Genomic DNA, 72089 nt, shown 5'->3' on the forward strand with positions numbered 1-72089 from the left:
AGAGTGACAGCCAGGGAGCTTCAGGTCACCAGGGTCTGTGCACAGCGACCTGGGAGGTCTGTGCTCCCTCTGTCCTGATGAACGAGGATGGCCGAGTTCCGGGGCACTTATTCCCCTCCCCACATCCCCGTGCCTGTGTGCCTGGGGCACAGAGGGCCTGTGGGGCGGTCAGCGTGGCCCTGGAAGGGATGCCAGGACACCAGGCCCTAGTGTTGTGCCCAAGATTGTAAATCAGGGAAACCACCAAGGAGCCAACACCGATGGAAACTCCCGAGGGTTTCTTTACAAGCTGGAGCTTGGGTGAAATTGCACCCAACACAGCGGAGCAGGGACATGGATCCCGAGACTAAGAGGCATAGCAGCTTTATAGGGGCCAGTGGCACATGGGATTCGCAGAAAGTTGCACGATCATGCCGGTCCACAAGCTGGTGGCTGATTGAATTACACCTTACCCTATAGTATCCAATTGAGCTGGCCTATTACTTTGGTCAGAATCGTCGCACAGTTTTGGGGGACACAAAGCAGGGTTACATTGTTATAAGCCGATTTCCAATTAGGGTGTGCCCAGCGGTCTGACTAGGGTGGGTCAGCACCTTAAGCAATAAGCAGGTCATGTGGGGGTCTTAGGGGAGGTGGCGGGTGTAGCACAAAATGGAATCAGTTCTGCCCTGCTTGTCCAGGAGTAGGGGATTTTTGTTAACTTTCCTGGGTCCCACACTTGCAGCTCATGCACCTCGGCTACCCTGACCAGGTGGACTCAGCCTGCACACCTTGTGGTGCTGGATCTCTCACACCAGCGTGTGGAGGGCACCCTCCTTGCCCTAGTGAGCAGGGGCTGGATGAGCATGGGGCTCGCCACAAGGCCAGGCAGCACAGGGGACCGAAAACCCCAGCCCTCACCCCAACTCGACTCCCACACACAGGCAGCAATAGGGCTCTCCGCCATGGGCAGCTCCTCAGGATCTCCCCCAGGCAGCGCTGAGGTCTGGCTCCCTGATAGAGAGGCATCAGGGAGAAGAGAAGCACCCTGCGCTCAGCGGGACCCCCTGCTGGACATGGGAATGTGGCGGAGTCGGAACTTCAAGCTCAGCTGACCCTCCAGAGGAAAGTCACTGCAGGAGCGAGCCCCGAGTAAGCAAGGAGAACCCAGCTATCTGCCCAGCTACAGCACCAGAAATGATGTTGTGCCAACCATTTCGGCATTTGGGTGACCCAGCCAGAGGATCAGATACCTGCACGTGATATCTGCATGTGATAGACACACAACCCAAAACCAACAAAAGTCGGAATCCCCCAATGTTGTCAAACAGCAGTCAGATGGTTACATACACGACGCTGTGGTCCCCAATAGGATACATGGAAGACGCTATAAACCATGACTGCAGAGGTAGTGGAGGCACGGAGATGTGCCTGCTGGGTTTCAAAAAGGAGCACAGAGAGGTTGGAAGCATCCTACAGATGGGTGCCCCTCCTAGGATAGGACACCAGGTCCCTGTGAAGGCTAGGGATGGTGAAATCTGTCCTCCTCTCTTTCACCTTCTGGTTTTCCTCCTCTTTTGTTCTTCCTAATTCTAGTTTAGCCTCCACCCTGCATCCAAGACAATGACCAAAGAGGCTTCGTTATGACATCACGTCCTAAAGGAGGCCGAGCTCTGGCTACCGGGTTCAGAAATGGTCATTGCCTAGGTGTATGCTGATCCCCCGAAGTCGTGGCTTCACGGCTCTTCTCTCCCTGCAGAACGAGGGGAACCACAGGTCTTACAATGAAAGACGCCCACTTACACTGAGGCAGGACTATCCCTTGTGGAGGACGTCATCTGGGCTAAGTAGGATTAGTGGGGCGATCAAGAATAGTTCGCAGGTGAGACATAAGCAAACACTTACCTTTGAAGTCATGCTTTATTTGTTCATCCATTTATTATTTGTTAATATTTTCATTTCATGTCCTCTCTATACCCAACATGGAGTTCAAACTCACAACCCTGAGATCAAGATCCCCCAACCAGGCCAGCCAGGCACCCCAGTGCCATGTTTCATAACTCTTTGCTTCCTTGCCTATCTCTGCATTGAACTGGAACATTAAGTCCTGGACGGGAAGCTTTAGTTACCTCCGAATCCTAGAATGTTCTCACTGTATCCCAATCCTAGATTGACATTTACCATTGAATAGCACTTTAAATAAATAGTCAGTAAAATAACTACTACAGTAAAGGAAATTATCAACTATTCACGTGTGTGGGCCCTGCTCCCTGGGCTCCCAGGGAAGCTATGGTTTCTTTCACATTGATCAGGTCCAAATGACTCCACCACACCTCAAAGCGTGGGCTCAGTTTCTGCCCTGACACATGCAAGACCCCTGCTTCAATTAACATGTATCAATCAATCAAAGAGAGCCTGACCGGCTCAGTGTGGTTCATAAGAACATGGGACTCTTGTTCTTGGGGTAGCAAGTTCAAGCCCCATGTTGGCTGTAGAGATTACAGAAAAATAAAATCTTAAAAAAATCAATCAGTTGATCTTGGAGAGACAGAGCCCGGATCCCACAAGGGCAGAGAGCCAACCTACGAATCTACTCACAATATTATAAGCAGCAGTGCACAAAAATTGTACTTTCAGAAGTCTCCTAGAGTTGGGGACACACCAGCCTTAAGGTGTTCAAGTGGAGAAGTGGGGGGCAGTCCCTGGAGCGACAGGGTGGGCTCAGGATCCCAGGGGTCCCAAGGACAGTGGTGCCAACTGTTCCCAGGCACAGGAGCAGGAACCCGGCTGAGAGCAGTGGGGCTCGGGCCAGCTGTCTGCCCTGTGTGGCCATAAGCTGCAAACCCCTGTGCAGTTATGGGGCCCAGTTCCTGGGACAGAGCAGCAAAGGCCAGGAGTGCGTGGACACCCTCCCGGGCAGGAAGAGAACAGGTCTCCACAAGGGCAGCCCCTAAAATTTGGAGTTTTAAACTTCAGTCACTTGTCTGTGGGGAGGCTGAGAAAATTGAGGCCGTTCCACTTTAAGTTCACAGTTAGCACAAGTACTGCCATTCCAGGACCCTGTGTATAAGAGCTAAAATTTACAGTACTTCAGTTACAGGAAAAAAAGAAAAAAAACTTACAGCTTAAGGTCCCAGAAAGCCCCATATTAGAATGAGAACAAAGCTCAATGCTCTTGAAGGCCTCATATCAAAATGTAAACAGAACTTGAGGAATTGCTCCAGCCCTTCTGGAGGACCCTGAGACCAGCCCTTAAAACTAAGCTAAAACCCACCTCGGGGTCCAAGTCCCTGCTCTGCTGTGTGGGATATACTTGGACCCAACCTTGAGTTTGTAAATCAACCCTCGTGTGTTTGCATCGGTGTCTGCTTGGACAATCTTGGGCACAACACCCCCAAGTGTTGGGCACTTGCAATCTTGGGCACAACACCCCCAAGTCCCCTCCCCACCTGGGCTGATACCCTGTCCCCTCCCACCCAGGCTGACCCTCAGTCACCTCCCGCCCACAGCGGCTCACCACAGCCCCTCACAGAGGTCCCACAGCCACGGTCGGCACTCTGGCCATCCCCGGCCTCCCAGGAGAAGAAAGGAGATTTCAGCAGGACACACTCCTATGGTGGTCCCAGGGCTCCCTGCCCAGGATGGCAGCTGGTGACTGGCCGGTGTCTGTGTCCCTGACGCCGGCTCCTCCTCCCCGGTTTTCCCGCAGGAAATGAAGGAGGAGGCCTCGACTCCTCCAGGGACATCACACAGATAGACCTGGACATCAACAAGATGTTTAGCAGGCAAATTAAGTTTTGGGACTGCTAGAGGGTGGGGAGAGGCTGTTGAGTCAGGGGGCTTCTAGGCCCCGGGGGAGGCCCAAGGGCTTCTGGGTAGGGAACACGGGGCTTAAGAGGCCGGGGAAGCAACAGCAGCCAGCAACACACCACTGTATGGTTGGGTGCAGGGGATGACACCCATGCCCCAATCCCCGGGGCTTGGGGGTTGAGGGGGTCACTAGGTCGGTGTCTCTAGGGGTTTCCATGGGAGCTGAACCACACAGGGGCGAGGGACGGCCCCTTGAAAAGCAGGGGGCTGCGGTGGGGCCCGTGGAGGGCAGTAACCGGACCTGCGGGCCAGGCGGCATGGCCGTGGCTGGAGCAGGACACACATCGTTCCCATGAGGGTCGGACGGGTCAGGGTGACACCCACACTCGGTGTTTTATATATATCTAAATTCTATGCATTTAATTTGAGACAATTTGCAATTTGTAAGCATACATAGTATGATGACCCCCAGATAATGCCCCCGGTCCAGCCAGTGTCCTGCACTGACCACACGGTGCCCCAGGGGCAGGTGTCACAGCAAACCCCAGACTGGGATCGCCTTTATCTCTAGACGTATCCATGTGCGTCTGAGAGAAAGTGGATGCCCTGTGTCGGCAGGCCCCCCATGTCATCCCCTCTTTCCCCACCCCCACAGCATCCCCCTTCATCATCATCCCCAATGGCATCCCACCTATATCATCCCCCTCACACTGACACAGCCCCACACAATCCCCACCCACACTATTCCCCCCACCATCCCCCCTGCACCATCCCCCACACTCCACCACCATCATGCCCCTGCCCCCACAACATCCACCCCCACAGCATCTGTCCCCAGCAAGGACCCTGGGCAGCTGCCCCCTGTGGGACATACTCAGCCTCACCGGGGTTCTCTGGATACCCTGCTCCCATCAGAAGACCGGGTTTCCCATAGAGTACCCAGGGGTTGCAGGAAGGAGGGAAGGCAGAGAGCCCCAGACAGGGTGGGTGCAGGTGAGTGGTGCAGAGGACCCACTGTGCCCTGCCTCCACCCACTGTCCCTCCTGGAGGGCAGCACACCCTGCATAGGACACGCCCCTAACCCAGAGGGACATGGGCTGGCCTGGCCCCAGGCTCTGTGGGGTTGGGGTGATTTGAGCCCCCCCAGGCCCAACACAAAGACTAATGGGATCCAGCCCCCCATGGCCTTGGCCAGCCCTGGATTCTGGCCCCAGGCTGAGAGAGCCCTCCCACAGCTGGATGTGGCCTCTTGGGCCCTGGGTGTGCCCCACAGATCCAGGTCGCTGACCTAGGGCAGCCCTAGGAATCCCGGGACACCCAATGTTGGGGAGAGAAGGGGTAGGCTGGTGGGCCCCACCCACACCCACACTAGGAGACAGGCTCCACCAGGTTCTGGGGCCCCAGGGCCCCGAGACCGGGGTCCAGCTACACTGCGGGGAACAGTGCAGGAGTCCATGAGCTCAGGTCCAGCTCAGCTCTGTTGCCCTCAGAACCGTCTCTCTTGCTGAAACCTCAAGACATGTCCCCACCCGGAGTCCAAACATGCTCCCAGGTGGGGGACTCCAGCACCCGTCCCCACTCCACATGTGATTCTTGCCCTCCCCTAAAGGACAGAAAGGTCTCCCTCCCCAGGGGAAAGCACGTGCCCTCGGCTCTGAGCCCCATTGCTGTAGATCGTCAATAAAGTGTTGTGGTGCGAAAATGCACAGCCAGCCCATTTATGTGTATCCCAGAACTCTGAGCAGAGGGCGTGGAGAGACCCCGAGAGAGGAGGAGGGGCTACATCCATGCCCCAAACAGCCCCTACAGTGGCGCTGCCAGTCACACCCAGCTGACATCCTCACATGCCTTCCAGGGGCTGCCAGACACCAGGGTCAGGCACCATAGACTTTACTGGGACTCAGCCTGTGCCCAGCAGGCCAGGAGGGGCTGGGACAGAGTGACAGCCAGGGAGCCTCAGGGTACCAGTGTCTGTGGAAGAGACCTGGGTGGTCTGTGCTCTCTCTGTCCAGGGGGCCAGGGCTGGCTGGGTTCCGGGGCACTTCCTCCCCTCCCCGTATCCCCGTGCCTGTGTGCCTGGGGCACAGAGGGCCTGCGGGGCGGTAGCGTGGCCCTGGAAGGGATGTCAGGACAACAGGCCCTTGTGTTGTGCCCAAGATTGCTAATCCGATAAACCACCAAGGAGCCCACACCGATGCAAACTCCCGAGGGTTTCTTTACAAGCTGGAGCTTGGGTCCAAGTGCACCAGACACAGAGGTGTAGGGATTTGGACCCCGAGACTAAGAGATGTAGCAGCTTTATAGGAGCCAGTGGCACATGGGAATGCTGAAAGATGTGTAGTCATGTTTGTCCACACGCAGGTGGCTGGTTGAATTACACTTTACCCTATAGTATCGACTTGAACTGGCCTATTACTTTGGTCAGAATTGGGCGCAGCTTTGTGTGGCACAATGCAGGGTTACAATGTGATGACCCGATTTCAGATTAGGGTGTGCCCAGCGGCTTGAGTCGGGTGGGGCAGCACCTTAAGCCATAAGCAGGTAACGTGGGGTCATAGGGGAGATGGCTGGTGGAGCACAAAATGGAATCAGTCCTGCTCTGCTTGTCCAGGGGTAAGGGATTTTTGTTAAATTTACTGGGTCCCACACTGCAGCTCACGTACGTGGGCCACCCTCACAAGGTGTACTCGGCGTGCACACCTTGTGGTGCTAGATCTCTCACACCAGCATGTGGAGGGCACCCTCCTCGCCTTAGTGAATAGGGGCTGGGTGAGCATGGGGCTCAGCCTGAAGGCCAGGCAGCACAGGGGACCAAAGAACCCCAGTCCCGTCCCCACCCAGACTCCCAAACACAGGCAGTCCCAGGGCTCCCCAGCCATGGGCAGCTGGCTCCTCAGGAGCTCCCACCAGGATGGCCCCGAGGTCTAGCTCCCTGCTGGAGAGGCATCAGGGAGAAGATAAGCAGCCAGCGCATGGCAGGACCCACTTCCGCACATGGGAATATGGCCAAGCCGGACCTTCCAGCTCAGCCTACCCTGCAGCGGAAAATCACTGCACGCGCGAGCTGTTGGTCTGCCATGAGAGCCTAGCTAGCTGCCCAGCGCCAGCACCAGAAATGATGTTGTGCCAACCATTTCGGCATTTGGGTGAGCCAGCCAGAGGATCCAATAGCTGCACGTGATAGCTACATGTGATAGACACACACACACCACAAAACCAACAAAAGTTGGAATCCACCCAATGTTGTCTAACAGCAGCCAGATGGTTACATACACGACTCTGTGGTCCCCAATATGATACATGAAAGACGCAATAAACCATGACTGCAGAGGTGCTAGAGGCACAGAGATGTGCCTGCTGGGTTCCAACAAGGAGCACAGAGGGGCAGGAAGCATCCTACGGAGGGGAGGCCCCTCCTTGGAAAGGACATCATGTCCCTGTGAAGGCTACGGACGGTGAAATCTGTCCTCCGCTCTTTCAGCTTCTGGTTTACCTCCTACATGCCATTTTCCTCAATCATAAGACCAAAAATTTATTTTATGTTTTTAAATTTCTTTTATTGGAGTCCAATTTGTATGAATTCTTGCTTCAGCAAGGGTGCCATTCAGGAGGAGAGGAGAGATAATGATTTTCTCAGACAGGCAAAATATAAAGGAGTTCATGACCATTTAACCAGTCCAGTAAGGAATTTTAAGAGGGACTCTTCTAGTGGGGGAAAAAAAAGAGACCAAAAACAACAACTCTAGAAAGGCCCAGAGTACGTCACCAGAAACACCAACTCTTCCGGTAACACAAAATCACAAAGTTCATATCTTTGAATAATCACTCTGAATGCTGATAGACTAAGTAATCCATTCAAAAGATATAGGGTATCAGAGTGGCTTAAAAAACAGGATCTGGGATGCCTGGGTGGCTCAAGGTGTTGAGCATCTGCCTTTGACTCAGGGTGTGATCCTGGAGTCTGGGATCGAGTCACATATGGGGCTCCTGGTGGGGAGTCTGCTTCTCTTTCTCCCTAATTTTCAGCCTCTCTCTCTCTCTCTCTCATAAATAAAATCGTTATTAAAAAAACAAGATCCATCTGTATGCTGCCTACAAGATGCTCACCTTAGACCTAGACACACCAGCAGATTGATAGTCAGGGGAGGGAAAATCATCTACCACGCTAATGGATATCAAACGAAAGCTGGAGGACCCATACTTATATCAGACAAATGAGATTTGAAACCAAACCCTGGGGGACACCTGGTGGCTCAGTTGTTGAGCATCTGCCTTCGGCTCAGGGTGTGATCCTGGGATCCCAGGATCGAGTCCCACATCGGACTCCCTTAGGGGAGCCTGCCTCTCCCTCTGCCTATGTTTCTGCCTCTGCTTCTCTGTGTATCTCTAATGAAAAAATAAATAAAATATTTAAATCTCAAAAAGGAAGAACAAATACTGTAAGAAGAGATGAAGAAGAACATTATTTCATAATTAAAAAGACACTCTATCAAGATCAAACAACTAAATATTTATGCTGCCAACATGAGAGTACCTAAATATAGAAACCAATTAACAACAAACGTACAGGAAATCACTGGTAATAATACACTGACAGGGGATTTCAACACCCACTTATGGCAATGGACCAATCATCTAGCAGAATCAACAAGTGAACAATAGCCTTGACACACTGGACCACAGGAACTCAACAGATATAGTCAGAATATTCGATCAGAAAGCAGAATACACATTCCTTTCAACTGCACATGGGACATTCTCCAGAACAGATAATATCAAGGCCCACAAAACAGCTCTCAACAGGTACAACAGTAACAAGAAGGTTGATATCACACCCTGTACATTTTTGGACCACAACGCTATGAAACTTGAAGTCGACAGTAAGAAAAAATTTGGACAGACCAAAAATATGTTGAGTTTATGATCATCCTATTAGAGAATGAATGGAGCAACCAGGAAATTAAAGAGGAAATATAAAACAAACGAAAATTAAAACATGTTTCTCCAAACCTCTGGGATGTAGCAAAGGCAGTCCTAAGAGGGAAATACATAGCAATACAGGCCTACCTCAAGAAACAAGAAGTCTCCAATACACATCGTAACCCTACACCTGAAGGAGCTGAAAAAGAAATAGCAAACATAGCCTAAAGCCTACAGAAGAAGGGAAAAAATAAAAAAGAGAGCAGAAATAAACAATATAGGAAAAACAAAACAGTAGAATGGAAAAACAAAACTGAGAGCTGGTTCTTTAAAATAATTAATAAAATGGATCAAGCCCTAGCAAGCCTTATCAACGAGAAAAGAGAAAAGACCTAAATAAATAAAATCACAAATGAGAGAAGAGAGATCACAATCAACACCAGAAAAATAAGACAATTATAAGGGAATACTATGAAAGATTATATGCAAACAAACTGGGAGACCTGGAAGAAATGGACAAATCCCTAGAAATGAGCAAATGAGCAGAACTGAAATAGGAAGAAATAGAAAGTGTGAACAGACCCATAACTAGCAAAGGAATTGAATCAGCAAGGCACCTGGGTGCCTCAGTGGTTGAGCATGTGCTTTGGCTCAGGTCATGATTCCGGGGTCCTGGGGGATCAAGTCCCACATCAGGCTCCCCACATGGAGCCTCATTTTCCTTCTGCCTATAACTCTGCCCCTCTGTGTCTCACATGAATACATAAATAAAATCTTTAAAAAAGACAACAAAGATGTGAAAGGACCTAAATAAAATCACAAATGAGAAAAGAGAAATAACAACCAACACTAGAGAAATACAAACGATTATAAGAGAACATTATGAAAAATTATATGCCAGGAACCTAGAACCTGGAAGAAATAGATCAATTCCTGGAAATATATAACATAGCAAAAATGAAAAAGGAAGAAATAAGAAACTTGAACAGACAGATAACCAGCAAAGAAATTGAATCTGCAATCAAGAATCTCCCAACAGGAGATGCTTAGATCAATAGAACAGAATGGAAAGCCGAAACAAGATACAAACCTGTAACTCTATGATCCATTAATCGACAACAAGGCAGGAAGGAATATCCAATGGCACAAAGACAGTCTCTTCAACAAACCCTAACCCTGACCGCAGGATAAGAACAAATGGTGTTGGGAAAACCAGGCAGCCAAATGCAGAAGAATGAAACTGGACCACTTTCTTACTCCATATATATAAAAAATAAATTCAAAATGGATGAAAGACCTAACTGTGAGATCTGAAACCATACAAAGAAGAAAAGATAGGCAGCAAAGTCTTTGACATTGGCCATTGGATGTTCTTTCTAGATATGCCTCTGAGGTGAGGGAAACAAAAGCAAAAATCCTATTGGGACTTTAAGAAATTCAAAAGCTTCCACAAAGTGAAGGAAACAACCAAAGCTAAAAGGCAACATACAAAATGAAAGGAGATATTGGTAAACAACACATCCACTAAAGAGTTAGTATGCAAAACACATAAAGCAAATATAAATCTCAAGATCCTAAAAACAAATTATGCAACTGGAGATGGGCAGAAAAATGAATGGACTTTCTCTCTGAAAGACTGCCAGATGGCGACCAGACACAAGGAAAGACACTAAGCATCACCCATCATCAAGGAAATGCAAATCAAAACCACAATGATAGTTCACCTGACAGCCGTCATAATGGCTAATATTAACAACACAAGAAAAAACAAGTTTTAGTGAGGCTATGGAGAAGGGGTCGCTCCCTTACACTCCTGGTGGGCATGCGAACAGATGTAGTCACTGTGGAAAACAGTGTGGAGGGTCCTCTAGTAGTTAAAAATAGGTGATCCCTGGGTGGTGCAGTGGTTTGGTGCCTGTCTTTGGCCCAGGGCATGATCCTGGAGACCGGGGATCGAATCCCACATTGGGCTCCCGGTGCATGGAGCCTGCTTCTCCCTCTGCCTGTGTCTCTGCCTCTCTCTCTGTGACTATCATAAAAAAAAATTAAAAAAAAGTTAAAAATAGAGCTAACCTACGATTCCAAATTTGCAGAGCTAGGTATTTACCCTGAGGACACAAAAGTACTTTAGTAGATTCGAGGGGGACACGCAGCCCAGTGTTTCTAGCAGCGTTATCAACAACAGCCAAACTGTGGATACAGCCCTACGTCCATCGGCAGATGAACGGGCAGAGACAGTGTGGTAAATATACACACTGCGACATCACTCGGTCATCAGAAGGGATGAAATGAAGCCATTTACAATGATGTGGAAGGAGTGGAAAGGATTTATGCTAAATGAACTCAGAGAAAGACAGATACCAAATACAATACAATTGCATTCACAGGTGAATTTTAAGAAACCAAACAAACTGGCAAAGGGGCTCAGGGGGGATGAGAGAAGCAAGCCAAGATACCCACTCTTAACCACAGAGAATAAACTAATAAATACCAGAGGAAGGTGAGGGGATTGGGAATCAAGGGATGGGGACAGTGGAGGGCACCTGTGACCAGTACCAGGCGTTGTATCCAAGTGTTGAATCACTAAGTGGTAAACCTGAAACTATATCATACTGTGTTTACAAACAGGAATTCAAGTAAAACTTTAAAATAATAATTGGTAGTATTGATGAAACATGTGCGCACTAGAGAAAAAATCAGAAAGGCAACTAAAAATCCAAATAAAGAGTATTTAGAGCCACAAATCCCCTCCTTAGCTCAGCTTGGAAGAAGTCTGTAATGTCTATTCTGACCCCATCAGAAGCCTGGATTTTGAGTCTCTGGGGAGGCCACTAATTTGGTGGAGTCAGGCTATCTTTGAACCCAAAACCTAAATAGAGTGCATAAAACTCAACGACCCAAGATACTAGGAGTCCCAGTGCAGGCACATGCCAGGACCCAAACTCTAACCATACACAGACATAACCCTAACCCTACACTTAATCCTAATGTTAAACTAACCCTTAAACAAGACCCATCACTAATCGACAACCAAACACAAACCCCAAGACCAAAACACATTCAGTGAACCTTCCTGCCAACCCTCACCCTAACTCCTAAAACTATTCGAAACCCTTATCCCTGACCCCTGTCTTAAATCTAACCCTAACCTCAACTTAATGTACTCAAATCCTATTCCTAACCTTAACCTGTACCCTAACCCTAACCCTCTAATACTAATCCTATCTCATACCCCAAATGGTACTCTAATTTGTACCCTAAAACTAACTCCTAAACCACTCCCTAAACCTATCTCTTACCCTGACCTGACCCTAATCCCTAACTAAACACTAACCCTAACCCTAGCCCTAACCCCTATCCTAAACCTAATCCTCGCCCTAACCCTAAACGTAGCCATAACTTTTACCCTAACCCCTAACACTTACCCCTAACCCTAACTCACACCCTAACCCCTAACCCTAAATGCAAACCTAAGCCCAACCCTAACTGTAACCATAACCCTAACCCCACCTCCAAACCTCCTGTCCTAATCCCTGAAGCCTAAACCCTAAACCTAACTGTAAATCCTGTCACTAACCCTAACCCCTTTCCCTAATCCCTAACCCCCATCTTAACTCCTAACCACTGACTCTTAACCTTATCCCTCACCCTAACCTGTATTCCTGTATACAGCTTAATCACAAACACCTAACATCTAACCTAAGCCTAACCACCAACTGCCTCCCCTCCCGACCCTACCATTCATTCTACCCATTCACTTACCCTGTGGTTCTGAGTAGTCCCTTCTGATGTGGACGTGACCCCCAACAGCGCCTCCAGAGTCCTCCAGGGGGTCCTGAGGAAGCAGGGCTCCTGTGAGTATGGACATGGCCCCAATTGTTCCTGAGTCATAGTCAGAGGGTCCTGAGGATGCTGGGTCTCCTGTCACTGTGGACTATGCCTCACATCGTCTGGAAGCCTCACAGCAGGTCCTCAGGTGGCCCGGGGCTCCTGTCAGCCTGGACATGGCCACACGTCCCCCAGAAAACTCACCACACGTCCTGAGGAGCTGTGGGCTCCTGTTAGCATAGACGCAGCCCCATATTTCCCGAAGCCAAAGTGCATGTCCTGAGGAGGACGGGGGTCCTGTTAGTGTTGAGGTGGCCCAACATTTTCCTCAAGCCTCACCAGAAGACCTGAGGATGCTGGGGGCTCCTGTCAGCATAGATGTGGCCCCAAATCTTCTCAAACCTTCACAGTGGGTCCTGAGGAGGCTGGAGACTCTTGTCAGTGTGGATGCGGCACCCACATTTTTCTTAGGCCTCACCACAGGCCCTGACAAGCCTGGGGTCTTCTGTCCGCATGGATGCATCCCATATTTCCCCAAGTCAACACCAGGGATCCTAAGGATTCAGCATCCTGTTGTGTCGATGTGACACAACGTCCTCCCGAAGCATCACCGAGGGTTCTGAGGAGGCCGGGGCTCCTGCCACCATTAATGCGGCCCGCAGCTTCCAGAAGCCTCAACTTATGTCCTGAGGTAGCCCAGGGGCTCCTGTCAGCGTGGATGCGGGCCCACATCTTCCTGAAGCTGTGGCTCATCAGCGTGGACGTGTCCCCACGTCCTCCTCAGGCCTCCCCAGCACAGGCTGGCTCCTGTTAGTGCAGGCAGAGGAGGCCTACTGCACATTCATGCCCGCTGGGTGGGGCCTGGGCTCGGGCGCCCCCTGCAGGACGCTCAGGCGCTGCAGGAGGCTGTGCAGAAGGAGGCAGGCGCTCCAGGGGCTGCACCGGCCTCCTTCCAGGCTCCTGCTGTGGCCTGTTAGCTTTAGAAACGTCTCACTGAAACGGAGCCCAACACCTGGCTTCCCCAGAAATACTTAAGGACAAGGAATTGGAGCCCACAGGATGCAAAATGAAATGTGGACCAGGGTTTTACCACGTCCCGCAAAACCCACCCAACCCTCTTCCACTGTGGGCGGGATTGCGGGCTGGTGCAGCCACCCTGGAAACAGTGTGGAGGCTCTGCAGGGCGACTCTATTTGTAACATCCTGTGAACAGCAGGTGAACGGCCTGATTTCACTCCGAAGATACAGATGCAGTGAGACTTGGGACACCTGCACCCCAATGTATACAGCAGCCGGGTCCACAGTAGCCACACTGTGGGAGGAGCCTCGGTGACCTGTGGCAGATGATGGATAAAAAGGATGGGAGATAGATGATGGTCATAGAGAGAGGAATGGAACTCAGCTATCAAAGAGAAGGAAATATTGCCATTTGCAATGACGTGGATAGAACTAGAGGGATCATGTTAAATGAAATAAGTCAGTCAGGAAAGAGAATGACCGTGTGGTGTCATTCATAGGTGGAATTAAAAAGCAAAGCATATAACAACTGTGAAGGGAAGGAAAAACAAATAAGATGAAAACAGTTGCAGGAAATACAGACTCTTTTTTTTAATTTTTATTTATTTATGATAGTCACAGAGAGAAAGAGAGAGGCAGAGACATAGGCAGAGGGAGAAGCAGGCTCCATGCACCAGGAGCCCGATGTGGGATTCGATCCCGGGTTTCCAGGATCGCGCCCTGGGCCAAAGGCAGGCGCCAAACCGCAGCGCCACCCAGGGATCCCCGAAATACAGACTCTTAATGATAGGAAACAAAATGATGGTCGTTGGAGGCGGGGAGGTTAACAGAGGACCTGCATGAAGGAGGTCACGTGATGTCACGAGCACTGCTGTTATCTCCAACTGGTGAATCCCTGATTCTTCCTCTGAAAGTATAATACACTATCCGTTAATTAATTGGGTTTAAATTAAATTAAGTTAAAAAAATCCATTGTATCAGAGCACATTTCCTTCTGGACTCTCTGTTTTGCTCCTTCAGCTTATGCCCGAACCACCCCCCATGGGACTGGTTTGCCTAAGTAGGCTCCACGCACCGTCCATGGCCCAGCCCAGGGCTAGAACTCATGACCCCTGAGATGAGTACCGGAGGTGAGGTCAGGAGTCAGATGCTTAACCAACGGAGCCAGCTGGGGGCCCGAGAACCACACTGCTTTATCCTTTGTGTCTGTGACATCGTTTGAAATAGGAAAGTGCTGCGTCCCACTCTCTCCTGCTCCTCCAGTACTGATTTGCTCTCCGGGGTCATTTTTGGGGGCAGATTGATGTTATGGTTTTTTTTTTTTTTTTTTTTTTTGCTATTTCTAAGATATGCCACCATGATTTTGATAGGAATGACTTTGAAACTGAGGGTGGCTTCAGAAACTGTGGACATTTTCACAAGATAAGGCTCCCACCCCTCGAACCCAGGACGGCCTCCCAGAACAGAGCCATGTATGGCTCAGTGAACAAGTCTTGTGCTCCTATGGTTCAGTCTCATTTATTCTCCTTGATGCTCCTGAGAAGGGAGTCACGTCCTTCCTTTCATTCCTGAGTGCTCATTGTCGGGACAGAGCAAGGCTACTCTGCTCTGTAGGGTCAGTTTGTGTCCGTGACTTTACTGAACTCACTCCTTAGTTCTAACAGGTTTTGGTGGAGGCTCCCAGGTTTCCTGTTTCCAGTATCGCGTCTTCAGCATATAGGGACAGTGTGACGTCCCCCTTCCAGGTGTGGAACCTTTTCTGTTTACAGCTTAATGTCCTAGAAAGCCCCACAATAGAATCAAAACTGAGCCCAGGCCAAGGGCAGGAAGCCCCTATTAGAATGAGAACAGAGCTCAATGCCCTTGAAGGCCCCATATAAAAATGTACACAGAACTTGAGGAATTGCTCTAGCCCTTCTGGAGGTCCCTGAGACAAGCCCTTAAACCTAAGCAAAAACTCACCTCGGGATCGAAGTCCCTGCTCCGCATTGTCAGGTATACTTGGACACAAGCTCGAGCTTGTAAATAAACCCTCGTGTGTTTGCTTCGGTGTGGGCTTCTCCATTGTTTTTCGGATTCGCAATCTTGGGCACAACAGTCTGAGATAAAAAAAACAAAACCAAAAGCATTTCGGACGCGGGCAAAGTGAAAGCAGGGTTCTGAGAGATGCGCTTGGGGGCTCTTCTGTGGAGGGCTTGCAGACTGGGTGGTGGGATGCTTAGCCCCAGAACCAGAGGACCCAGTGTCCCCTCCCAAATCACGCCAAACAGCGCCAATCTCAGGGAGCACCACTGCGCCACCTGCTGGAGGCCAGAGGCGCTGAAGACCACCCCAACCCTGACACCGCAGGTGCATCTCCCAGGCAGATGTGCACCTGACAATCAGCACCATGGGCCATCCCCAGACCCCACACAGACCATTCGCTGCCACCAAGTTGTCAGACCCAAGAGGCTGCAGAGCTTCAGCGCTGCCTGGAAAGAAGGGTCTAGCTTCCTTTGTATTTTGTGCTTTATTTTCATTTATTTTTTTTATTCTATTTTATTAATTGCCTTATTTTATTTTTTATGTATGTACCTTATATATTTCTTATTTTTACTTTCATGGAACATTAATTGTGTTTGTTATTTTGGGATTTAGAATCTTTTTACAAGGAGGCCAAAATAATCTAGTGGTTTTTTTGGGGGAGGGCAGTTGTTATTGTTTTTCTTGGTTTTTCTTTTTCTTCCTACTTTCTTTTCTGGAAAATATAATGAGATCGAGAAATTCACCTCCATAAAATAACATGAGGTAGTATTCACAGCCATGACGTCCATCAAAACAAATATATGATGTCTAAATACAGTTTAGGGATCCCTGGGTGGCGCAGCGGTTTGGCGCCTGCCTTTGACCCAGGGCGCGATCCTGGAGACCCGAGATCGAGTCCCACGTCGGGATCCTGGTGCATGGAGCATGCTTCTCCCTCTGCCTATGTCTCTGCCCCTCTCTCTCTCTCTCTGTGTGTGTGTATGTGACTATCATAAATAAATTATTAAAAAATAAATAAATAAATAAATAAATACAGTTTAAAACAATGATTATAAAGATAGCAGCTGGGCTGGAAAAAGAGCACAGAAGAAAACTAGAGAATCCCTTACTGTAGAAATAAAAGAACTAAATTTTAGTCAGGCGAATGTTAAAAACAGTATAACTGAGATGCAGTCCCAAGTGGAAGCCTTAAAAACAAAGAAAGTTATGGACCACAGAGACAGATTTAGGGAACTCAGCCACTTATTAAAACAATAACATTCATATCATAGGAGACTCAGAAGATGAAGAGAGAGAAAAGGTGGGCCTTACTCATCCAATAGAAACCACAAATACCCACCATTGCTTCAATGTGGATGTAACTGGAAGGTATTATGCTGAGTGAAGTAAGTCAATCAGAGAAGGACAAACATTGTATGTTCTCATTCACTTGGAGAATATAAATAATAGTGAAAGGGAATATAGGGGAAGGGAGAAGAAATGTGTGGGAAATATCAGAAAGGCAGACAGAACATAAAGACTCCTAACTCTAGGAAGCTAACTAGGGGTGATGGAAGGGGAGGAGGTCAGGGATCTGTATGAATGGGTGACGGGCACTGAGGGGGGCACTTGACGGGATGAGCACTGAGTGTTATTCTGTATGTTGTCAAATTGAACACCAATAAAAAGTGAATATATTATTTAAAAAAAAAGAAAGAGGGAAAGAAAGAAATAGTGGCACCTTGGTGGCTCAGTCAGTTAAGCTTCTACCTTAAGTCAGATCATGATCCAGGTCCCAATGTAGGCTCCCTGTTCAGCAGGGAACCTGCTTCTCCCTCTCCCTCTGCCCCTCTCACTCATGGTTTTTCTCTCCTCTCTCTCTCAAATAAATAAAAAACATCTTTGAAAAAGAAACTAAAAAAAAACAAAGCCACAAGAAGAGAAATCTCCCACGTAGAAGAATTTCAAACAATTTGTGCAGACATTCCACCCTCAAGTTGATGAGCATAGCTTCCCACTCTTACGTGTGGAATACACATAGTAACTTCCTTCTACAAAATATATTATGAAAAACTTAAAATAATAATGATAATAATAATAAGAAGAAGAAGAAGAAGGAGGAGGAGGAGGAGGAGGAGGAGGAGGAGGAGGAGAATCACTTAACTACGGAGAAAGATGACAAACACTACCTCAGCAAGATGATCAGATCGATACCAAGACTGATAAATCATGTTGAAAGTATCTATCCTTTATATGATATAATGAAAATGGCAGTATATCTTTGTATATAATCCACAAAAACAGTTCAATCATGAGATAAACGAAAGACATGTCTCAACTGAGGGAAATTTTCAAAATACTCTACTTCTCAAAGTATTCCAGTGCAACAACAAGGAAAGGCTGAAAGACTGTCACAATCCAGAGGAGCCTAAGAAAACAGGAGGACAAATGGAATTTCATATGAGGGGTGGTAACTTAGCAAAAACTAAGGAAATCTGAATAAAGTATGGTCCTTGGTTAATGCAACTATTTTAATATTGATTCATTAGCTAATATTTGTACCATACTGATATAAGATATCAATAATTGGAGAAATTGAGTGCAAGTGCATGCGAATGCTCTGTACTATCTTCTCAATTTCCCTATAAATCTTTCTTTTTTTTCCTAATAAATAAGATTTATTTTGAAAATTGACTTAAATGAATCAGGCTCCAAGTGTGAAGACATTTTAAGAATAGTTAAATTAACTTTTGCCTTATTCTTAAAGACTTCCTTCGATGGGAACAAAGTAATAATTTTATATCAGAAGGAAAGAAAAACACTTATGAACACGTATAATGTCTCCCCAACCTGAAAAGCAGGAACGGATAATAAATAGCAAAAATCAGATAAAAAATACTTCTATTATAATAGACACCAAATTGCAAGGGCATTTAAAATTAGCAATGCATAACATTTATTTCCTTGACATTTGTCTTCCAAAGAGTTCACAGTGTTTCAGTGTCAGTTGAAACAGGGGAAGAATCTCAGGGAAGAATCCTTCACATAATAATAGGACCACTGGTAATAATATATCTCAGTTCTTTCCAAATCCATAAAGATGCAATTCCTGAGGAGTGACTGAGCTGTGAAGAAAAAGATGAGAAACCCTCATCCCTCTGAATTACTTGTGTCAGAATATTTTAACCATAGTACTATGGATAGTAGTAAATTATCCTTATTAACAGGAAATACGTCTCAGATTGGAATCTGAGCAATCAGAAGGGCAGAGAAAAAACACTTTGAATCGCTCTTCATCTTATAAAGAGAAAGGACAGCTTTTTTATGTACGAAGTCAGTTGTCAAGATAGCCTTAGAGAATAAGATTCTGCAGCATCGAATCCCGCTGCACAGCTGGGATGCCCACGCCCCAGGTCTTCCTGATCCCAAATCCCTGGGCCTGTCCCCCACACAGGCTGCCAGGCTGAGGTCATTTGCAATTGCTCTCTTAGGAGCTCCGGGGAAGGGGGAAGGAGCTAGATAGGATGGGAAGGGATGCAAGGAGGCCAAGAAAATGAAGGCCTTTCCACTTTAAGTTCAGCGTTCGAACACGTCCAGCCATCCCAGGCCCCCGTGAAGAAGAGATGAAATTTACATTACTTCATTTACAGGAAAAAAACAAAAGTTTACAGCTTAATGCCCTGGAAAGCCCCACAATAGAATAAGAACTGAGCCCACGCCTAGGGCTGAAAGCGCCTATTAGAATGAGAACAGAGCTCAATGCCCTTGAAGGCCCCATATCAAAATGTAAACACAACTTGAGGAATTGCTCCAGCCCTTTTGGAGGTCCCCAAGACAAGCCCTTAAAAGCAAAACACCACCTTGGGGTCCAAGTCCCTGCTCTGCTGTGTCGGGTGTACTTGGACGCAAGCTGGAGTTTGGAAATTAACCCTTGTGTGTTTGCATCAGTGTCAGCTCCGTAGTGGTTTCTCGGATTCACAATCTTGGGCACAACACCCCCATGTCCCCTCCCACCTGGGGCTGAACCACTATCCCCTCCCATCCAGGCTGACACTCAGTCACCTCCCCGCCCACAACAGCTGGGCACAGGCCCTCACACAGGTGTCACGGGCACGGTGGACCCTTTCATCATGCCTGGCCTCCCAGAGGAAAGAAAGAGGTTTCGGCAGGACACACTCCCATGGTGGCCCCAGGGCTCCCTGCCCAGCACAGCAGCTCCTGACAGGTTGGGGTCTGTGTCCCTGACGCCTGCTCCTCCTCCCCGGGTTTCCCACAGGAAATGAAGGAGGAGGCCCTGGTCTCCTCCAGGGACATCTTGGAGGTAGACTTGGATGTCACCAGGATGTTCGGCAGCCACACCATATTTTGGGATGGCTAGGGGGTCGGGTGAGGCTGCTGGGCCAGGGGTCTTCGGGACACCAAGGGAGGCCCGGGGCCTTCTGGGTAGGGAAAACGGGGCTACTGAGGCCAGGGGAGCAATAGCAGCCAACAACACACTGCTCCATGGTAGGATGCTGGGGCTGACACCCGTGACCACACTCCCGGTGCCTCGGGGATGAGGAGGCCACTAGGATGGGGCCTCCAGGGGTAGCCATGGGAGCTGAAGACCAAAGAGGAGAGGGACAGCTCCCTGAGAAGCAGGGGATGGGGTGGGGGATGTGGGGGCAGGAACTGGACCTGGGGGCCAGGCTGCATAGCCACGGCTGGAGCAGGACCACATCGATCCCATGAGGGTCGGACGGGTCAGAGTGACACCCACTCTCGGTGCTTTATATTATTCTAAATTTTATGCATTTAATTTGAGACAATTTGCAATTTGAAAGCATATATAGTAAAATGACCCCCAGAAAATGCCCCCGGTCCAGCCAGGGCCCTGCAATGACCACACGGAGCCCCAGGGACAGGTGTCACTGCAAACCCCAGACTAGTCGCCTTTAACTGTAGATGTCTCCTTAGCATCATAGAGGAAGGAGATTTCCTGTGTCCGCAGGCCCCCCACGACATCCCCCACATTTCCCACTCTCACACCATCCTCCTACATCATCATCCCCAATGGTATCCCACCTACACATCCCCCTCACACCCACACAGCCCCACACAATCCGCACTCACACTATACCCCAACACCATCACCCCTACACAATCCCCCACACTCCACCACCATCATACCCCTGCCCCCACACCATCCACCACCACACCATTGGCCCCCAGCAATGACCCAATGCAGGTGCCCCCTGTGGGACATGCTCAGCCTCCCCGGGGTTCTCTGGATACCCTAATCCCATCAGAAGCCCGGGTGTCCCATAGAGTACTCAGGGGTTGCAGGGAGGAGGGAAGACAGGAAGCCCCCGACAGGGTGGGTGCAGTTGAGTGATGCAGAGGACCCACTGTGCCCTGCCTCCACCCACTGTCCCTCATTTAGGGCAGTAAACACTGCACAGGACACCAGTCCCTAACCCATGGGGATCTGGGCTGGCCTGGCCCTGGGCTCTGTGAGGGCTGGGGTGATTTGAGCCCCCAACACAGGCCCAACACAAAGACTAATGGGATCCAGCACACACAGCCCTGGATAGCCCTGGATTCTGGCCCCAGGCTGAGCCAGCCCTCTCACAGCTGGATGGTGGGCCCCACCTGCACCCACACCAGGAGGCTGGCTCCTACAGGTGCTGGGGCCCCAGGGAGCCTGAGGCCAGGGTCCAGCTGCCCTGCAGAGACCCAGCACAGAAGCCCATGAGCTGCAGGTCCAGGTCAGGTCAGCTCTGCTGTCCTCAGAACCGTCTCTCAGACTGAAACCTCAGGACACACGCCCCCACCCAGAGTCCACACATGCTTCCAGGTGGGGGACTCCGGCATCCGTCCCCAACCCATGTCATTCTTGCCCTTCCCTAAGGGACAGAAAGGTCTCCATCCCCAGGGGAAGGCGTGCACCCTCGGCTCTGAGCCCGTTTACTTTAGAAAGTCAATAAAGTGTTGTGGTGTGAAAATGCACAGCCAGCCCACTTCTGTGTCTCCCAGAACACTGTTCACGGGGCATGGAGAGACCCCCAGAGAGGAGGAGGGGGTACCACCTAGGCCCCACAAGCCCCTGCAGGGGCGCCACCAGGAACACCCGGCTGACGTCCCCACGTGCCTTCCACGGGTGGCCAGATGCCGGGGTCAGGACCCAACGGACTTTACTGGGACTCAGGCTGTGCCCCGCGGGCCAGGAGGGCCTGGGACAGAGTGACACCAGGAAGCCTCTGGTCACCAGGGTCTATGCAAAGCGACCCAGAGGTCTGTGCTCCCTCTTTCCAGGAGGCCGTGGCTGGCCGGGTACGGGGCACTTCCTCCCCTCCCCGCATCCCTGTGCCTGTGTGGCTGGGGCAGAGAGGGCCTGCCGGGCGGTCAGCATGGTCCTAGAAGGGATGTTAAGGACAGTACGCCTTTGAGTTGTGCCCAAGATTGTGAATCCGAGAATCCACTGAGGAGCCAACACCGATGCAAACTCCCAAGGGTTCCTTACAATCTGGAGCTTGTGTCCTAGTGCACCCGACACAGCGGAGCAGGGATTTGGACCCTGAGACTAAGAGGAGTAGCAGCTTTATAGGGGCCATTGGCCCATGGGATACACAGAAAGTTGCACAGTCGTGTCGGTCCACATGCAGGTGGCCGATTGAATTACACCTTACCCTATAGGATCCACTTGACCTGGCCTATTTCTTTGGTCAGAATCGGCGTGCAGTTTTGGTGGGCAAAAAGCAGGGTTACATTGTTATGAGCCGATTTACGATTACGGTGTGCCCAGCGGCTTGACTGGGTTGGGGCAATGCCTTAAGACATAAGCAGGTCATGTGGGGGTCATAGGGGAGGTGGCGGTTGTAGCACAAAATGGAATCAGTCCTGCTCTGCTTGTCCAGGGGTAGGCGATTTTTGATAAATTTCCTGGGCCCCACACTTGCAGATCATGCACCTGGGCCACCCTCACCAGGTGGACTCACTGTGCATACCTTGTGGTGCTGGATCTCTCACACCAGTGTGTAGAGGGCACCCTCCTCGCCCTAGTGAGTAGGGGCTGGGTGAGCATGGGGCTTGGCCCGAAGGCCAGGCAGCAGAGGACCGAGGAACACCAGCCCCATCACCACCCCTACTCCCACACACAAGCTGCCCCATGGCTCCCTGTAATGGGCACCCGGCACCTCTGGAGATCCACCTAATGTGGCCACGAGGTCCGGCTCCCTGCTGGAGAGGCATCGGGGAGAAGAGAAGCAGGCGGCGCTTGGGGAGACCCACTGCCGGACATTGGATTGTGGCCGAGCCAGACCTTCCACCTCAGCTGACCCTCCAGCTGAAATTCACCTCAGGAGCGAGCCCTGGGTCAGCCAGGAGAGCCCAGCTAGCCACCCAGCATCAGCACCAGAAATGATGTTGTACCAACCATTTCGGCATTTGGGTGACCCAGCCGGAAGATCTGATAGCTGCATGTGACAGCTTCATGTGATAGACACACACACACCCCACAACCAACAAAAGTCAGAATCCCCCCAATGTTGTCAAACAGCAGCTGGATGGTTACATACACGACGCCGTGGTCCCCAATAGGATACCTGGAAGATGCTATAAACCATGACTGCAGAGGTGCTGGAGGCACGGAGATGTGCCTGCTGTGTTCCAAAAAGGAGTGCAGAGGTGCAGGAAGCATCCTACAGAGGGGGGGGGCCCTCCTAGGAAAGGACACCAGGACCCTGTGAAGCCCACGGATGGTGAAATCATTCCTCTTCTCTTTCAGCTTCTGCTTTTCCTACTAAATGCCATTTTCCACAATCATAATAGCAAAAATTTATTTTATGTTTTCATATTTCTTTTTATTGGAGTCCAATTTGTATGAATTCTTGCTTTAGCAAGGGTGTCATTCAGGATAGAAAGAGAGAGAAAGATTTTCCCAGACAGGCAAAGTATAAAGGAGTTCATGACCACTAAACCAGTCCAGTAAGGAATTTTCAGAGGGACCATTCTAGTGGGGGAAAAAAGAGACCAAAATCAACAAAGACTAGAAAGGACCAGAGAACGTCATCAGAAACACCAACTCTACTGGTAACACAAAGGCACAAAGTTCATATTTTGAATAAGCACTCTGAATGCTGATACTAAATGCTCCAATCAAAAGATATAGGGTATCAGAGTGCCTTAAAAAACAAGATCCGGGATGCCTGGGTGGCTCAGGGTTTGAGCCTCTGCCTTTGAATCAGGATGTGATCCTAGAGTCTGGGATCGAGTCCCATATTGGGCTCCTGGTGGGAAGCCTGCTTCTCTCTGGGCCTAATTTTCTGCCTCTCTCTCTCTCTCTCTCTCTCTCATGCTCTCAAAAATAAACTAGTCATTAAATAAACAAGGTCCATAGGTATGCTGCCTACTAGATGCTCACCTTAGACCTATAGACACCAGCAGATTGAAAGTCAGGGATGGAAAATCATCTATCACGCTAATGGTTATGAAAAGAAAGTTGGAGGACCAATGCTTATGTTAGAAAAACTAGATTTGAAACCAAACCCTGGGGGACACCTGGTGGCTCAGTGGTTGAGCATCTGCCTTTGGCTCAGGGTGTGTTCCTGGGATCCCAGGATTGAGTCCCACATCGGCATCCCTTTGGGGAGCCTTTCTCTCCCTCTGCCTATGTTTCTGCCTCTGCTTCTCTGTGTATCTCTCATGAATAAATAAATTAAATATTCAATCTCAAAAAAGAAAGAACAAATACTATAAGAAGTGATGAAGAAGGGCATTATTTCATAGTTAAAAAGACTCTCTATCAGGATCAAACAACTAAATATTTATGCTGCCAACATGGGAGTACCTAAATATGGAAAACAATTACCAACAAATGTACAGGAACTCACTGATAATAATACAATGACGGGATTTTAACACCCACCCACTTATGGCAATGGACCGATTGTCTATGCAGGAAATCAACAGGGGAACAATAGCCTTGACACACTGGACCACAGGGACCCAACAGATAGTCTGAACATTTCTTCCTAAAGCAGAATACACATTACTTTCTTTTTTTTTTTAAAGATTTTATTTATTTATTCATGATAGTCACACACAGAGAGATAGAGGCAGAGACATAGGCAGAGGGAGAAGCAGGCTCCAAGCAGGGAGCCCGATGTGGGATTTGATCCCGGGTCTCCAGGATTGCGCCCTGGGCCAAAGGCAGGCGCCAAACCGCTGCGCCACCCAGTGATCCCAGAATACACATTCCTTTCAAGTGCACATGGGACATTCTCCAGAACAGATCATATCATAGGCCACAAATCAGCCCTCAACAGGTACAACAGGTTCAAGAAGTTTGATATCACACCCTGTATATTTTTTTTAATTTTTATTTATTTATGATAGTCACACAGGGAGAGAGAGAGGCAGAGACATAGGCAGAGGGAGAAGCAGGCTCCATGCACCGGGAGCCTGACGTGGGATACGATCCTGGGTCTCCAGGATCGCGCCCTGGGCCAAAGGCAGGCGCCAAACCGCTGCACCACCCAGGGATTCCCCACCCTGTATATTTTTGACCACGATGCTATGAAACTTGAAGTCGGCAGTAAGAAAAAATTTGGACAGACCAAAAATACGTGGAGATTATGAACATCCTACTAGAGAATGAATGGAGCAACCTGGAAATTAAAGAGGAAATTTAAAACAAATGAAAATGAAAACATGTTTCTCCAAACCTCTGGGATGTAGCAAAGGCAGTCCAAAGAGGGAACTACATAGCAATACAGGCTTACCTCAGGAAACAAGAAGTCGGGGATCCCTGGATGGCGCAGCGGTTTGGTGCCTGCCTTTGGCCCAGGGCGTGATCCTGGAGACCCGGGAACGAATCCCACATCGGGCTCTTGGTGCATGTAGCCTCCTTCTCCCTCTGCCTATGTCTCTGCCTCTCTCTCTCTCTGAGACTATCATAAATAAATAAAAATTAAATAAAATGTTTAAAAAAAAGGAAACAAGAAGTCTCTAATACACAACCTAACCCTACACCTAAAGGAGCTGGAAAAGGCATAGCAAACAAAGCCTAAAGCCTACAGAAGAAGGGAAAAAATTAAGATGAGAGCAGAAATAAACAATACAGAAATAAAAAAACAGTAGAATGGAATAACGAAACTAAGAACCGGTTCTTCAAAATAATTAATAAAATGGATCAAGCCCTATCCAGGCTTATGAATGAGAAAAGACCTAAATAAATAAAATCACAAATGAGAGAAGAGTGATCACAATCAACACCAGAAAAATAAGACAATTATAAGGGAATACTATGAAAGAATATATGTTAACAAACTGGGAGACCTGGAAGAAATGGACAAATCCCTAGAAATGTGCAAATGAGCAAAACTGAAATAGGAGAAATAGAAAATGTGAACATACCCATAACTAGCAAAGGAATTGAATCAGCAAGGCCCCTGGGTGCCTCAGTTGTTGAGCATGTGCTTTGGCTCAGGTCATGATCCTGGGGTCCTGGGGAATCAAGTCCCACATCAGACTCCCCGCATGGAGCCTCATGTTCCCTGTGCCTATACCTCTGCATCTCTGTGTCTCGCATGAATACATAAATAAAATATTTAAAAAAGAAAAAAGATAAAAAGATGAGAAAGGACCCAAATAAAATCAGAAATGAGAAAAGAGAAATAAAAACCAACACTAGAGAAATATAAAAGATTATAAGAGAATATGATGAAAAATTATATGCCAGCAACCTAGAACCTGGAAGAAATAGATCAATTCCTGGAAATATATAACATAGCAAAAATTAAAAATGAAGAAATAAGAAATTTGAACAGACAGTTGACCAGCAAAGAAATTGAATCAGCAATCAGGGTTCTACCAATAGGAGATGCTTAGATCAATAGAACAGAATGGAAAGTCAGAACAAGATACAAACATGTATCTATGACCCATAATGGACAACAAGGCAGGAAGGAATATCCAATGGCAGAAAGACAGTCTCTTCAACAAACCCTAACCCTGACTGCAGGATAAGAACAAATGGTGTTGGGAAAACCAGGCAGCCACATGCAGAAGAATGAAACTGGACCACTTTCTTACACCATATATATAAAAAATAAATTCAAAATGGATGAAAGACCTAAATGTGAGACCAAAAAACATATAAAGAAGAAAAGATAGGCAGCAATGACTTTGACATTGGCCATTGGATCTTCTTTCTAGATATGCCTCTGAGGTGAGGGAAACAAAAGCAAATATCCTATTGTGACTTCATCAAATTGAAAAGCTTCTGCAAAGTGAAGGAAAGAACCAAAGCTAAAAGGCAACATACAGGAGCAGGGGCAAGATGGCGGAAGAGTAGGGTCCCCAAGTCACCTGTCCCCTCCAAATTACCTAGATAACCTTCAAATCATTCTGAAAATCTTCGAATTCTGCCTGAGATTTAAAGACAGACCAGCTGGAATGCTACAGTGAGAAAAGTTCGCGCTTCTATCAAGGTAGGATGACAGGGGGGAAAAAGAAATAAAGAAACAAAAGACATCCAAGGGGAGGGGCCCCACGAGGAGCCGGGCTAAGGCCAGGCGGTGTGCCCCCTGGTCAGGAGAGCTTTGTCCCAGAGAAGCAGGATCGGCACCAATCTTCCTGGGCAGAATGGCGCCCACAGGGATTCAGAGCAGGACCCCAGGAGGGCGGGGATACCCTCGTGCTTCCTGGGACACTAAGAGACACCTGCACTCCCAGGAGAGTGCACCAAGCTCCCTAAGTGCTGCAGGGCACGTGCACTGACTTGGGAGCAGCTCAGAGGGGTTCGGGCAGGGCTCTGCGTGGAGCAGGTTGCATGCCCCGGGAGCAGCTTGGTGGCAGTGCCTCAAGCAGAGGAAGTGGCTCCGTGCAGAGGGGGCTGTGCGGCTCCGGAAGCAACTCGGAGGTGCTCAGGCAGTGGCTCCCTGAGGGGGCTGCCCGACCAGGAGCAGCTCAGAGGGGCTGGGTGACAGCTGTGGGGAGAGAAAGCTGTGCAGACAGGAGCGTGAATCCAACAGCGCAGGCCCCAGAGCACAGGGCGCCAGGACACAGCCCAGGATTAGGCCTCCCCGGGGACAGGCAGAGGCCCGGATGGCCCAGGACAGCAAGGACGCTCCTGCCCAGAGCTGAGCAGATCAGTGGTCCCGACCCAGAGCCTCCAGGCAGTGAAGATGGACTGCTCTGGAGTTACTGTGGGGGTTGAATACAGGTATCCAGAGCTGGCCGCTGCCACTGGGGTTGTTCCTCCTGAGGCCTCACGGGGTAAACTACGCCCACTGAGCCCTGCACCAGGCAGTGGACAGAGCAGCTCCCCCAAGTGCTAACATCTGAAAATCAGCACAACAGGCCCCACCCCAGAAGTCCATCTAGACGGACAAGTTCCAGGGGAAGTCAAGGGACTTAAAGTATACAGGATCAGAAGATACTCCCCCATGTTTTTTTTTATTTCTGATTGCTTCGCCCTCCCTTTTCCCCATTCTTTCCTTTTCTTTCTCTTTTTATTCTCTTTTTTCTTCTATCTTCCTTTATTCTTTTTTCTTTTTCTATTCTTTCCTTCTTTCTCTCCTCTCTTTTTCTCCTTTTCCCAATAAAATTTGTTTTTGGCCACTGCACTGAGCAAAATGACTAGAAGGAGAAGCTCACCTCAAAAGAAAGAATCAGAAACAGTCCTCTCTCCCACAGAGTTACAAAATCTGGATTAGAATTCAATGTCAGAAAGCCAATTCAGAAGCACTATTATACAGCTACTGGTGGCTCTAGAAAAAAGCATAAAGGACTCAAGAGACTTCATGACTGCAGAATTTAAATCCAATCAGGCAGAAAGTAAAAATCAATTGAATGAGATGCAATCCAAACTAGAAGTCCTAACGATGAGAGTTAACAAGGTAGAAGAACAAGGGAATGAAATAGAAGACAAGATGATGGCAAAGAGGGAAACTGAGGAAAAAAGAGACAGACAATTAAAAGACCAGAAAAACAGATTAAGGGAAATAAACGACAGTCTGAGGAAGAAAACCTACGTGTAATTGGGGTTCCCGAGGGCGCCAAAATGGACAGAGGGCCAGGATAAGTATTTAAACAAATACTAGCTGAAAAATTTCCTAATCTGGGAAGGGAAATAGGCATTCAGATCCAGGAAATAGAGAGATCCCCCCCCCCTAAAATCAATAAAAACCGTCCAACACCTTGACATTTAATAGTGAAGCTTCCAAATTCCAAAGATAAAGAGAAGATCCTTAAAGCAGAAAGAGACAAGAAATCCCTGACCTTTATGGGGAGGAGCATTAGGGTAACAGCAGACGTCTCCACAGCGACCTGGCAGCCCAGAAAGGGCTGGAAGGATATATTCAGGGTCCTCAATGAGAAGAACATGCAACCAAGAATACTTTATCCAGCAAGCTCTCATTCAAAATGGAAGGAGAGATAAGGAGCTTCCAAGACAGGCAGGAACTGAAAGAATATGTGACCTCCAAACCAGCTCTGCAAGAAATTTTAAGGGGGACTCTTAAAATTCCCCTTTAAGAAGAAGTTCAGTGGAACAATCCACAAAAACAAGAACTGAATAGATATCATGATGACACTAAACTCATATCTATCGATAGTAACTCTGAACATGAACAGGCTTAATGACTGCGTCAAAAGGCCCAGGGTTTCAGACTGGATAAAAAAGCAGGACCCATCTATTTGCTGTCTACGAGAGACTCATTTTAGACAGAAGGACACCTACAATCTGAAAATTAAATGTTGGAGAACCATTTACCATTCAAATGGTCCTCAAAAGAAAGCAGGGGTAGCCATCCGTATATCAGATAAATTAAATTTACCTCAAGGACTGTAGTGAGAGATGAAGAGGAACACTAAATGATACTTAAGGGATCTATCCAACAAGAGGACTTAACAATCCTCAATATATGCCCCGAATATGGGAGCTGCCAAATACTTAAACCTATTAATAACCAAAGTAAAGAAATACTTAGATAATAATTGTCTTATACTTGGTGATTTCAATCTAGCTCTTTCTACCCTCGATAGGTCTTCTAAGCACATCTCCAAAGAAACGAGAGCTTTAAATGATACACTGGACCAGATGGATTTCACAGAAATCTACAGAACTTTACATCCAAACTCAACTGAATGCACATTCTTCTCAAGTGCACATGGAGCTTTCTCCAGAATAGACCATATACTGGGTAAAAATCGGGTCTGAACCGATACCAAATGATTGGGATCGTCCCCTGCATATTCTCAGACCATAATGCCTTGGAATTAGAACTAAATCATAATAATAAGTTTGGAAGGAGCTCAAACACGTGGAGGTGAAGGATCATCCTGCTAAAAGATGAAAGGGTCAACCAGGAAATTAAGGAAGGATTAAAAAGATTCATGGAAACTAATGAGAATGAACATACAACCATTAAAATATTTGGCTTGCAGCAAAAGCAGTCCTAAGGGGGAAATACATCACAATATAAGCATCTATTCCAAAAGGCGAAACTACTCAAATACAAAAGCTAACCTTACACATAAAGAGGCTAGAGGAAAAAAAAGCAGATAGATCCTACACCCAACAGAAGAATAGAGTTAATTAACATTCGAGCAGAACTCAAGGAAATTGAGACCAGAAGAACTGTGGAACAGATCAACGGAAGGAGGAGTTGGTTCATTGAATGAATTAATAAGATAGATAGACCATTAGCCAACCTTATTAAAAAGAAGAGAGAGAAGGGATCCCTGGGTGGCGCAGTGGTTTGGCGCCTGCCTTTGGCCCAGGGCGCGATCCTGGAGACCCGGGATCGAGTCCCACGTCAGGCTCCCGGTGCATGGAGCCTGCTTCTCCCTCTGCCTGTGTCTCTGCCTCTCTCTCTCTCACTGTGTGCCTATCATGAATAAATAAAAAAAAAATTAAAAAAAAAAAAGAAGAGAGAGAATATTCAAATTAATAAAATCATGAATGAGAAAGGAGATGTCACTACCAACACCAAGGAAATACAAAGGATTTTAAAAACATATTATGACCAGCCATACACCAATAAATTAGGCAATCTAGAAGAAATGGACGCATTCCTGGAGCCAGAAACTGCCAGAACTGGAACAGGAAGAAATACAAAACCTGAACAGGCCAAAAACCAGGTAGGAAATTGAAGCAGTCTTTCAAAACCTCCCAGGACACAAACGTCCAGGGCCAGATGGCTTCCCAGGGGAATTCTATCAAACGTTTAAAGAAGAAACCATACCTATCCTACTAAAGATGTTTGGAAAGTTAGAAAGAGATAGAGTACTTCCAAATTCATTCCATGAGGCCAGCATCACCTTAATTCCAAAACCAGACAAAGACCCCACCAAAAAGGAGAATTACAGACCAATAGCCATGATGAACATGGATGCAAAAATTCTCAACAAGATACTAGCCAATAGGATCCAAAAGTACATTAAGAAAATTATTCACCATGACCAAGTAGGATTTATCCTCGGAACACAGGCTGGTTCAACACTCTTCAAACAATCAATGTGATTCATCATATCAGCAAGAGACAAACCAAGAACCATATGATCCTCTCATTAGATGCAGAGAAAGCATTTGACAAAATAGAGCATCCATTCCTGATCAAAACACTTCAGAGCATAGGGAGAGAAGGAACATTTCTCGTCATCTTAAAAGCAATCTAGGAAAAGCCCACAGCAAATATCATTCTCAGTGGGGCCGCACTGGAGGCCTTTCCCCAAAGATCAGGAACAAGACAGGGATGTCCACTCTCCCACTGCTATTCAACATAGTACTGGAAGTCCCAGCCTCAGCAGACAGCAAAAAGACATTAAAGGCATTCAAATTGGCAAAGAAGTAGTCAAACACTCCCTCTTCTCAGATGACATAATACTTTACCTAGAAAACCCAAAAGCCTCCACCCCAAGATTGCTAGAACACATACAGCAATTTGGTAGCGTTGCAGGATACAAAATCAATGCCCAGAAATCAATGGCATTTCTATACACTGACAATGAGACTGAAGAAAGAGAAATTAAGGAGTCAATTTCATTTACAATTGCACCAAAAAGCTTAAGATACCTAGGAATAAACCTAACCAAGGAGGTAAAGGATATACCCTAAAAACAATAGAACACTTCTGAAAGAAATTGAGGAAGACAAAAGAGATGGAAAAATATTCCATGCTCATGGATTGGCAGAATTATCATTGTGAAAATGTCAATGGTACCCAGGCAATGAACACGTTTAATGCAAACCCTATCAAAATACCATGGACTTTCTTCAGAGAGTTAGAACAAACTATTTTAATATTTGTGTGGAATCAGAAAAGACCCCGAATAGCCAGGGGAATTTAAAAAAGACAACCTTATATGGGGACATCAGAATGCCAGATTTCAGGGTGTACTACAAAGCTGTGGTCATCAAGACAGTGTGGTACTGGCACAAAAACAGACAAATAGATCAATGGAACAGAATAGAGAACCCAGAAGTGGACCTTGAACTTTATGGTCAACTAATATTCGATAAAGGAGGAAAGACTATCCATTGGAAGAAAGACAGTCTCTTCAATAAATTGGGCTGGGAAAATGGACATCCACATGCAGAAGAATGAAACTAGACCACTCTCTTTCACCATACACAAAGATAATCTGAAAATGGATGAAAGATCTAAATGTGAGACAAGAGTCCATCAAAATCCTAGAGGAGAACACAGGCAACACCCTTTTTGAACTTGGCCACAGTAACTTCTTGCAAGATACATCCACGAAGGCAAAAGAAACAAAAGCAAAAATGAACTGTTGTGATTTCATCAAGATAAGAAGCTTTTGCACAGCAAAGGATACAGTCAACAAAACTAAAAGACAACCTACAGAATGGGAGAAGATATTTGCAAATGATGTATCAGATAAAGGGCTAGTTTCAAAGACCTATAAAGAACTTCTTAAAATCAACACTAAAGAGACAAAGAATCCAATCATGAAATGGGCAAAAGACATGAAGAGAAATCTCACAGAGGGAGACACTGACATGGCCAACATGCACATGAGAAAATGCTCTGCATCACTTGCCTCAGGGAAATAGAAATCAAAACTACAATGAGATACCACCTCACACCAGTGAGAATGGGGAAAATTAACAAGGCCGGAAACCACAAATGTTGGAGAGGATGCGGAGAAAAGGGAACCCTCTTACACTGTTGGTGGGAATGTGAACTGGTGCAGCCACTCCGGAAAACTGTGTGGAGGTTCCTCAAAGAGTTAAAAATAGACCTGCCCTATGACCCAGAAATTGCACTCTTCCCTATTTACCCAAAATATTCAGATGCAATGAAACGCCGGGACACCTGCACCCCGATGTTTTTACCACGAATGTCCACAATAGCGACACTGTGGATGGAGCCATGGTGTCCATTGAAAGATGAATGAATAAAGAAGATGTGGTTTATGTATACAATGGAATATTCCTCAGCCATTAGAAACGACAAATACCCACCATTTGCTTCAACGTGGATGGAACTGGAGGGTATTATGCTGAGTGAAGTAAGTCAATCGGAGAAGGACAAATGTATGTTGTCATTCAATGCGTTAATATAAATAATAGTGAAAAGGAATATAAGGGAATGGAGAAGAAATGTGTGGGAAATATGAGAAATGGAGACAGAACATAAAGACTCCTAACTCTGAGAAAGTAACTAGGGATGCTGGGAGGGGAGGAGGGCACGGGGTGCGGGTGAATTGGTGACGGGCACTGAGGGGGGCACTTGCCGGGATGAGCATGGGTGTTATTCTGTTTGTTGGTCAATTGAACACCAATAAAAAATAAATTTACTAAAAAAAAAAGTTCAAACAGCTAAACATTTATGCTGCCAACATAGGAGTACCTAAATATAGAAACCAATTAACAACAAACATACAGGAAATCACTGATAATAATACAATGACAGGGGATTTTAACACCCACTTATGGCAATGGACAGATCGTCTATGCAGAAAATCAACAGGGGAACAATAGCCTTGACACACTGGATGACAGGGACTCAACAGATATAGTCTGAACATTTCTTCCTAAAGCAGAATACACATTCCTTTCAAGTTCACATGGGACATTCTCCAGAAAAGATCATATCATGGGCCCTCAACAGGTACAACAGGTACAAGAAGGTTGATATCACCCCTTGTACATTTTCGGACCACAATGCTATGAAACTGGAAGTCGACAGTAAGAAAAAAAATTGGACAGACCAATAATACATGGAGATTATGAACATCCTACTAGAGAATGAATGGAGCAACCAGGAAATTAACAAGGAAATCTAAAACAAATGAAAATGAAAACATGTTTCTCCAAACCTCTGGGATGTAGCAAAGGCAGTCCTAAGAGGGAAGTACATAGCAATACAGGCCTAAAGAAATAAGAAGTCTCCAATACACAACCTAACCCTACACCTAAAGGAGCTGGTAAAGGAATAGGAAACAAAGCCTAAATCCTACAGAAGGGAAAAAATAAAGATGAGAGAAGAAATAAACAATGCAGAAAAAACAAAACATTAGAATGGAATAACGAAACTAAGAGCTGGTTCTTCAAAAATTAATTAATAAAATGGATCAAGCGCTAGCCAGCCTTATCAACGAGAAAAGAGAAAACCTAAATAAATAAAATCACAAATGAGAGAAGAGAGATCACAATCAACACCAGAAAAATAAGATGATTATAAGTGAATACTATGAAAGATTATACACTAACAAACTGGGAGACCTGGAAGAAATGGACAAAACCCTAGAAATGTGCAAACGAGCAAAACTGAAAAAGGAAGAAATAGAAAATATGAACAGACCCATAACTAACAAAGAAATTGAATCAGTAAGGCACCTGGGTGCCTCAGTGGTTGAGCATCTGCCTTGGCTCAGGTCATGTTCCCGGGGTCCTGGGGGATCACGTCCTACATCAGACTCCCTGCATGAAGCCTCATTTTCCCTCTGCCTATAACTCTGCTTCTCCGTGTCTCTCATGAATACATAAATAAAGGTGAAGCCACTGTGGAAAACAGTCTGGAGGGTCCTCGAGAAATTAAAAATAGGGGATCCCTGGGTGGCGCAGTGGTTTGGTGCCTGCCTTTGGACCAGGGCGTGATCCCTGAGACCCGGGATCGAATCCCACTTCGGGCTCCCAGTGCATGTAGCCTGCTTCTTTCTCTCCCTGTGTCTCTGCCTTTGTCTCTGTGACTATCATAAAAAAAATTTTAAAAAAGACGTTAAAAATAGAGCTACCCTACGATTCCAAAATTGCACAGCTAGGTATTTACCCCGAGGATACAAAAGTAGTTTAGTAGATTTTAAGAGGAACATGCAGCCCAGTGTTGGTAGCAGCGTTATCAACAACAACGAAACTGTGTATAGAGCCGAGATGTCCATCGACAGATGAATGGGCAGAGACGATGTGGTAAATATACACACTGTGACATCACTGGGTCATCAGAAGGGATGAAATGAAGCCATTTACAATGACGTGGGAGAAGTGGAGGGGACTTATGCTAAATGAACTCAGTCAGTCAGAGAATACAGATTCCAAATACCATACAATTGCATTCACATGTGAATTTTAAGAAACCAAACAAACTGGCAAAGGGGCAAAGGGTGAGATGAGACATGCAAACCAAGAAACACACTCTTAACCACAGAGAATAAACTAATAAATACCAGAGGAAGGTGCGGGGTGTGAAATCAGGGGATGGGGATAGTGGAGGGCACCTCTGACCAGTACCAGGCGTTGTATTCAAGGGTTGAATCACTATGTGGTAAACCTGAAACTATATCATACTGTGTTTACAAAGAGGAATTCAAGTAAAACTTTAAAATAATAATTGGTAGTATAGAGAAAACATGTGCACACAAGAGATAAAATCAGAAAGGCAACTGAAAATCCAAATAAAGAGTCTTTAGAGCCACAAATCCCCTCCTTCGCTCAGCTCACGAGAATCCTGCCATGCCTATTCTCACCCCAGAGAAGACTGGATTTTGATTCTCTGGGGAGGCCACTGACTTGGTGGAATCAGGCTATCTTTGAAACCAAAACCTAAATAGAGTGCATAAAACTAAACTGCCCAAGATGCTAGGAGTCCCAGTGCAGGCACATGCCAAGACCCAAACTCTAACCATACACAGACATAACCCTTACCCTACACTTAAGCCTAATGTTAACCTAACACTTAAACAAGAACTATCACTAATCAAAAACCAAACACAAACCCCAAGACCAAACCACATTCACTGAACCTACCTGCCAAGCCACACCCTAACTCCTAAACCTATTCTGAGGTTTCCTTAACTCTGACCCTTACCTTAAATCTAACCATAACCCTAACCTCTAACCCTAACTTAATGTACTCAAATCCTATTCCTAACCTTAATTTGTACCCTAACCCTAACCCTCTAATACTAACCCTATCTCATACCCCAAACTGTACACTACCCATACCCTAAAACTAATCCCTAACCCACTGCCTAACCCTATCTCTTACCCTTTTCCAAAACCATACCCTGACCCTACCCTGACCCTGACCTGACCCTATCCCTAACCCCTAACCAAACACTAACCCTAGCACTAAACCCTATCCTAAGCCTAACCCTCACCCTAACCCTAAACCTAGGCCTAACTTTAACTCTAACCCTTAACGCTAACCCCTAACCCTAACTCACACCCTAACCCCTAACCCTAACTGCAAACCTAATCACAACCCTAACACCAACCATAACCCTAACCCCAACTCCTAACATCCTGCCCTAATCCCTAAGCCTAAACCCTAACCCTAACTCTAAATCTGTCCCTAACACTAACCCTAACCCCTTTCCCTAATCCCTAACCCCCAGCCTAACTCCTAACCATTGACCCTTACCCTTATCCCTCACGCTATCCTCTAATCTGTAACCATAAGCATAATCACTAAACCCTAACATCTAACCTAACTTAACCACCAACTGCCTCCCCTCCCCTGACCCTACCATTCATTCTACCCATTCACTTACCCTGTGGTTCTGAGGAGTCCCTTCTGATGTGGACGTGGCCCCCAACGGCACCTCCAGAGTCCTCCAGGGGGTCCTGAGGAAGCCAGGATCCTGTGAGTGTGGATGTGGCCCCACGTGTTCTTGGGTCATAGTCAGCAGGTCCTGAGGACACGGGTCTCCTGTCACTGTGGACTATGCCTCACATCCTCTGGAAGCCTCACAGCAGGTCCTCAGGAGGCCAAGGGCTCCTGTCAGCCTGGACATGGCCCCATGGCCCCCAGAAAACTCACTGCGCGTCCTGAGGGGGCTGTGGGCTCCTGTCAGCATAGACGCAGCCCCATATGTCCTGAAGCCAAAGTGCTGATCCTAAAGAGGCTGGAGACTCCTGTCAGTTTGGATTCGGCACCCACATTTTTCTTACGCCTCACCACAGGCCCTGATAAGGCTGGGCTCTTCTGTCTGCATGGAAGCATCCCCATATTTCCCGAAGTCTACACTGGGGGTCCTGAGGACGTCAGCGTCCTGTTGTGTGGGCGTGGCCCCCAGTCCTCCCATAGCCTCACTGTGGATTCTGAGGAGGCCAGGGCTCCTGACACCATGGATGCGGCCCCCACCTTCCAGAAGACTCAAATTATGTCCTGAGTGGCCCGGGAGCTCCTGCCAGAGTGGACGCAGCACCACAGCTTCCTGAAGCCTCCCTGCAGGTCCTGAAGCGGCCCAGGTGTTCCTGTCAGGGTGGATGTGGGCCCACATCTATCCTGGGAATATGAGCAATCAGATGGGCAGAGAAAAAAACACTTTGACTCGCTCTTTGTCTTATAAAGAGAAAGGACAGCTTTTCTATGTACAAAGTCAGTTGTCAAGATAGCCTTAGGGAATAAGAGTTGCAGCATCAAATCCCGCTGCATAGCTGGGACGCCCGAGCCCCAGGTCTTCCTGATCCCAAATCCCTGGGCCTGTCCCCTTACACAAGCTGCCAGGCTGAGATCATTAGCAATTGCTCTCTTAGGAGCTCTGGGGAAGGGGGAAGGAGCTAGATAGGATGGGAAGGGACACAAGGAGGCCGAGAAAATGAAGGCCTTTCCACTGTAAGTTCAGCATTCCACAAGTCCAGCCATCCCAGGCCCCTGTGAAGAAGAGCTGAAATTTACATTACTTCAGTTACAGGAAAATAACAAAAGTTTACAGCTTAATACCCTGGAAAGCCCCACAATAGAATAAAAACTGAGCCCAGGCCAAGTGCAGGAAGCCCCTATTAGAATGAGAATAGATCTCAATGCCTTTGAAGGCCCCATATCAAAATGTAAACAGAACTTGAGGGGGATCCCTGGGTTGGCACAGCGGTTTGGCACCTGCCTTTGGCCCAGGGCGCGATCCTGGAGACCCAGGATCGAATCCCACGTCGGGATCCCGGTGCATGGAGCCTGCTTCTCCCTCTGCCTGTGTCTCTGCCTCTCTCTCTCTCTCTCTGTGACTATCATAAAAAAAATAAAATATTTAAAAAAAAAAGAAGTTTAAAAAAAAAAAAAAGAACTTGAGGAATTGCTCCAGCCCTTCGGGAGTACCCCGAGACCAACTCTTAAAACTAAGCTAAAACCCACCTCAGGGTCCAAGTCCCTGCTCCGCTCTGTCGGGTATACTTGGACACAAGCTCAAGCTTGTAAATAAACTCTCATGTGTTTGCCTTGGTGTCAGCTTCTCGGTGGTTTCTCGGATTAGCAATCTTGGGCATAACAGTCTGAGATAAAAAAACAAAACCAAAAGAAGCTCGGACACAGGTAGAGTGAACGCAGGGTTCTGAGAGAAGCCGCGGAGACCTGGGGGCTTGGCCGCTCTTCTGTGGAGGCCCCAGCAGACTGGGGTGGGGGATGCTCTGCCCCAGAGCCAGAGGACCCAGAGACCCCACCCGCATCCGCCTATCAGGGCCAGGTCTCAGGAACAGGGCAGCACAGCCCACTGAGCCCAGAGGCGCTGACCCCCACCCCGCCTCTGACCCGCGCAGGTGCATCTCCCAGGCAGATGTGCACCTGACAATCAGTGCCATGGCCCATCCCCAGACCCCACACAGAGCATTCGTTGCCACCAAGTTGTTGGACCACAGTGGCTGCAGAGCTAAAGCTCTGCCTGGAAAGTAGGGTCTAGATTCCTTTGTACTTTGTGCTCTTTTTTCATTTATTTTCTTTGATTCTTTTTTATTAATTGCCTTATTTTAATTTCTATGTATGTACCTTATATATTTCTTATTTTTGCTTTCATAGTACTTTAATTGTGATTCTTTTTTAAATTTTTTTCAATTTATTTATGATAGTCACAAACAGAAAGAAAGAGAGAGAGAGAGAGAGAGAGGCAGAGACACAGGCAGAGGGAGAAGCAGGCTCCATGCACTGGGACCCCGACGTGGGATTTGATCCAGAGTCTACAGGATTGTGCCCTGGGCCAAAGGCAGGCACTAAACCGCTGTGTCACCCAGGGATCACTTTAATTGTTTCTATTTTGGGATTTAGAATCTTTTAACAAGCAGGCCAAAATAATCTGGGTTTTATTTTGTTTTGTTTTGTTTTTTTGGGGGGAGGGCAGTTGTTATTGTTTTTCTTGTTTTTTCTTTTTCTTCCTTCTTTCTTTTCTGGAACAAATAATGAGATGGAGAAAATCACCTCAATAACATGAGGTCTACTCACAGCCAGGAAGTTCATCAATACACATATATGATGTCTAAATACAGTTTAAAACAATGATTATAAAGACAACAGCTGGGCTGGAAAAAGAGCACAGAAGAAAACTAGAGAAACCTTTACTGTAGAAATAAAAGAACTAAAATCTAGTCAGGCCAATGTTAAAAATGGTATAACTGAGATGCAGTCCCAAGTGGAAGCCTTCAAAACAAGAATGGTTATGGACCACAGAGACAGACGTAGGGAAGTCATCCACTTATTAACAATAACATTCATACCATAGGAGACTCAGAAGATGAAGAGAGAGAAAAGGTGGGCCTTTCTCAGACATTAGAAACAACAAATACCCACCATTTGCTTCAACGTGGATGGAACTGGAATGTATTATGCTGAGTGAAGTAAGTCAATCGGAGAAGGACATTGTATGTTCTCATTCATTTGGGGAATATAGATGATAGTGAAGGGAATATAAGGGAAGTGAGAAGAAATGTGTGGGAAATATCAGAAAGGGAGACAGAACATAAAGACTCCTAACTCTGGGAAATGAACTAGGGGTGATGGAAGGGGAGGAGGGTGGGGGTGGGGGTGAATGTGTGACGTGTACTGACGGGCTGAGCACTGGGTGTTATTCTGTATGTGGGCAAATTGAATACCAATAAAAGTAAATTTATTACTAAAAAAAGAAAAAGAAAGAAAAAGTGGCATCTGGGTGGCTCAGTCACATAAGCTATTGTCTTAGGCTCAGATCATGATCCAATTCCCAAGGCAGGCTCCCTGTTTGCAGGGAACCTGCTTCTCCCTCTACATCTGCCCCTCTCGCTATTGGTTTTTCTCTCCTCTCTCTTTCAAATAAATAAATGACATCTTTAAAAAGAAACAAAAAAACAAACCCAGAAGGAAGAGAAATCTCCCATGTAGAAGAATTTCAAAGAAGTTGTACAGACATTCCACCCTCAAGTTGATTAGCATAGCCTCCCACTCATATGTATGGAATACACATAGTAACTTCCTTCTACAAAATAGAATATGAAAATGTGTATATAAAAATGATAATATAATAATAATAATAATAATCACTTTACTACGGAGAAAGCTGACAAACACTACCTCAGCAAGATGATCAGATTGATACCAAGACTGATAAATCATGTTGATAATATCTATCCTTTATATGATATAATTAAAATGGCAGTATATCTCTTTATATAATCCACAAAAAGAGTTTAATCATGAGATAACAGACATTTCCTAACTGAGGTAAATTTTACAAAATACTCTACTTCTCAAAGTGTTGCAGTTCAACAACAATAAGGAAAGGCAGAAAGACTGTCACAATCCAGAGGAGCCTAAGAAAACATGAGGACAAATGGAATGGGATATGAGGGATGGTAACTTAGCAAAAACTAAGGAAATCTGAATAAAGTATGGTCTTTGGTTAATGAGAATATTTTAATATTGATTCAAGGATAATATTTGTACCTTCCTAATATACCACCAACATCATATCCCTACCCCACAACATCCACCCCCACACCATCGGCCCCCAGCAAGGACCCAGGGCAGCTGCCCCCTGTGGGACATGCTCAGCCTCCCTGGCGTTTTCTGGATACCCTGCTCCCACCAGAAGCCTGATTGTCCCATAGAGAACCCAGAGGTTGCAGGGAGGAGGGAAGGCAGAGATCCCCGAAAGGCTGGGTGTAGGTGAGTGGTGCAGAGGATACATTGGGCCCTGCCTCCACCCACTGTCTGTCCTGGAGGGCGGCACACCCTGCACAGGACACCAGCCCCTAACCCAGAGGGACCTGGGCTGACCTGGCTCTGCGCTCTGTGGGAGCTAGGTTGATTTGAGCCCCTCCCAGGCCCAACAAAAAGACTAATGGGATCCAGGTCCCCATGGTCCTGGCCAGCCCTGGATTCTGGCCCCAGGCTGAGCGAGCCCTCTCACAGGTGGATGTGGCCTCCTGGGCCCTGGGCATGCCCCACAGATCCAGGTCGCTAACCTAGGGCAGGCCGGTGGATCCCGGGACACGCCAGGGTGGGGAGTGGATGGATAGGCCGGTTGGCCCCACCCGACCCCACACCAGGAGGCAGGCTCTTCCAGGTATTGGGGCCCCAGAGGGCCCAAGGCAGGTGTCCAGCTGCCCTGCGGGGCCCCAGTACAGGAGCCCATGAGCTGCAGGTCCAGGTCATCTCTGCTGTCCTCAGAACAGTCACTCAGGCTGAAATCTCAGGACAAACGCCCCCACCCGGAGTCCACACATGTTCCCACAATGTGGACTCTAGCACCCGCCTCTCCACACCGTGTGATTATTGCCCTCCCCTAAAGGACAGAAAGGTCTCCCTCCCCAGGGGAAGGCGTGCATTACGCTCTGAGCCCCTTTGCTGTAAAAAGTCAATAAAGTGTTGTGAAAAAATGCACAGCCAGCCCGTTTCTGTGTATCCCAGAACTCTGTGCATGGGGCGTGAAGAGACTCCCAGAGAGGAGGAGGGGGCACCATCCAGGCCCTAAATAGCCCCTGCAGGGGCGCCACCAGGTACACAGAGCTGACGTCCCCACGTGCCTTCCAGGGGCAGCCAGACGTCAGGGTCAGGACCCCACAGACTTTACTTAGACTCAGGCTGTGTCCCCCAGGCCAGGTGGGGTTGGGACAGAGTGACAGCCAGGGAGCTTCAGGTCACCAGGGTCTGTGCACAGCGACCTGGTAGGTCTGTGCTCCCTCTGTCCTGGGGGCCAAGGATGGCCGAGTTCCGGGGCACTTCCTCCCGTCCTCGCATCCCCGTGCCTGTGTGCCTGGGGCACAAAGGGCCTGTGGGGCGATCAGCGTGGCCCTGGAAGGGATGTCAGGACACCAGGCCCTGGTGTTGTGCCCAAGATTGTAAATCAGGGAAACCACCAAGGAGCCAACACCGATGGAAACTCCCGAGGGTTTCTTTACAAGCTGGAGCTTGGGTATAATTTCACCAAACACAGCGGAGCAGGGACGTGGATCCCGAGAATAAGAGGCATAGCAGCTTTATAGGGGCCAGTGGCCCATGGGATATGCAGAAAGTTGCACAGTCATGATGGTCCACAGGCAGGTGGCCAATTGAATTACACCTTACCAAATAGTATCCACTTGAGCTGGCCTATTACTTTGGTCAGAATCGTCGCACAGTTTTGGGGGGCACAAAGCAGGGTTACATTGTTATGAGCCGATTTCCGATTAGGGTGTACCTAGCGGCCTGACTAGGGTGGGGCAGCGCCTTAAGCAATAAGCAGCTCATGTGGGGGTCATAGGGGAGGAGGTGGGTGTAGCACAAAATGGAATCAGTCCTGCTCTGCTTGTCCAGGGTAGGGGATTTTTGTTAACTTTCCTGGGTCCCACACTTGCAGCTCACGAACCTGGGCCACCCTCACCAGGTGGACTCACTGTGCACAGCTTGTGGTGCTGGATCTCTCACACCAGTGTGTAGAGGGCACCCTCCTCACCCTAGTGAGTAAGGGCTGGGTGAGCATGGGGCTCGCCAGAAGGCCAGGCAGCACAGGGGACCGAGAACCCCAGCCCAGACCCCAACTCGACTCCCATACACAGGCAGCAACAGGGCTCCCCGCCATGGGCAGCCAGCTCCTCAGGATCTCCCCCCAGGGCGGCGCTGAGGTCTGGCTCCCTGCTGGAGAGGCATCTGGGAGAAGAGAAACAGCAGGTGCTCAGCGGGACCCCCTGAGGACATGGGAATTTGGCCGAGTTGGACCTTCCAGCTCAGCTGACCCTCCAGTGGGAAGTCACTGCAGGAGCGAGCCCCGAGTCGGCAAGGAGAGCCCAGCTATCTGCCCAGCGCCAGCACCAGAAATGATGTTGTGCCAACCATTTCGGCATTTGGGTGACCCAGCCAGAGGATCAGATACCTGCACGTGATAGCTACATGTGATAGACACACACACACCCCAAAACCAACAGAAGTCGGTATCCCCCCCAATGTTGTCTAACAGGAGCCAGATGGTTACATACACGACGCTGTTGTCACCAGTAGGATACATGGAAGATGCAATAAACCATGACTGCAGAGGTGCTAGAGATACAGAGATATGCTTGCTGGTTTCCAACAAGGAGCACAGAGGTGCAGGAAGAATCCTACGGAGGGGAGGCCCCTTCATGGAAAGGACACCATGTCCCTGTGATGGCTACGGATGGTGAAATCTGTCCTCCTCTCTCTTAGCTTCTGGTTTTCCTCCTAAATGCCATTTTCCTCAATCATAAGACCAAAAATTTATTTTATGTTTTTAAATTCCTTTTTATTGGAGTCCAATTTGTATGAATTCTTGCTTCAGCAAGGGTGTCATTCAGGAGAGAAGGAGAGAGAAAGATTTTCTGGACAGTCAACATATCAAGGATTTCATGACCACTTAACCAGTCCAGTAAGGGATTAAGAGGGACTCTTCTAGTGGGGGAAAAAAAGAGACCAAAAGCAATAAAGACTAGAAAGGACCAGAGAACATCACCAGAAACACCAACTCTTCTGGTAACACAAAGGAACAAAGTTCATATCTGTGAATAATCACTCTTAATGCTGATAGACTAAATTTTCCAATCAAAAGATATAGGGTATCAGAGTGGCTTAAAACACAGGATCTGGAATACCTGGGTCGTTCAAGGGGTTGAGCATCTGCCTTTGACTCAGGCTGTGATCCTGGAGTCAGGGATCATGTCCCATATTGGGCTCCTGGTGGGGAGTCTGCTTCTCTCTCTCCCTAATTTTCGGCCTCTCTCTCTCTCTCTCTCTCTGATAAATAAAATCATTATTAAAAAAACAAGATCCATCTGTATGCTGCCTACAAGATGCTCACCTTAGACCTATAGACACCAGCAGATTGATAGTCAGGGGAGGGAAAATCATCTACCACGCTAATGGATATCAAAAGAAAGCTGGAGGACCCATACTTATATCAGACAAACGAGATTTGAAACCAAACCCTGGGGGACACCTGGTGGCTCAGTGGTTGAGCATCTGCCTTCAGGCTAGGGTGTGATCCTGGGATCCCAGGATCGAGTCCCACATCACCCTCCCTTTGGGGAGCCTGCCTCTCCCTCTGCCTATGTTTCTGCCTCTGCTTCTCTGTGTATCTCTCAAAAATAAATAAATAATATATTTTAATCTCAAAAAGAAACAACAAATATTGTAAGAAGAGATGAAGAAGAACATTATTTCATAATTAAAAAGACTATCAAGATCAAACAGCTAACTATTTATGCTGCCAACATGAGTACCTAAATATAGAAACTGATTAACAACCAACGTACAGGAAATCACTGATAATAATACACTGACAGAGGATTCCAACACCCACTTATGGCAATGGACCGATCGTCTATGCAGAAAATCAACAAGGGAACAATAGCCTTGACACACTGGGCAACAGGGACTCAACAGATATAGTTAGCATATTAGTTCCAAAAGGAGAATAAACATTCTGTTCAATTGCATATGGGACATTCTCCAGAACAGATCATATCAGGGCCCACAAATCAGCCCTCAACAGGTACAACAGGTACAAGAATGTTGATTTCACACCCTGTTCATTTTCAGACCAAGGCGCTATGAAACTGGAAGTCGACACTAAGAAAAAAATTGGACAGACCAAAAATACGTGGCGTTTATGATCATCCTACTAGAGAATGAATGGAGCAACCAGAAAATTAAAGAGGAAATTTAAAACAAATGAAAATGAAAACATGTTTCTCCAAACCTCTGGGATGTAGCAAAGGCAGTCCTAAGAGGGAAGTACATAGCAATACAGGCCTACCTCAAGAAACAAGAAGTCTCCAATACACAATCTAACCCTACACCTGAAGGAGCTGAAAAAGGAATAGTAAACAAAGACTAAAGCCTACAAAAGAAGGGGAAAAAATTAAGATCAGAGCAGAAATAAACAATACAGAAACAACAAAACAGTAGAATGGAATAACAGAACTAAGAGCTAGTTCTTTAAAATAAGTAATAAAATGGATCAAGCCCTAGCCAGCCTTATCAACGAGAAAAGAGAAAAGACCTAAATAAATAAAATCACAAATGAGAGAAGAGAGATCACAATCAACATCAGAAAAATAAGACAATTATAAGGGGATACTATGAAAGATTATACGCTAACAAACTGGGAGACCTGGAAGAAATGGACAAATCCCTAGAAATGTGCAAATGAGCAAAACTGAAATAGGAAAAAATAGAAAATGTGAACAGACCCATTACTAGCAAAGGAATTGAATCAGCAAGGCACCTGGGTGCCTCAGTGGTTGAGCATGTGTTTGGCTCAGGTCATGATCCCGGGGTCCTAGGGGTTCAAGTCCCACATCAGGCTCCCCGCATGGAGCCTCATTTTCCCTCTGCCTATACCTTTGTATCTTTGTGTCTCTCATGAATACATAAATAAAATATTTAAAAAAGAAAAAAGATAAAAAGTTGAGAAAGGACCCAAATAAAATCAGATGAGAAAAGAGAAATAAAAAACAACACTAGAGAAATACAAACGATTATAAGAGAACATTATGAAAAATTATATGCCAGCAACCTAGAACCTGGAAGAAATAGATCAATTCCTAGAAATATATAACATAGCAAAAATTAAAAATGAAGAAATAAGAAATTTGAACAGACAGATAACCAGCAAAGAAATTGAATCAGCAATCAGGGTTCTCCCAACAGGAGACGCTTAGATCAATAGAACAGAATGGAAAGCCAAAACAAGATACAAACCTGTATCTATGACCCATAAAGGATAACAAGGCAGGAAGGAATATCCAATGGCAGAAAGACAGTCTCTTCAACAAACCCTAACCCTGACCCCAGGATAAGAATAAATGGTGTTGGGAAAACCAGGCAGCCACATGCAGAAGAATGAAACTGGACCACTTTCTTACACCATATATATAAAAAATAAATTCAAAATGGATGAAAGACCTAAATGTGAGACCTGAAACCAATCAAAGAAGAAAAGATAGGCAGCAACGTCTTTGACATTGGCCACTGATTTTTCTTTCTAGATATGCCACTGAGGTGAGGGAACAAAAGCAAAAATGCTACTGGGACTTGATCAAAATGAAAAGCTTCTGCAAAGTGAAGGAAACAACCAAAGCTAAAAGGCAACATACAAAATGAAAGGAGATATTGGTAAACAACACATCCAATAAAGAGTTAGTATGCAAAACACATAAAGGAAATATAAATCTCAAGATCCTAAAAACAAATTATGCAACTAGAGATGGGCAGAAAAATGAATGGACTTTGTCTCTGACAAGACAGCCAGATGGCACCAGACTCACAGAAAGACACAAAGCGTCACCCATCATCAGGGAAATGCAAACCAAAACCACAATGATATGTCACCTGAGAGCTGTCATAATGGCTAAAATTAACAACACAAGAAACAACAGGTGTTGGTGAGGTGTGGAGAAAGGGTAGCCTCCTTACATTCCTGGTGGGCATGCGAACACATTTAGCCACTGTGGAAAACAGTGTGGAGGGTCCTAGAGAAGTTAAAAAAATTGGATCCCTGGGTGGTGCAGTGGTTTGGTACCTGTCTTTGGCCCAGGGTGCGAACCTGGAGACCCGGGATTGAATCCCACTTTGGGCTCCAGGGCATGGAGCCTGCTTCTCCCTCTGCCTGTGTCTCTGCCTCTCTCTCTGTGACTATCATAAAAAAAATTTTAAAAAAGAAGTTAAAAATAGAGCTACCCTACGATTCCAAAATTTCACAGGTAGGTATTTATCCCGAGGATAGAGAAGTACTTTAGTAGATTCGAGGAAGGACACGCAGCCCACTGTTTGTAGCAGCGTTATCAACAACAGCCAGACTATGGATACAGCCCAGATGTCCATCGACTGATGAATGGGCAGAAAGATGTGGTAAATATACACACGCAACATCACTCGGTCATCAGAAGGGATGAAATGAATCCATTTACAGTGACGTGGAAGGAGTGGAAAGGATTTATGCTAAATGAACTCAGTCAGAGAAAGACAGATACCAAATACCATACAATTGCATTCACATGTGAATTTTGAGAAACCAAACAAACTGGCAAAGGGGCGGAGGAGGCATGAGAGAAGCAAACCAAGATACACACTCTTAACCACAGAGAATAAACTAATAAATACCAGGGGAAGGTGGGGAGGATGGTGAATCAGGGGATGGGGATAGTGGAGGGCACCTCTGACCAGTACCAGGCGTTGTATCCAGGGGTCTAACCACTATGTGGTAAACCTGAAACTATATCATACTGTGTTTACAAACAGGAATTCAAGTAAAACTTTAAAATAATAATTGGTAGTATAGAGAAAACATGTGCACACAAGAGATAAAATCAGAAAGGCAACTGAAAATCCAAATAAAGAGTCTTTAGAGCCACAAACACCCTCCTTAGCTCAGCTCGGGAGAAACCTGCCATGTCTATTCTCACCCCAGCAGAAGCCAGGATTTTGATTCTCTGGGGAGGCCACTGACTTGGTGGAGTCAGGCTATCTTTGAACCCAAAACCTAAATAGAGTGCATAAAACTAAACTGCCCAAGATGCTAGGAGTCCCAGTGCAGGCACATTCCAAGACCCAAACTCTAACCATACACAGACATAAGTCTAACCCTACACTTAATCTTAATGTTAACCTAACCCTTAAACAAGACCCATCACTAATCGAAAACCAAACACAAACCCCAAGACCAAAACACATTCATGGAACCTTCATGCCAACCCTCACCCTATATCCTAAACCTATTCTAAACCCTTAACCCTGACCCCTACCTTAAATCTAACCCTAACCTCTAACCCTAACCTTAACTTAATGTACTCAAATCCTATCCTAACCTTAACCTGTACTCTAACCCTAACCCTCTAATACCAATCCTATCTCATACCCCAAACTTTACTCTAACCTGTACCCTAAAACTAACTCCTAAACCACTCCCTATACCTATCTCTTACCCTTTTCCAAAACCGTACCCTGACCCTGACCTGACCCTAAACCCTAAATAAATACTAATCCTATCCCTAGCCCTAACCCCTATCCTATACCTAACCCTTGCCCTAACCCTAAACCTAGCCCTAAATTTTACCCTAACCCCTAACCCTTACCCCTAACCCTAACTCACACCCTAACACCTCACCCTAACTGCAAACCTAAACCCAACCCTAACTGTAACCATAACCCTAAACCCACCTCCAAACCTCCTGCCCTAAACCCTAAAGCATAACCCTAACCCTAACTCTAAATACTGTCACTAACCCTAACCTCATTCCCTAATCCCTAACCCCCATCCTAACTCCTAACCACTGACCCTTACCCTTATCCCTCACCCTAACCTCTAATCCGTAACCATAAGGTTAATCACAAACACCTAACATCTAACCTAAGCCTAACCACCAACTGCCTCACCTCCCCTGACCCTACCATCCATTCTACCCATTCACTTACCCTGTGGTTCTGAGGAGTCCCTTCTGATATGGACGAAGCCCCCAATGTCTTGTGCTCTTTTTGTTCAGTCTCCTTATTTATTCTCTGTGATGCACCTGAGAAGGGAGTCACATCCATCATTTCCTTCCTGAATGCTCACTGTCAGGACACAGCAAGCCCACAATAGAATAAAAACTGAGCCCAGTCCAAGGGCAGGAAGCCCCTATTAGAACAGATCTCAATGCCCTTGAAGGCCCCATATCAAAATGTAAACAGAACTTGAGGAATTACTCCACCCTTCAGGAGTTCCCTGAGACCAACTCTTAAAAATAAACTAAAACCCACCACGGGGTCCAAGTCCCCGCTCCACTGTGTTGGGTATACTTGGACACAAGCTCGAGCTTGTAAATAAACCCTCATGTGTTTGCATTGGTGTTGGCTTCTCGGTGATTTGTGATTTCTCAGATTCACAGATTCACAATCTTGGGCACAACAGCCTGAGATAAAAAAAGAAAACCAAAAGAAGCTCGGGTGCAGGTAGAGTGAACGCAGGGTTCTGAGAGAAGCTGCGGAGACCCGGGGGCTTCGGGGTTCTTCTGTGGAGGCCCCAGCAGACTGGGGGGTGGGATGCTCAGCCCCAGAGCCAGAGGACCCAGCGTCCCCACCTGCATCCCGCCCATCAGGGCCAGGAATCAGGGAGCAGCACAGTGCCTCCCGCTGGAGCCCAGATTCGCTGACGCCCACCCCGACTCTGACCCCCACAGGTGCAACTCCCAGGCAGATGTGCACCTGACAATCAGCGCCAAGGCCCATCCCCAGACCCCACACAGACCATTCGCTGTCACCAAGTTGCCAGACCACAGAGGCTGCAAAGCTTCAGCTCTGCCTGGAAAGTAGGGTCTAGATTCCTTTGTACTTTGTGCTCTATTTTTAATTATTTTCTTTGATTCTTTGTTATTAATTGCCTTATTTTAATTTAATGTATGTACCTTATATATTTCTTATTTTTACTTTTATGGTAGTTTAATTGTGTTTCATATTTTGGGATTTAGAATCTTTTAACAAGCAGGCCAAAATAATCTGGTGGTTTTTTTTTGGAGGGCAGTTGTTATTGTTTTTCTTGATTTTTCTTTTTCTTCCTTCTTTTTTTCTGGAAAAAATAATGAGATAGAGAAATTCTCCTCCATAAAATAACATGAGGTAGTACTCACAGCCAGAAAGTTCATCAATACACATATATTATGTCTAACTACGGTTTAAAACAATGATTATAAAGATAGCAGCTGGGCTGGAAAAAGAGCACAGAAGCAAACTAGAGAATCCCTTACTGTAGAAATAAAAGAGCTAAAATCAAGTCAGTCCAACGTTTAAAATGCTATAACTGAGATGCAGTCCCAACTGGAAGCCTTCAAAACAAGAAAGGTTATGGACCACAGAGGCAGACGTAGGGAAGTCAGCCACTTATTAAAACAATAACATTCATATCATAGGAGACTCAGAAGATGAAGAGAGAGAAAAGGTGGGCCTTACTCAGCCATTAGAAACAACAAATACCCACCATTTGCTTCAAGGTGGATGGAACTAGAAGGTATTATGCTGAGTGAAGTAGGACAATCGGAGAAGGACAAACATTGTATGTTCTCATTCATTTGGGGAATATAGGTAATACTTAAAGGGAATATAAGGGAAGGGAGTAGAAATGTGTGGGAAATATCAGAAAGGGAGGCAGAACAAAAGACTCCTAACTCTTGGAAATGAACTAGTGGTGATTGAGGGGAGGAGGGCAGGGTTGAGGGTGAATGGGTGACGGGCACTGAGGGGTCACTAGATGGGATGAGCACTGGGTGTTATACTGATTTGGCAAACTGAACACCAATAAAAAATAAATTTATTATTTAAAAAAAAAGAAAGAAAGAGTGGCACCGGGGTGGCTCAGTCAGTTAAGCTTCTACCTTAAGTCAGATCATGATCCAGGTTGCAAGGAAGGCTCCGTTTTCAGCAGGGTACCTGCTTCTCCCTCTCCCTCTGCTTCTCTCACTCATGCTTTTTCTCTCTTCTCTCTCTCAAATAAATAAACATCTTTGAAAAAGAAACAAAAAAAAAGAAACCCACAAGGAAGAGAAATCTCCCTTGTAGAAGAATTTCAAACAATTTGTGCAGACATTCCACTCTCATGTTGATGAGCATAGCTTCCCACTCTTACGTGTGGAATACACATAGTAACTTCCTTCTACAAAATATATTATGAAAGACAAAATAACATGATGATGATAACAATAATTAATAATAATGAAAAGAATCACTTAACTATGGAGAAAGATGACAAACACTACCTCAGCAAGATGATCAGATCGATACCAAAAATGATAAATCATGTTGATAGTATCTATCCTTTATATGATATAATAAAAATGGCAGTATATCTCTGCATAAAATCCACAAAAACAATTCAATCATGAGATAAACAACAGACATGTCCCAACTGAAGGAAATTTTACAAAATACTCTACTTCTCAAAGTGTTCCAGTGCAACAACAAGGAAAGGCTGAAAGACTGTCACAATCCAGAGGAGCCTAAGAAAACAGGAGGACAAATGGAATTTCATATGAGGGGTGGTAACTTAGCAAAAACTAAGGAAATCTGAATAAAGTATGGTCTTTGGTTAATGCGACTATTTTAATATTGATTCATTAGCTAACATTTGTACTGTACTAATATAAGATATCAATAATTGGAGAAATTGAGTGCAAGTGCATGCGAATGCTCTGTACTATCTTCTCAATTTCCCTATAAATCTTTGTTTTTTTCCTAATAAATAAGATTTATTTTGAAAATTGACTTAAATGAATCAGGCTCCAAGTGTGAAGACATTTTAAGAATAGTTTAATTAACTGTTGCCTTATTCTTAAAGAGTTCCTTTGATGGAAACAAAGTAAAAATTTTAGATCAGAAGGAAAGAAAAACACTTATGAACACGTATAATGCCTCCCTAACCTCAAAAGCAGGAACGGATAATAAATAGCAAAAATCAGATAAAAATACTTTTAGTATAATAGACACCATATTGCAAGTGCAATTAAAATTAGCAATGCATAACAATTATTTCCTTGACTTTTGTCTTCAAAAGAGTTCAGTGTTCCAGTGTCAGTTGAAACAGGGGAAGAATCTCAGGGAAGAATCCTTCACATAATAATAGGACCATTGGTAATAATGTCTCTCAGTTCTTTCCAAATCCATAAAGATGCATTTCCTGAGGAGTGACTGAGCTGGGAAGAAAGAGACGAGAAACCCTCATCCCTCTGAATTACTTGTGTCAGAATATTTTAACCATAGTACTATGGATAGTAAATTATCCTTATTAACAGGAAATACATCTCAGATTGGAATCTGAGCAATCAGATGGGCAGAGAAAAAAAGGCTTTGACTCACTCCTCATCTTTTAAAGATAAAGGACAGCTTTTCTATGTAAAAGTCAGTTGTCAAGATAGCCTTAGGGAATAAGAGTCTGCAGCATCGAATCCCGCTGCACAGCCGGGGTGCACGCAACCCAGGTCTTCCTGATCCCAAATCCCTGGTCCTGTCCAACACACGCTGCCACACTGAGGTCATTTGCAATTGCTCTCTCAGGAGGTCCGGGGAAGGGGAAAGGAGCTAGATAGGATGGGATGGGATGCAAGGAGGCTGAGAAAATGAAGGCCTTTCCGCTTTAAGTTCAGCATTCGAACACGTCCAGCCATCCCAGGCCCCTGTGAAGAAGAGATGAAATTTACATTACTTCAGTTACAGGAAAAAAACAAAAGTTTACAGCTTCATGTCCTAGAAACCCCCACAATAGAATAAGAACTGAGCCCACGCCAAGGGATGGAGGGGCCTATTATAATGGGAACAGAGGTCAATGCCTTTGAAGGCCCCATATCAAAATGTAAACAGAACTTGAGGAATTACTCCAGCCCTTCTGGAGGTCCCCGATACAAGCCCTTAAAACTAAGCAAAAACCCACCTCGTGGTCCAAGTCCCTGCTCCGCTGTGTCGGGTGTACTTGGACGCAGGCTCGAGTTTGGAAATTAACCCTTGTCGTTTGCATCAGTGTCAGCTCCATAGTGGTTTCTCGGATTTGTAATCTTGGGCACAACATCCCCATGTCCCCTCCCACCTGGGCTGAACCCTTATCCCCTCCCACCCAGGCTGACCCTCAGTCACCTCCTCGCCCACAACAGCTGGGCACAGGCCCTAACACAGGTCCTACGGGCATGGTGGGAACTCCCGCCATGCCCGGGCTCCCAGGGGAAGGAAGGAGGTTTCGGCAGGACACACTCCCATTGTGGCCCCAGGGCTCCCTGCCCAGCATGGCAGCTCGTGACAGGTGGGGGTCTGTGTCCCTGACGCCTACTCCTCCTCCCCAGTTTTCCCACAGGAAATGAAGGAGGAGGTCCTGGTCTCCGCCAGGGACATCACCCAGGTAGACTTGGACGTCAACAGGACATTCGGCAGCCACACCGTATTTTGGGATGGCTAGGGGGTCGGGTGAGGCTGCTGGGCCAGGGGGCTTCAGGGCCCCGAGGGAGGCCCGGGGCCTTCTGGGTAGGGAAAACGGGTTTCTGAGGCCGGGGGGAGCAATAGCAGCCAACAACACACTGTTCCATGGTAGGATGCTGGGGATGACTCCAGTGCCCACACTCCCAGTGCCTCGGGGATGAGGAGGCCAGTAGGATGGGGCCTCCAGGGGTTGCCATGGGAGCTGAATGCCAAAGGGGAGAGGGACGGCCGCCTGAGAAGCAGGGGATGGGGTGGGGGTCGTGGGGAGCAGGAACCGGACCTGGGGGCCAGGCAGCATGGCTGCGGCTGGAGCAGGACACACATTGATCCCATGAGGGTCGGACGGGTCAGGGTGACACCCACTCTCGGTGCTTTATATATTTCTAAATTCTTTGCATTTCATTTGAGACAATTTGCAATTTGAAAACATACATAGTATAATGACCCCCAGATAACGCCCCCAGTCCAGCCAGGGCCCTGCACTGACCACACGGTGCCCCAGGGGCAGGTGTCACTGCAAACCCCAGACTAGTCGCCTTTAACTGTAGATGTCTCCTTGTGCATCTTAGAGGAAGGAGATGCCCTTTTTCCACAGGCCCCCCACGACATACCCATCATTCCCCACTCCCACTCCATCTGCCTACATCATCATCCCCAATGGCACCCCACAGACTCCATCCCCGACAAAACCACGCAGCCCCACACAATTCCCACTCACACCATACCCCAACTCCATCACCCCTACACCATTCCCCACTCTCCACCACCATCATACCCCTGCCCCCACACCATCTACCACCACACCATTGACCCCCAGCAAGGACCCAGTGCAGGTGCCCCCTGTGGGACATGCTCAGCCTCCCTGGGGTTCTCTGGATACCCTGATCCCATCAGAAGCCCGGGTATCCCATAGAGTACCCATGGGTTGCAGGGAGGAGGGAAGACAGGGAGCCCCCAACAGGGTGGGTGCAGGTGAGTGGTGCAGAGGACCCACTGTGCCCTGCCTCCGCCCACTGTCCCTCATTGAGGGCGGCACACCCTGCACAGGACACCAGCCCTTAACTCATGGGGATCTGGACTGGCCTGGCCCTGGGCTCTGTGAGGGCTGGGGTGATTTGAGCCCTCACCCTAGGCCCAACACAAAGACTAATGGGATCCAACCCACATGGCCCTGGCCAGCCCTGGATTCTGGCCCGGACTGAGGGAGCCCTCTCACAGCTGGATGTTGACTCCTGGGCCCTGGGGTAGGATGGTGGGCCCCACCCGCACCCACACAAGGAGGCAGGCTCCTCCAGGTGCTGGGGCCCCAGGGATCCCGAGGCCGGGGTCCAGCTGCCCTGCGGGGCCCAGCACATAAGCCCATGAGGTGCAGGTCCAGGTCAGCTCTGCTGTCCTCTGAACTGTCTCTCAGACTGAAATCTCAGGACACACGCCCCCACTCAGAGTCCACACCTGCTCCCAGGTGGGGGACTCCAGCACCCGCCCCCCAACACATGTCATTCTTGCCCTCCCCTAAAGGACAGAAAGGTCTCCCTCCCCAGGGGAAGGTGTGCACCCTCGACTCTGAGCCTGTTTACTGTAGAAAGTCAATAAAGTGTTGTGGTACGAAAATGCACAGCCAGCCCGTTTCTGTGTCTCCCAGAACACTGTTCACGGGGCACGGAAAGACACCAAGAGAGGAGGAGGGGGTATCACCTTGGCCCCACCAGCCCCTGCAGGCGCGCCACCAGGAACACCCAGCTGACGTCCCCACGTGCCTTCCACAGGTGGCCAGATGCCGGGTTCAGGACCTGACAGACTTTACTGGGACTCAGGCTGTGCCCCACGAGCCAGGAGGGCCTGGGACAGAGTGACAGCCAAGATGCCTCAGGTCACCAGGGTCTGTGCAAAGCGACCCGGATGTCTGTGCTCCCTCTGTCCAGGAGGTCGTGGCTGGCCAGGTACGGGGCACTTCCTCCCCTCCCCACATCCCCTTGCCTGTGAGCCTGGGGCAGAGAGGGCCTGCAGGGCAGTCAGCATGGCCCTAGAAGGGATGTCAGGACAGTAGTCCCTTGTGTTGTGCCCAAGATTGTGAAACCGAGAAACCACTGAGGAGCCAACACCGATGCAAACTCCCAAGGCTTTCTTTACAAACTGGAGCTTGTGTCCAAGTGCACCCGACACAGCGGAGCAGGGACTTGGACCCTGAGACTAAGAGGCATATCAGCTTTATAGGGGCCAGTGGACCATGGGATATGCAGAAATTTGCACAGTCATGTCAGTTCACACGCAGGTGGCTGATTGAATTGCACCCTACCGTATAGTATCCACTTGAGCTGGTCTATTACTTTGGTCAGAATCGGCGCACAGATTTGGTGGGCACAAAGCGGGGTTCACTGTTATGAGCTGATTTCTGATTAGGGTGTGCCCAGCAATCTGACTAGGGTGGGGCAGCACCTTAAGCCATAATCAGGTGATGAGGGGGTCATAGGGGAGTTGGCGGGTGTAGCACAAAATGGAATCAGTCCTGCTCTGCTTGCTCAGGGGTAGGAGATTTTTGTTAAATTTCCTGGGTCCCACACTTGCAGCTCATGCACCTGGGCCACCTGCACCAGGTGGACTCAGCGTGCACACCTTACGGTGCTGGATCTCTCACACCACCGTGTGGAGGGCACCCTCCTTGCTTGAGTGAGTAGGAGCTCGGTGAGGATGGGACTCAGCCTGAAGGCCAGGCAGCACAGGGTCTGAGGAACCCCATCCCCATCCCCACCCCGACTCCCACACACAGGCAGCCCCAGGGCTCCCCTCCATGTGCACCCGCCTCCTCAGGAGCACCCCCCAGAGCGGCCCTGAGGTCTGGCTCCCTGCTGGAGAGACATCAGGGAGAAGAGAAGCACATGGTGCTTGGCAGGACCCACTGCAGGACCTAGGAATGTGGTCAAGCCGGAACTTCCATCTCAGCAGATACTCCAGTGGAAAGTCATTGCATGAGCCAGCACAGGGTCGGTAGGAGACCCCAGTAGCCACCCAGCTCCAGCACCAGAAATGATGTTGTGCCCACCATTTTGGCATTTGGGTGACCCAGCCGGAGGATCCGAGAGCTGCACGTGATAGTTGCATGTGATAGACACACACACACCCCAAAACCAACAAAAATCAGAATCCCCCCAATGTCAAACAGCAGCCAGATGATTCCATACACGACGCTGTGGTCCCCAAAAGGATACATGGAAGATGTTATAAACCACGACGACAGAGGTGTCAGAGGTACAGAGATGTGCCTGCTGGGTTCCAACAAGGAGAGCAGAGGAGCAGGAAGCATCCTATGGAGGGAGGGCCCTCCTAGGAAAGGACACCAGGTCCCTGTGAAGGCTACGGAGGGTGAAATCTGTCCTCCTCCCTTTCAGCTTCTGGTTTTCCTCCTAAATGCCATTTTCTTCAATCATAACACCAAAAATTTATTTTATGTTTTTAAATTTCTTTTTATAAGAGTCTAATTTTTATAAATTCTTTCTTCAGCAAGGGTGTCATTCAGGATAGAAGGAGATATAAAGATTTCCCAGACAGGCAAAATATAAAGGAGTTCATGACCACTTAACCAATCCAATAAGGAATTTTAAGAGGGACTCTTCTAGTGGGGGAAAAAAAGAGACCAAAAGCAAAAAACTAGAAAGGACCAGAGAACGTCACTGGAAACACCAACTCTACCGGTAACACAAAGGCAGTAAGTTCATATCTTTCAATAATCACTCTGAATGCTGATAGACTAAATGCTCCAATCAAAAGATAGAGGGTATCAGAGTGCCTTAAAAAACAGGATCTGGGATGCCTGGGTGGCTCAGGTGTTGAGCCTCTGCCTTTGACTCCGGGTGTGATCCTGGAGTCTGGGATTGAGTCCCATAGTGTGCTAGTAGTGGGGAGCATGCTTCTCTCTCTGCCTAATTTTCTGCCTCTCTCTCTCTCTCATGCTCTCAAATATAAAATCGTTATTAAAAGAACAAGATCCATCAGTATGCTGCCTACTAGATGCTCACGTTAGACCTATAGAAACCAGGAGATTGAAAGTCAGGGGATGGAAAATCATCTATCACGCTACTGCTTATGAAAAGAAAGCTGGAGAATCCATACTTATATCAGACTAACTAGATTTGAAACCAAACCCTGGGGGACACCTTGTGGCTCAGTGCTTGAGCATCTGCCTTCGGCTCAGGGTGTGATCCTGGGATCCCAGGATTGAGTCCCATATTGGCATCCCTTTGGGGAGCCTGTCTCTCCTTCTGCCTATGTTTCTGCCTCTGCTTCTCTTTGTATCTCTCAAAAATAAATAAATAAAATATTTAAATCTCAAAAAAGAAAGAATAAATACTGTAAGAAGAGATGAAGAAGGACATTATTTCATAATTAAAAAGACTCTCTATCAGGATCAAAGAACTAAATATTTATGCTGCCAACATGGCAGTACCTAAATATGGAAACCAATTAACAACAAACATACAGGAACACACTGATAATAATACACTGACAGGGGATTTCAACACCCACTTATGGAAATGGACTAATTGTCTATGCACAAAATCAACAGGGGAAAAATAGCCTTGACACACTGGACCACAGGGAATCAACAGATATAGTCTGGACATTTCTTCCTAAAGCAGAATACACATTCCTTTCAAGTGAACATGGGACATTCTCCAGAACAGATCATATCATGGGCCACAAATCAGCCCTCAACAGGTACAACAGGAACAAGAAGGTTGATATCACACCCTGTACCTTTTCAGACCACGACTCTATGAAACTCGAAGTCAACAGTAAGAAAAAATTTGGACAATCCAATAATACGTGAAGATTATGAACATCCTACTAGAGAATGAATGGAGCAAACAGAAAATTAAAGAGGAAATTTAAAACAAATGAAAATGAAAACATGTTTCCCCAAACCACTGGGATGTAGAAAGGCCAGTCCAAAGAGGGAAGTACATAGCAATACAGGCCTACCTCAAGAAAGAAGAAGTCTCTAATACACAACCTATCCCTACACCTAAAGGAGCTGGAAAAGGAATAGCAAACAAAGCCTAAAGCCTACAGAAGAGGGAAAAATAAAGATGAGAGCAGAAATAAACAATACAGAAATTTAAAAAACAGTAGAATGGAATAACGAAACTAAGAGCTGGTTCTTCAAAATAATTAATAAATGGAATCAAGCCTTATCCAGCCTTACAAATGAGAAAAGAGAAAAGACCTAAATAAATAAAATCACAAATGAGAGAAGAGTGATCACAATCAACACCAGAAAAATAAGACAATTATAAGGGAATACTATGAAAGAATATATATTAACAAACTGGGAGACCTGGAATAAATGGACAAATCCCTAGAAATGTGCAAAAGAGAAAAACTGAAATAGGAAAAAATAGAAAATGTGAACAGACCCATAACTAGCAGAGGAATTGAATCAGCAAGGCACCTGGGTGCCTCAGTGGTTGAGCATCTGCTTTGGCACAGGTCATGATCCCGGGGTCCTGGGGAATCAAGTCCCACATCAGGCTCCCCGCATGGAGCCTCATTTTCCCTCTGCCTATACCTCTGCCTCTCTGAGTCTCTCATGAATATATAAATAAAATATTTTAAAAAGAGAAAAGATAAAAAGATGAGAAATTACTGAAATAAAATCACAAATGAGAAAAGAGAAATAACAACCAACACTAGAGAAATACAAACGATAATAAGAGAATATGATGAAAAATTATATGCCAGCAACCTAGAACCTGGAAGAAATAGATCAATTACTAGAAATATATAACATAGCAAAAATGAAAAATAAATAAATAAGAAACTTGAAAAGACCAATAACCAACAAAGAAATTGAATCAGCAATCAGGGATCTCCCAACAGGAGATGCTTAGATCAATAGAACAGAATGGAAAGCCAAAACAAGATACAAACATGTATCTATGATCCATTAATGGACAACAAGGCAGGAAGGAATATCCAATGGCACAAAGACAGTCTCTTCAAGAAACCCTAAACCTGACCCCAGGATAAGAACAAATGGTGTTGGGAAAACCAGGCAGCCACATGCAGAAGAATCAAACTGGACCACTTTCTTACACCATATATATAAAAAATAAATTCAAAATCGATGAAAGACCTAAATGTGAGACCTGAAACCATACAAAGAAGAAAAGATAGGCAGCAACATCTATGACATAGGCCATTGGATCTTGTTTCTAGATATGCCTCTGAGGTGAGGGAAACAAAAGCAAAAATGCTATTGGGACTTCATCAAATTGAAAAGCTTCTGCACAGTGAAGGAAACAACCAAACCTAAAAGGCAACATACAGGAAGAAGGGCAAGATGGCGGAAGAGAAGAGTCCCCAAGTCACCTGTCCCCACGAAATTACCTAGATAACCTTCAAATCATCCTGAAAATCTAGGAATTCGACCTGAGATTTAAACATATATCAGCTGGAATGCTACAGAGAGAAAAGTTCGCGCTTCTATCAAGGTAGGAAGACCAAAAAAGGAGTAAAGAAACAAAAGGCATCCTAGGGGGAGAGGCCCCCGAGGAGCCGGGCTAAGGCCAGGGCGAATGCCCCCCGGTCAGGAGAGCTCTGTCCCAGAGATGCAGGAGCTGCACCAATCTTCCAGGGTGGAATGGCGCCCGCAGGGATTCAGAGCAGGACTCCAGGAGGGTGGGGATACCCTCGGGGTCCATGGGAAACTAACAGACACCTGCACACCCAAGAGAGTGAACCGAGCTCCCTAAGGGCTGCAGGGCACATGCATTGCCTCAGGAGCAGCTCTGAGGGGCTCAGGTGGCGGCTGTGTGTGGAGGGGGCTGCGGGTCCCTGGGAGCAGCTAGGTGGCGGCACCTAGGGCAGAGGAAGAGGCTCCATGTGAGGGGGCTGCGCAGCTCCTACAGCAGCTCAGAGGGGCTAGGGCGGCAGCTCCGTGGAGAGGTGGCTGCATGGCTGGGAGCGAGAATCCAACAGCACAGGCCCCGGAGCACAGAGCGCCATGACACAGCCCAGGATTCGGCCTCCCCCAGGACAGGCAGAGGCCCGGAGGGCCCAGGACAGGCAGAGGCCCGGAGGGCCCAGGACAGCAATGACGCTCCTGCCAAGAGCTCAGCAGATCAGCAGCCTCACCCTGGAGCCTCCAGGCCCTGCAGATGGACTGTTCTGGAGTTACTGTGGGGGCTGAATACCAGTTTTTAGACCTGGCCACTGCCACTGGGGTTGTTTCTCCTTGGGCTTCATGGGGTAAACTACCCTCATTGAGCGCTTCACCTGGCAGGGGGAGAGGAGCTCTCCCAAGGGCTAACACCTGAAGATCAGCACAACAGACCCCTCCCCCAGAAGACCATCTAGAAGAACAAGTTCCAGGGGAAGTCAAGGGACTTAAAGTATACAGAATCAGAAGATACTCCCCCATGTTTTATTTATTTCTGATTGCTTCCCCCACCCTTTTTCTCCCCCGTTCTTTCTTTTTCTTTCTCCTTTTATTCTCTTTTTTTGCTTTTTTTAGTCCTTTTTCCTTTTTTCTTTTTCTCTTCTCTTTCCTTTTTTCTATCCTCTCTTTTTCTCTTATTCCCAATACACTTGTTTCTGGCCACTCTGCTTTGAGCAAAATGACTACAAAGAAAAGCTCACCCCAAAAGAAAGAAACAGTCCTCTCTCCAACAGAGTTACAAATCAGGATTACAATTCAACGTCAGAAAACAAATTCAGAAGCACTATTATACAGCTACTGGTGGCTCTAGAAAAAAACATAAAGGACTCAAGAGACTTCATGACTGCAGAATTTAGATCCAATCAGGCCAAAATTTAAAAGTCAATTGAATGAGATGCAATAGAAACCAGAAGTCCTAAAGATGATGGTTAACGAGGTGGAAGAACGAGTGAGTGACATAAAAGACGAGTTGATGGCAAAGAGGGAAACTGAGGAAAAAAGAGACAGACAATTAAAAGACCAGGAAGACAGATTAACGGAAATAAACGACAGTCTGAGGAAGAAAAACCTATGTGTAAATGCGGTTCCAGATGGCGCCAAAAGGGATAGAGGGCCAGAATATGTATTTGAACAACTCCTAGCTGAAAACTTTCCTAATCTGGGAAGGGAAACAGGCATTCAGATCCAGGAAATAGAGAGATCGCCCCCCCCTAAAATCAATAAAAACCGTCCAACACCTCGACATTTATTAGTGAAGCTTGCAAATTCCAAAGATAAAGAGAAGATCCTTAAAGCAGCAAGAGACAAGAAAATCCTGACCTTTATGGGGAGGAGCATTAGGGTAACAGCAGACGTCTCCACAGGAACCTGGCAGGCCAGAAAGGGCTGGCCGGATATATTCAGGGTCCTCCATGAGAAGAACATGCAACCAAGAATACTTTATCCAGCAAGGCTCTCATTCAAAATGGAAGGAGAGATAAAGAGCTTCCAAGACAGGCAGGAACTGAAAGAATATGTGAACTCCAAACCAGCTCTGCAAGAAATTTTAAGGGGGACTCTTAAAATTCCCCTTTAAAAAGAAGTTCAGTGGAACAATCCACAAAACAAGGACTGAATAGATATCATGATGACACTAAACTCATATCTGTTGATAGTAACTCTGAACGTGAACGGCCTTAATAACCCCCTCAAAGGCTCAGGGTTTCAGACTGGATAAAAAAGCAGGACCCAACTATTTCCTCCCTCAAGAGACTCATATTAGACAGAAGGACACCTACAATTTGAAAATAATGGGTTGGAGAACAATTTACCTTTCAAATGGTCCTCAAAAGAAAGCAGGGGTAGCCATCCTTATATCAGAAAAACTAAAATTTACCCCGAAGACTATAGTGAGAGATGAAGATGGACACTAAATCATACTTAAAGGATCTATCCAACAAGAGGACTTAACAATCCTCAATATATACTCCCCAAATATCGGAGCTACCAAATATTTAAACAAATTAATAACGAAAGTGAAGAAATACTGGTGACATCAATCTAGGTCTTTCTACCCTCGATAGGTCTTCTAAGCACAACATCTCCAAAGAAACGAGAGCTTACAATGATACACTGGAGCAGATAGATTTCACAGATATCTACAGAACTTTATATCTAAACTGAACTGAATAAACATTCTTCCCAAGTGCACATGGAACTTTCTCCTGAATAGACCACATGCTGGGTCACAAATAGGGTCTGAACCGATACCAAAAGATTCAGATCGTCCCCGGCATATTCTCAGACCATAATGCCTTGAAAGTAGAACTAAATCACAACAAGAAGTTTGGAAGGACTTCAAACACATGGAGGTTAAGGACCATCCTGCTAAAAGATGAAAGGGTCAACCAGGAAATTGAGGAAGAATTAAAAAGATTCATGGAAACTAATTGGAATGAAGATACAAACGTTCAAAATCTTTTGCATGCAGCAAAAGCAGTCCTAAGGGGGAAATACATCACAATACAAGCATCCATTCAAAAACTGGAAAGAAAAAAAAAAACTGGAAAGAACTCAAATACAAAAGCTAACCTTACTCATAATGGAGCTAGAGAAAAAAACAGCAGCTAGATCCTACGCTCAAGAGAATAAGAGATTTAATTAAAATTTGAGCAGACCTCAAGGAAATTGAGACCACAAGAAATGTGGAATAGATAAACAAAATCAGGAGTTGGTTCTTTGAAAGAATTAATAACATACATAAACCATTAGCCTGTCTTATTAAAAGAGAGAGAAAACTCAAATTAATAAAATCATGAATGAAAAAAAATAAAATAAAATCATGAATGAGAAAGGAGAGACCACTACCAACACCAAGGAAATACAAACGATTTTAAAAACATATTATGAACAGCTATATGGAAATAAATTAGGCAATCTAGAAGAAATGGAGGCATTCCTGGAAAGCCACAAACTACCAAAACTGGAACAAGAAGAAATAGAAAACCTAAACAGGCCAATACCCAGGGAGGAAATTGAAGCAGTCATCAAAAAACTCCCAAGTCACAAAAGGCCAGGACCAGATGGCTTCCCAGGGGAAATCTATCAAACGTTTAAAGAAGAAACTATACCTATCCTACTAAAGCTGTTTGGAAAGATAGAAAGAGATGGAGTACTTCCAAATTCGTTCTATGAAGCCAGCATCACCTTAATTCCAAAACCAGACAAAGACCCCACCAAAAAGGAGAATACAGATCAATATCCCTGATGAACATGGATGCAAAAATTCTCAACAAGATAAAGCCAATAGGATCCAACAATACATTAAGAATATTATTCACCATGACCAAGTAGGATTTATCCCCGGGACACAAGGCTGGTTCAACACTCATAAAACAATCAATGTGATTCATTATATCAGCAAGAGAAAAACCAAGAACCATATGATCCTCTCATTAGATGCAGAGAAAGCATTTGACAAAATAGAGCATCCATTCCTGATCAAAACACTTCAGAGGGTAGGGATAGAGGGAACAATCCTCGACATCTTAAAAGCCATGTAGGAAAAGCCCACAGCAAATATCATTCTCAATTGGGCAGCACTGGGAGCCTTTCCCCTAAGATCAGGAACAAGACAGGGATGTCCACTCTCACCAGTGCTATTCAACATAGTATTGGAAGTCCTAGCCTCAGCAATCAGACAACAAAAAGACATTAAAGGCATTCAAATTGGCAAAGAAGAAGTCAAACTCTCCCTCTTCGCCAATGACATGATACTCTACCTAGAAAACCCAAAACCCTCCCCGTGAAGATTGCTAGGACTCATACAGCAATTTGGTAGCAAGGCAGGATACAAAATCAATGCCCAGAAATCAATGGCATTTCTAGATACTAAAATGAGACTGAAAAAAGAGAAATTAAGGAGTCAATTTCATTTACAATTGCACCCAAAAGCATAAGATACCTAGGATTAAACCTAACCAAGGAGATAAATGATCTATACCTAAAAACTATAGAAAACTTCTGAAAGAAATTGAGGAAGACACAAAGAGATGGAAAATATTACATGCTCATGGATTGGCAGAATTAATATTGTGAAAATGTCAATGTTACCCAGGCAATGTACACGTTTAATGCAATCCCTATCAAAGTACCATGGACTTTCTTCAGAGAGTTAGAACAAATTATTTTAAGATTTGTGTGGAATCAGAAAAGACCCCGAAAAGCCAGGGGAAGTTTATTTTATTTTATTTTTAATTTTTATTTATTTATGATAGTCACACATGGAGAGAGAGAGAAGCAAAGACACAGGCAAAGAGAGAAGCAGGCTCCATGCACAGAGAGCCCTATGTGGGACTTGAAACCGGGTCTCCAGGATGGCGCCCTGGGCCAAAGGCAGGCGCCAAACCGCTGCGCAACCCAGGGATCCCAAGCCAGGGGAATTTTTAAAAAGAAAACCATATCTGGGGGCATCACATGCCAGATTTCAGGTTGTACTACAAAGCTGTGGTCATCAAGACAGTGTGGTACTGGCAGAAAAACACACATAGATCAATGGAACAGAATAGAGATCCCAGAAGTGGACCTTGAACTTTATGGTCAAGAAATATTCAATAAAGGAGGAAAGACTATCCATTGGAAGAAAGACAGTCTCTTCAATAGATGGTGCTGGAAAATTGGACATCCACCTTCAGAAGAATGAAACTAGACCACTCTCTTTCACCATAAACAAAGATAAACTCAAAATGGATGAAAGATCTAAATGTGAGACAAGAGTCCATCAAAATCATAGAGGAGAACACAGGCAACACCCGTTTTAAACTTGGCCACAGCAACTTCTTGCAAGGTACATCCATGAAGGCAAAAGAAACAAAAGCAAAAATGAACTATTGTGACTACATCAAGATAAGAAGCTTTTGCACAGCAAAGGATACAGTCAACAAAACTAAAAGACAACCTACAGCATGGGAGAAGATATATGCAAAAGACGTTTTAGATAAAGGGCTAGTTTCCAAGATCTATAAAGAAATTCTTAAAATCAACACCAAAGATACAAACAATCCAATCATGAAATGGGCAAAGACATGAAGAGAAATCTCACAGAGGAAGACATTGACATGGCCAACATGCACATGAAAACATGGTCTGCATCACTTGCCCTTAGGGATATACAAATCAAAACCACAATGAGATACCACCTCACACCAGTGAGAATGGGGAAAATTAACAAGGCAGGAAACCACAAATGTTGGAGAGGATGCGGAGAAAAGGGAAGACTCTTACACTGCTGGTGGGAATGTGAACTGGTGCAGTCACTCTGGCAAACTGTGTGGAGATTCCTCAAAGAGTTAAAAATAAAGCTGCCTGACGACTCAGCAATTGCACTGTTGGGGATTTACCCCAAAGATTCAGATGCAATGAAACGCCGGGACACCTGAACGCTGATGTTTATAGCAGAATGTCCACAATAGCCAACTGTGGCAGGAGCCTCGGTGTCCATCAAAAAATGAATGGATAAAGAAGATGTGACTTATATATATAATGGAATATTACTGAGACATTAGAAACGACAAATACCCAACATTTGCTTCAACGTGAATGGAACTGGAGGGTATTATGCTGAGTGAAGTAAGTCAGTCGGTGAAGGACAAACAGTGTATGTTCTCATTCCTTTGGAGAATATAAAGAATACTGAAAGGGAATATAAGGGAATGGAGAAGAAACGTTTGGGAAATATCAGAAAAGGAGAGAGATCATAAAGACTCCTAACTCTGGGAAAAGAACTAGGGTTGTTGGAAGGGGAGGAGAGAGGGGGGTGGGGGTGAATGGGTGACGGGCACTGAGGGGGACACTTGACAGGATGAGCACTGCGTGTTATTTTGTATGTTGGTCAATTGAACACAAATAAAAAATAAAATTATTTTTAAAAAAAGATCAAACAACTACATATTTATGCTGCCAACATGGGTGTACCGAAATATAGAAACCAATTAACAACAAACGTACAGGAACACACTTATAATAATACAATGACAGGGGATTTTAACACCCACTTATGGCAATGGACCGATCGTCTATGCAGATAATCAACAGGGGAACAATAGCCTTGACACACTGGACCACAGGGACTCAATAGATATAGTCTGAACATTTCTTCCGAAAGCAGAATACACATTCCTTTCAAGTGCACATGGGAAACTCTCCAGAATAGATTATATCATGGACCACAAATCAGCCCTCAACAGGTACAAGAAGGATGGTATCACACCAGTACATTTTCGGACCATGAGGCTATGAAACTCGAATTCGACAGTAAGAAAAAATTTGGACAATCCAAAAATTCATGGAGATTATGATCATCCTACTAGAGAAGGAATAGAGCAACCAGGAAATTAAACAGGAAATTTAAAACAAATGAAAATGAAAACATGTTTCTTCAAACCTCTAGGATGTAGCAAAGACAGTCCTTAGAGGGAAGTAGATAGCAATACAGTCCTACCTCAAGAAACAAGAAGTCTCCAATACACAACCCAACCCTACACCTAAAGGAGCTGGAAAAGGAATAGGAAACAAAGCCTAAAGCCTACAGAAGAAGGGAAAAATAAAGATGAGAGCAGAAATAAACAATACAGGAACAACAAAACAGTAGAATGGAATAATGAAACTAAGAACTGGTTCTTCAAAATAACTAAGAAAATGGATCAAGCCCTAGCCAGCCTTATCAACAAGAAAACAGAAAAGAACTAAATAAATAAAATCACAAAAGAGAGAAGAGTGATCACAATCAACACCAGAAAATAAGACAATTATAAGGGATACTATGAAAGATTATACGCAAACAAACTGGGAGACCAGGAAGAATTGGAGAGATCCCTAGAAATGTGCAAACGAGCAAAACTGAAACAGGAAGAAATAGAAAATGTGAGTAGACCCATTACAAGCAAAGGAATTCAATCAGAAAGGCACCTGGGTGCCTCAGTGGTTGAGCATCTGCTTTGGCTCAGGTCATGATCCCGGGGTCCTGGGGAATCATGTCCCATATCAGGCTCCCTGCATGGAGCCTCATTTTACCCCTGCCTATACCCCTGCCTCTCTGTGTCTTGCATGAATACATAAATAAAATCTTTAAAAAAGAAAAAAGATAAAAAGATGAGAAAGGGGATCCCTGGGTGGCGCAGTGGTTTGACGCCTGCCTTTGGCCCAGGGCGCGATCCTGGAGACCCGGGATCGAATCCCACATCGGGCTCCCGGTGCATGGAGGCTGCTTCTCCCTCTGCCTGTGTCTCTGCCTCTCTCTCTCTCTCTCTCTCTCTCTCTCTCTCTCTGTGACTACCATAAATAAAAAAAAATCTTTAAAAAAAAAAAGATGAGAAAGGACCCAAATAAAATCACAAATGAGATAAGAGAAATAACAACCAAAACTAGAGAAATACAAACGTTTATAAGAGAACATTATGAAAAATTATATGCCAGCAACCTAGAACCTGGAAGAAATAGATCAATTCCTGGAAATATATAACATAGCAAAAATGAAAAAGGAAGAAGTAAGAAACTTGAACAGATAGATAACCAGCAACAAAATTGAATCAGGAATCAAGAATCTCCCAACAAGAGATGCTTAGATCAATAGAATAGAATGGAATGCCGAAACAAGATACAAACCTGTAACTCTATGATCCATTAATCGACAACAAGGCAGCAAGGAACATCCAATGGCAAAAAGACAGTCTCTTCAACAAACCCTAACCCTGACCCCAGGATAAGAACAAATGGTGTTGGGAAAATCAGGCAGCCACATGCAGAAGAATGAAACTGGACCACTTTCTTACACCATATATATAAAAAATAAATTCAAAATGCATGAAAGACCTAAATGTGAGGCCTAAAACCATACAAAGAAGAAAAGATAGGCAACAACGTCTTTGACATTGGCCATTGGATCTTCTTTCTAGATATGCCTCGGAGTTGAGGGAAACAAAAGCAAAAATACTATTGGGACTTCGTCAAATTCAAAAGCTTCTGCAAAGTGAAAGAAACAACCAACGCTAAAAGGCAACATACAAAATGAAAGGAGATATTTGTAAACAACACATCCAATAAACAGTTAGTATGCAAAATACGTAAAGCAAATATATATCTCAGCATCCTAAACACAAATTATCCAACTGCAGATGGGCAGAAGAAATTAATGGACTTTGTCTCTGACAAGACATCCAGATGGCCACCAGACATCGAAAGACACTCAGCGTCACCCATCATCAGGGAAATGCAAATGAAAACCACAATAAGATGTCACCTGACAGCCATCAGAATGGCTAAAATTAACAACAGAAGAAACAACAGGTGTTGTTGAGGCTATAGAGATGAGGAAGCCCCCTTACACTCCTGGTGGGCATGCGAACAGGTGCAGCCACTGTGGAAAACACTGTGGGGGGTCCTCGAGAAGTTAAAAATAGGGGATCCCTGGGTGGTACAGGGGTTTGGCACCTGCCTTTGGCCCATGTCACAATCCTGGAGACCCAGGATCGAATCCCATGTCGGACTAACAGTACACGGAGCCTGCTTCTCCCTCTGCCTGTGTCTCTGCCTCTCTCTCTGTGACTATCATAAAAAAAATTTTAAAAAGAAGTTAAAAATAGAGCTACCCTACGATTCCAAAATTGCAGAGCTAGGTATTTACCCCAAGGATACAAAAGTCGTTTAGTAGATTCCAAGTGGGACAAACAGCCCATTGTTTGTAGCAGCGTTATCAACAACAGCCAAACTGTGGATACAGCCCAGATATCCATCGACTGATGAATGGGCAGAGACGATGTGGTAAATATACCCACTGCGACATCACTGGGTCATCAGAAGCGATGAAATGAAGCCATTTACAATGACGTGGGAGAAGTGGAAAGGACTTATGCTTAATGAACTCAGTCAGACAAAGATACCAAATACCATACAATTGCATTCACATGTAAATTTTAAGAAACCAGACAAACTGGCAAAGGGGCAGAGGGGGGATGAGAGAAGCAAACAAAAAAACACACTCTTAACCACAGAGAATAAACTAATAAATACCAGAGGAAGGTGATGGGGATGGGGAATCAGGGATTGGGGATAGTGGAGGGCACCTGTGGCCAGTACCAGGCGTTGTATCCAAGGGTTGAATCACTATGTGGTAAACCTGAAACTATATCATTCTGTGTATACAAACAGGAATTCAAGTAAAACTAAAATAATAATAGGTAGTATTGATGAAACATGTATGCACTAGAGAAAAAATCAGAAAGGCAACTGAAAAATCCAAATAAAGTCTTTAGAGCCACAAATCCCCTCCTTAGCTCAGCTCCGGAGAAGCCTGCCATGTCTTTTCTGACCCCAACAGAAGCCTGGATTTTGATTCTCTGGGGAGGCCACTGACTTGGTGGAGTCAAGCTATCTTTGAACCCAAAACCTAAATAGAGTGCATAAAACTAAACTGCCCAAGATACTAGGAGTCCCAGTGCAGGCACATGCCAAGACCCAAACTCTAACCATTCACAGACATAACCCTAACCCTACACTTAATCCTAATGTTAACCTAATCCTTAAATAAGACCCATCACTAATCGAAAACCAAACACAAACTCCAAGACCAAAACACATTCACTGAACCTACCTGCCAAACCTCAACCTAACTCCTAAACCTATTCTAAACCCTTAACCCTGACCCCTACCTTAAATCTAACCCTAACCCTAACCTCTAAACCTAAACTTAACTTAATGTACTCAAATCCTATTCCTGATCTTAACCTGTACCCTAACCCTAATCCTCTAATACTAATCCTATCTCATACCCCAAACTTTACCCTAACCCATACCCTAAAACTAACCCCTAGCCCACTCCCAAAACGTATCTCTTACCCTGTTCCAAAACCGTACCCTGACCCTGACCCGGACCTGTCCCTAACCCTAACCAAGCAATAACCCTAACCCTAGTCTTAACCCCTATCCCAACCCTAACACTCACCCTAATTCAAAACCTAGCCCTAACTATAACCCTAACCCCTCACACTAAACCCTGACCCTAACTCACTCCCCAACCCGTAACCCTAACTGCAAACCTAAACCCAACCCTAACTCTAACCATCACCCTAACCCCAACTCCTAACCTCCTGCCCTAAACCCTAGAGCCTAACCCTAACCCTAACAGTAAATCCTGTCCCTTACCCTAACCCCCATCCTAACTGTTAAATACTGACCATTACCCTTTTGCCTCACCTAACTTCTAATCTGTAACCATAAGCATAATCACTAACACCTAACATATAACTTAAGGCTAACCACCAACTGCCTCCCCTCCCCTAACCCTACCATTCATTCTATCCTTTCACTTACCCTGTGGTTCTGAGGAGTCCCTTCTGATGTAGACGTGGCCCCCAATGGCTCCTCCAGAGTCCTCCAGGTAGTCCAAGCGAGCCGGGCTCCTGTGAGTGTGGACATGGCCCAACGTGTCCTTGAGTCATAGTCAGCAGGTCCTGAGGACGCCGGGTCTCCTGTCATTGTGGACTATGTCTCACATCCTCTGGAAGCCTCACAGCAGGTCCTCAGGAAGCTGGGGGCTCCTGTCAGCCTGGACATGACCCCACGTCCCCTAGAAAACTCACCGTGGGTCCTGAGGGGGCTGTGGGCTCTTGTCAGCATAGACGCAGCCCCATATGTCCTGAAGCCAAAGTGCTGGTCCTGAGGAGGATGGGGTTCCTGTCAGGGTTGACGTGGCCCCACATTTTCCTCAAGCCTCACCATAAGACCTGAGGAGGCTTGGGGCTCCTGTCAGCATGGATGTGGCACATAATCTTCCCAAACCTTCACAGTGGGTTCTGAGAAGGCTGGAGAATCCTGTCAGTGTGGATGCGGCACCCACATCTTTCTTAGGCCTCAACACAGGCCCTGACAAGGCTGGGGTCTTCTGTCCCCATGGTCGCATCCCCACATTTCCCCAAGTCTACACCGGGGGTCCTGAGGAAGTCACCGTCCTATTGTGTCGATGTGGCCCCAAGTCCTCCCGAAGTGTCACCAAGGGTTCTGAGAAGGCCAGGGCTCCTGTAACCATGAATGCGGCCCCCAGCTTCCAGAAGCCTCAACTTATGTCCTGAGGGGTCTGGGAGCTCCTGCCAGAGTGGATGTCGCACCACATCTTCCTGAAGCCTCCCCGCAGGTCCTGAGGTGGCTCAGGGGCTCCTGTCAGCGTGGATGCGGGCCCATATCTTCCTGAAGCCTCCCCGTGGGTCTTGAGGCTGCTGAGGGGCTCCTGTCAGCGAGGATGCGGGCCCACAATTTTCTGAAACCTCCCCGCGGGTCCTGAGGTGGCTCAGGGCTCCTGTCAGTGTGGACGTGGGCCCACATCTTCTTGAAGACTCCCCGCTGGTCCTGAGGCAGCCCAGGGGCTCCTGTCAGGGTGGATGCGGGCCCACATCTTCCTAAAGCCTCACCGCGGGTCCTGAGGAGACTGGGGCTCCTGTCAGCATGAACGCGACCCAATTTCCCCCTGAAGACTTCCTGAGGGTGCTGTGGAGGCTGCAGCTCATCAGCGTAGATGCGTCCCCACGTCCCCCTCAGGCCTCCCCAGCACAGGCTGGCTCCTGTTAGTGCAGGCAGAGGAGGCCTACTGCACATGCCTGCCCCATGGGAGGGGCCTGGCTTGGGCGCACCCTGTGGGACACTCAGGCACTGCAGGAGGCTGTGCAGGAGGCAGTGCAGGAGGCAGCGGGTGCTACATGGGCCCCACCTGCCTCCTTCCAGGCTCCAGCTGGGGCCTGTTAGTTTCGGAAACATCTCACTGAAAAGGAGCCCAACACCCTGCTTCCCCAGAAATACTTAAGGACAAGGAATTGGAGCCCACGGGTTGCAAAATGAAATGTGGACCAGACTTTTACCACGTCCTGCAAAACTCACTCAACCCTCTTCCACTGTGGGCGGGACCGTGGGTTCGTGCAGCTGCCCTGGAAACAGTGTGGAGGCCCCTCAGGAAGTTACAAATA

The 72089-nt window shown here is 46.3% G+C and overlaps 1 long non-coding RNA gene across 3 annotated transcripts; it reads right to left on the reverse strand.

The window, feature by feature from the left end:
- Positions 1 to 14128: 14128 nt before the first annotated feature.
- On the reverse strand, positions 14129 to 48854 carry LOC140613220 (uncharacterized). Of its 3 annotated transcripts, none has more exons than XR_012014400.1 (5): positions 48654 to 48854; positions 36562 to 37293; positions 25320 to 25487; positions 15517 to 15653; positions 14129 to 14461 (listed from the first exon to the last, which is right to left on the reverse strand). It is a non-coding gene; the product is annotated as an uncharacterized lncRNA (long non-coding RNA). The 3 variants fall into 3 exon arrangements; XR_012014398.1 differs by having other exon boundaries at positions 36562 to 37298; positions 48654 to 48853; XR_012014399.1 differs by lacking the exon at positions 25320 to 25487 and having other exon boundaries at positions 36562 to 37298; positions 48654 to 48852.
- Positions 48855 to 72089: the final 23235 nt, after the last annotated feature.

The sequence above is a fragment of the Canis lupus genome, chromosome 21, assembly GCF_048164855.1.
Source record: "Canis lupus baileyi chromosome 21, mCanLup2.hap1, whole genome shotgun sequence".
Classification (NCBI taxonomy): domain Eukaryota; kingdom Metazoa; phylum Chordata; class Mammalia; order Carnivora; family Canidae; genus Canis; species Canis lupus.